This window comes from Pinus tabuliformis, chromosome Q (assembly GCF_031772625.1).
Source record: "Pinus tabuliformis cultivar Carrire ecotype Pingquan chromosome Q, CPIR1, whole genome shotgun sequence".
Taxonomy (NCBI): domain Eukaryota; kingdom Viridiplantae; phylum Streptophyta; class Pinopsida; order Pinales; family Pinaceae; genus Pinus; species Pinus tabuliformis.
Window position 1 is genome coordinate 1,195,506,016 of NC_142296.1, and position 72,089 is coordinate 1,195,578,104.

Here is a 72,089-nt window from a genome sequence, read left to right on the forward strand (position 1 = left end):
ACTGTCCACCTTGCACTTGTGATAGAGAAAAAGATTAACACTTTTTAGAGACATAATCTATCAATGGTATCATTCTGCAACACCAATATACCTACCCTGCCTACCTTGGCCTAGAATTTTTTCTTCTTTATTTGGGTGCACTTAGACTGGCAAACCTTTACTAACTTTTCTTTTCTTTCCATGGCAAGCCTACCTAAGTCTGCACTTATTACCTCCAAGGGCTCAGATTGAACTGTTGAGCTCCTTTTTATTTACTCTACCTATCTACTTATTTGCCAAGATTAAACAGTTTGGTCAGACTTTATTCTCTATCTCTAAAACAGGAATTTCAAATATGAACTAGCCAAGATTAAGCTGTTTGGCCATTCATCAATTGTGGCATAAATTAACAAGCTGCACACAATGCTTATTACAGAAAATGAAAAAGTAGTGGCATTTTGGACTTGCACACTTCCCTGGTCTATTTTTGTTTGGGGTTCATTTCTTTCACTTTTTTGACCATTTTATTCTTTTTTTACCCTTTGATTTTTCTTTTAGGGCATACCCTATTTACATTTTTTACATTTTTGAAATTTTTGATAATATGGAAACCTTTGCAACAAGGAAAGGAATGAACATATTACAGAGCTCATCAAGTCAATCATGAAATATGACACCTATTGGTATAGGAGCATAACAGGGTCCATTGAAAGTATGCAACATGGGTACCCATTGGATGCAAAATTAAATTTCACGTCCAATAAGTTCCCCAGCTTGAAATTTGAGTAAATTCATAGAGAGATAAGTCCCATTGGATGCACAATTAAATTTCACATCCAATAAGTTCCCCCGCTTGAAATTTGAGTAAATTCATAGAGAGATAAGTTGAAAACGCGAGTTGAAAAGGTAGTTTTTTCTTTTTTTCCCTCCAAAACTTGACGAGGTAATCTAATCTTATTTTATTATTTTCACTATTATTTTATAATATTCCTTAGGAGGTCCATTTTAGACCTCAAAATTTCTCTAATGCAATAAATTGACTTGAATAATAATTTATCCATAAATCCCCAAAGTTTCTATCCACTATTGAAAAACATCCTTGATGTTGTTTCCCCCTCCCCCCCCCCCACATTTTTATTTAGGGTACGTATAGTCCTTTTCTATAGGTGTCCAACTAAATCATTAAGTAATGAAACATCATCGTTGCAAACTACAAGTGCATCCTTACTAATGTGAACCATTGAACCAAATCTAACCCCACAAGAAAAATGATTTCAAGCCATCAAAAAAGCATTGGAGAGTGCTCTCCATTTATATGAGGAGTTATTTGTTGACTTGTTGGGAGATCAAATGCCATCCCAATTTGTCCCTGGAAAAATATATTTAGCTATGAGTAATTTTCTCCATAGATTACCATGGGTGAGAAAGATGCATAAGGATCTCCTACGCAAGGAATTATAGAAAACCAAAGTTTCTTTTAAACCCCAACTCCCAAATGCCTTGCGGAAGGAAATATGTGACTAACAAACAAGATGAGACCTTGAGTATTTAGTAAGGGCTTTCCATAAAGAATTGAATATAATCTTTTGAACATGATTCAAGATGGTTGTAGAGATGAGTTCGAAAAGGTATCAATATATTTGTCCCCAACACAAATTTTATTAGGATAAAACAATCCTCGTAGGATACTCAATGAAACATCATAAGTGAATTCAACTCTTCACTTTAAATGGTAGCCATTTCCAATGAGCTATACCATTGCTATTTGGATTGATGTTAAAACGTAAGGGTTTGAATCCTTGATTAAGGCTATGAGACTAATACTTGCAAAGGTCCATTATCTAAAGTTTATTTACTTCCATGCTATCAAGGAAGTATATGGTATATTTTCCCAAGTTTACCAACATCCTCACATCATAAAAAAAATAGTTCTCGATAATCAATTTGAAATTCTCACCTTTTTCCACATTACAATAGCAAAATAAAATCACATCATCCACAAATAATAAATAAATAAATTTAATATTTTGGCCCATCAAAATAACCTAAATGTAGTGGTAATTTTTGGATTTAATGAGCATTCCACTAAGCCCTTATGCAATAATCAAGAAAATGTAGTGGTATTTTTTGGATTTAATGAGCATTCCAGTGAGCCCTTATGCAATAATCAAGAAAAAAATAAGACGATTTTGGACAAACTTGATGAAGGCCTTAAAATTAAAAGACGAATATTCACCATTAATTAGAATCCAAAAAGAAGAATGCAAAATGTATCCCATGATCCAATTAACTAGACAAAGATCAAACCTAACGTGAAGAAGGGATTTGAATAATGTCCATTTAACTCTATCATAATCTTCTTATGTGTCCAATTTAAAAAAGTTGTACAAACTTACTAATATTTTTAATTGACTGCTCTTGGATTGACGATATATTTATGGTAGCTTTATGGATTAGCCTAACTCTAAGAAACCCAAACTATTTATCCAATAGAAACCATGAGAGTAGACGCATTATCCTTACAATGATGGTTTTTTCCACAATATTGTAGATATATTTGCATAAAGAAATGGGATGCAAGTCTTAAATTATTGGGATAGTCTACTTTATGAATAAGTGCCATAAATGTAGAATTGAAGTTGCCACATATTCTCCTTGCATGTCAAATATCTTCCACCACCATAAGAAGATCATCCCTTATCCATCCATCTGAGCATGGAATATTTTCCTTTTGAAACGATTTATAATTCAAAGTAATTTCTCCAATGTTACTTGCTGAAATAACTTAAATACTATATTAATATTCATATTTTTAATTCTACCTTATAAATATTATAGTGATATTCTTAATTCTATCCATATCAATATTTGAACATAATATTTGTAAATTATAAATTGAAAAAATAAACTAGATATTATATTAATATTAATGTTTTCAATTCTACCAACACCAAAATTTGAACATATAATTTATAATTAGCAACAATACTAACATAACATTTATGAATTGTATGACCAAAGCAGAGTACTCTATATCATGATAACAAAAAACATCATCTTATTTAACGTTAAAAAAAGATAAATAATCCCTGACAAAGTAAAACAATATATATGTTATTTGTGAAAGCAAGATTGGTCCTTTTCCTAACAATTTCCCAACAAATAATACACCATCTATTGGCTGTCAAATATATAAAATCAATGTGACACCAAATGCACTAATAGGTACAATTAATTAATCTAATATTAATTTGCTGTACTCGCACAGTTCATTGGCATGCAAAAGTCATGGATGTGCTTACATGGTTAAAGAAAGAGACTATTCATAATAGAATGTTGTCTCGTTTTACATATCACATAGATCCGTTTCCTGCTAATGCTAACCATGGTAATCAGACTATCGATTTTATTGAGTATTATAGAATATATAGTATTTTGAACTATTCTGGATCCTTTGATGGAGACCAAGAGGTCACAGCATATTAATATACTTTTAGCAGCTAAGGTTATTTCCTGGATCTACACCAAACTCATTGCAATAGTTGGTATAATAATTGACACGTTCATCAACTGCGTTGGAGTCTCCACCATTGCATTCATCCCCGCTGATTGCTTCTATCGTTGCCATGAATCCTTGTCCAGATGTAATAGCAGAGTGGCAATTGCTATGCTTCATCCAAAACCAGACAGCAGTCTTCCACGAGATTGAGCCATTCCCGGCTACAATTTCAGGGTGATTCAGACCATCAAAGCCCAGGTAATCACCGGCTGCATCATAATTATAATTCCTGAAAGAAAGAACTCTCAGTCAAACAGCATGAAAGAGTCTCTCAAGAGAAAACCAATTCAAATTTAATAGATAGAGCCAATTAAATTAAATTCAATATATGAATAAATTTATTTTTTATAAATTGTTTTTTTCTAATTATTTTGGAGTTTTTTTAGATAGTATACATTTAACTGTTATAACACAACCATTCACCACCCACTCCATACTATAACCTATAAACATATATACCATTATAAGCCTACCTACCATGTGAGTTGCAAGGGGCCACGCCCGTAGTACTGCTTTCCCGCCACACACTGGTATGTCTGGTTGGTGGAATCGCAGTAGTCAGATTTCTCTATTTGCTCGACGTAGCACAGTCCTGCCAATCAGTCAGTAGTTATAGGTGTCACATGGTTAAACAACCGATTTCTAATGTTTATAAATTCTAAAATGAAATCATCTATATATATATATATATATAACAAATTTATAGATATACTGGAAGTCTCGTGAGCAATATTGGCGAAGAAAGCAGCGATTTCTCTCTTGTGGTCAACGTCGGGGCCAGTTGTGCCAAAGCCAGAGAATGCAGTGGCTGCGTCCATGAAGTTATTGTATGTATAGAAGGTCTTTCCTGCGCAACTATCAGAAGCACCAGACAAAATTCCATTGAAGAAATCTTGGGTAGCAAAATCACCAACATCTCCTCGGCAGATGGAAACAACATCGAAGGCAAGAACGAGCCATAGAATAATAACGCTCGGTGTCATAACAAGGAAGCAGTTTGTCATATTGGCTAATGTCTATCACTACTGTCACTAGCACAGAGAGTGTACTACTTTGCTCTGTATAAAGAAGAGTGTGTTTGTTTATATAGCCAGAAACACCTGGGAGTATGTATTTGTATCTATTTGAATTTAACTCTGCCGTGACGTTTGAGAATTATATTTTTGTTGAGCGAACCTTGGCTAAGAGGAACACATCGCCTATTCTCGACACTATAACTTGTGAGATGGGCCACTTCACCTGTAAATCTCCACAACCTCAACTACCGATGGTTCTAGCTTTCTCAAGCTCCCAAACAATCCATACATCGAGCTGAAGATTCAAGTACATATTGAGAAGATGGTCATGGAAGAAGAGGTTCAATCGTTGGATAATTTAGTCTTTATTTTGTCTCTCTGGTTCATTGACAATTGCACCATCTCAGACTAGGTATCATGGAAGAAGACGTTCAATCGTTGGATAATTTAGTGTTTTTTTTCCTCTGGTTCACTGCCAATTGCACCATCTCAGACTAGGTATTGGTTGTTGGCAAGTCTAAGTATATAATCATATTATATATAAATATTTATGGTTATGGTTATGTATATATATTTTTTTATATTCAATTTCAATTATTGAGTTTAGAGATTTTTCCAAATAGAAAAATAATAAAAAATAGTAGAAATATAATGAACGTAAAATAATGTTAAGCAAAGTCTCCCACATCCACATACAAAAAGATAAACTAATTATAAAAATGATTATGTATAAATATTTGTGGTAGAAAATCATGCATGTTAGTAGAAGGAAGGCTTCCTGCAACTTGAATGGGAGAAAGTACGAGAAAGGAAGTGTAATTTGTGGAATATAGAAATGCATGAGAAAAATGATGAATGTGAGATGTACGTGCAAGATGCTTTTGGGAAAAAAAGAGCGTAGAACCCACATATACAACTAGCATTTGCACCTTATGTTGCAAAGGAAACGCCGTAAGGCATAGAGTGGGGAAGAATAGCGACATGTGAATGGGCATTGTTGAAAGCAAGGGTGGATGATAATGTGTATTCTGAAAATGGATATTTTGTTATGGTCAACCTAATGCATTCATTAATTAGATGACAACAAAAAAGTTTCGAGCCCAGGTTGAACCAACACAAATCTTTTCTACAAGACTGAAATTGCCGAAATGATTCCTCAATTAATGGAAATAACCATTTCTCTCCTCTAATACCTAAAATACATTGTAGGAGACCGATTTTTCAAGTAACTTAATATAACTAGCAATTGCCCCAAAAAGTGCAAAGAGAGGTCGATTACAAACAAGTTTTTTTATGTATAAAGTGTTGAGAATGGAGGATCTCGGATTAGACTTTAGTTGGACTCCATTGGTTTGGGAGATGTATCATGTGTTACCATTTGTGCATATTATGGGCATAAAGTTGGTTATGATGATGGAGATTATTTTCAACCAGTTGTGGGTTGGCAACAACTTTTGTGAATTCCTTGGGTAAGATTCGATCTTCTGGATAACGGAAATTCCAGTGTCCATTTAGTCTATACTAGAGTACAATGATTGTTGGCAAAGCTAAAGAAACTGCCATCAATGTATAGAGCCAATGTAACTCGTAGTCATCATTTTTATCCATACAGGGCTATGATTATAGGTACCAACCATTTGAGCAGGCAGGGGGTGTATTTGCTAAATAGGGATCATGTTATCCTCGTGGAGTTATTGGTTGCACTTAGAAAATATAAAGTAGGATTGAGCATCGACTATCTGGCTGGATGGAATTTTTGATAAGCGTTAGCCAATTTTATCTATTGTGTAATCATTTCCCTGATTTAAAGGCTGCTCTGAGTTACTAATAGAGACGGTTCTAAAAGATAAGGCTTCGAGAACCTTACTTTAGTTGGTGGAGGCTTAGTACATTTTCTTCTGAAGCTTTGGCCTCAAACTCGAAAGCTACTTGTAAAGCATTCTCCAAAGCATTTATACTAAGCAAGTCCATTTTTCTTTGGATATTTTGGTTGAGAGTCCTCTGAGAAGTGAGTCAAGGAACTTCCAATTCGTCACCATGGACTTGAAGCCATCAAAAATATTGTTTGATGCCTTTGACTAAGTACTTGCCTTACATGAATCCAGTGCTTCATGATTTCCTCTACTTTCCCCTTCAGGTATAACCTATCTTGCATTTCTTGCTTGAAGCATATCAAAGTTTGTGTAGGAGGTGAATTTGAGTTGACTAAGTCTCGTACAAGAGCCCACCGCCATGTTAAGGGTTGGTCGCTCCATACTGACTTCTTTTAGCATCAACTTCTGTGCATCATTCAGTTGTTATATTTGAAAGAAGGCTTCTCGTACAAGAGCCCACCACCATGTTATGGGTTGGTCACTCCATACGGACTTCTATTAGCATCAACTTCTGTGCATCATCCAATTGTTACATTTGAAAGAAGACTTCTAGGCTTTGTAATGAAGCATCCATCACTTATATTTTAGGATTAAAAGCTTGATATATAGTTCATATATCAGTGATGTTATTGTCCCATAATACCATAAGACTGAAAGATTCATATCTAGTTGGAATTTCGATGATAATGACGGCCTCACATTCTGCTAGACTCCACATTTTCTGAAAGGCCGGGAACATATTTTTCATTTTAGATGCAATTGTTGGTTGTCAAATATGTCTTATACATTATTTTTATTGGACTTCATGCCTGTAGAGATATTTACTCTTGGCTACTTCCCCAACCATGATAGAGAAAAGGAGCCCAAACACTTGTGAAGCTTCTTCCTCTGCATAGGTGGTGTGTCAAAATGGGTTCTCTTTTTGGCAGACATTTGAGTAACGGTCTTCCGCCAATATAAGATTCTGGTATGCAAGTATAATTTCAACATAGAATTGCCTACATGAACTTAGACCTGAACATTGCCTGAGAATAGAGACTTCAAAGCTAGTTCTTCAAGCGCATGTAATATAGATTCATTTAGAAAAAGGATGCGTGAAGACAATTGTAATGTTGAAGACAGACTTTGATCACCATATTGAGGAACTAACATTGTGCCGGAGCCCTACTGGCTTGAGAGTTTTGACAGGGTTTGTGTTCGACTAATATAGTCAACGAAGGTGAGTATTGAATAGGTTCTGATTGGACCACAAAACCATGATGAGTCTCAATGATTCCTTAGCAAGGCATCAACCAAAACAAAGCAGGAATTACACAAGCCTTTCGGGATGCTCTCTAAAGAAGCATGAAACTTCTCATTGTGCTCAACAACATTTCTATTAAAGGTCAAGTTGGCTCATGTAAAGCAAGGGAAGTTTTGCATCTTCCACAACTTCACATTGTCAAAGACAGCCGTATTCTCTTGTCCAATGTAAGAAGAGAGAACACTTACAATGCAATATATTCATAAAAACATACTAAGAAATGATAGTTATCAAGATAGAATCTGAATTCAAATGTGGATACCATACAATACAGAAAACAATTGGCCCACAAAACTACAGTTCAGAAAATTTAGGAGTATACATATTATTAAAGCAAAAACATGCACTTCTTCAAATTTATTGAAAAAAATAGGCATGTGGATAGTCCAGACTAATTTTATCAAAAATTTTAATGATTGGATAACATAAACCCCTACAAAAATGCTCAAAGGTCCGTTGAGCCTTCTGATGCAATCCCTTCAAGAAATGTATTTCCTTATGATACACTATAAACTGTACGAAACCCAACAAAAACTAGAGTAGCAGGTCTTCTCTAAAGAACATTAGATTTATTATTGAGATTATTACAAGTTTGATTTAAAAAAGTTGATAGCCATCACACTATTTTCTTGTGCTTGGTGGGCGTATGTAAAGTTGATAGCCATCACACTATTTTCTTGTGCTTGGTGGGCGTATGTATTTGTTTGCGTGTGTTGTGATTCTACTTTTGATAATGCAAATGATGTAACCTATTCTAGGTGTTCTGGAAGTAAGAAGGATATGCACAGACATTAGGTACACCCTTTCAAGTTGAAAAATAAAAAATAAATAAGCACATATCAAACAGAGAATATATAACTAAATACCTAGTGGAAGCTACTTATTTAGTATGTTGGCTCGGTTGGCATGCTTGATTTGAATGTAACTTTGTTTATGAAGGTCTAAGCAGGCCTTTAAGGTGCAGGCAACAGTGTCCCAACTACAAATGCAGTCTCCTCGAGACTTCACACATGAACAAAATAGAAAAACCTCTCTAGGCATCAGTAGCAGCATAGTCTTCTGAAATCTCCCATGGCTAGCTCCTAAAACGTCGTTAAACCATGCAATGAATCATTGTAAGCGCTCACTGTATCTTAAAAAATTATTATTACTTGTAAAATTTGTCATTGAAAACAGATTTTTTGTGTGACAGGATAAACAAATTAGTGCAGCACGGACAATCAAGTGAGGATCCGCAGGTTGTTAAAAGGCAAGCCCGGTCGAAAATGCACCTCCCCTTTGAACTTTCTCATTAAATAATTTTAGGTCGAGGGGACCCATGTGAAGGCTTCATAGCAGCACGGATTAAGAGCATATGGATGCTGGTTATATGGATCTTTCAATTTTTGTAACATGTCAAAGGCTGTACTTGAATGGAGTGGTGTTCATTTTTTATGAAATGAAATAAAGTGCGAGGTTGAACGGCAGGGAAAATGGACACCATTTTTTCCAATAGAATTAATTTAGATTTATTTTAAATATAAATCTAACATGAGTTTAGAGGGATTTAATTTATTTAACAAATATTATTTTAATGTTTTGTGTGGTTATTTTTTTTATTTTGTTTTCGTAAAGTTTTATTTTTTATTTTATTTTGGTGGATATGAGCAAAATTTCAACTTTGATGATGGAGGGACACCCTTACACATCATACTCGATCGGTTTAATGAGACAAGTAAGAAACTTGCAAACTAATGACACTAAGTAAGTTAAAAGACAGGAGAATGGAAAAAAGGGATGCATGGAAGGTGTTGAGTATGAAATGATATAGCCACTCTATTTTAATTTATTTAGGCTTATTATTCTTAATGAGGTTGGACAAGTCCCTATATGGTTACACTTCACTAGAAGGAGGATATAACCACAAAAATGAAATAATGCAACAAGTATAACTTCCAAGCATCATGATTCATTTCCAACTTCAACCCACAATCTTTACATCCCAATATACTAAATGAAAAATATTCTTATGAATAAATGACTAATGTACCTCATGCGTGTTGAGTCTCCATCATTGGATGAGTACACTTATTTCAAAAAATGACCTGAGCATATGAGAAAGATGCATCACAAGAGTTGTGTATGTGGATAATGTCAATTATTATTTCTATAATGTGAATCATGGAGGGATGATGATTATTATCTCATGATGCCCATGGCTTCTTTCAGCCTGCCCTTCACCAGGTACCACCGCGGGGACTCCCAAACGAATGGCAGAACGAAGATGCAATACACGGCCGAGGGAATCGAACCCGCGACGTACAGATATCTCCAGTTGCCGGAAAAGTAGGACAGAGCCGGCAGCACTGCTATGCCGAGAGAAAAGAAGTAGAAAGTCGACATGCCAACCGGTGCTCTCTTGGACGGTCCAACGGCTTCTGTCGCGAAGACGAACGACGACAACCCCAGGCCACCATTGCTAATTCCCGTCAATAGACGGAGAATTAAATAAACCCAGAAATTCGGCGACATTGCCGTCAAGAAACCAAAAATGGCATTGCAGATGCAGACCAACTTCAGGACACCCTCACGCCCCAGCGAAGAATCCGATAGATGCCCAGATATCCCTGCACCTGTATCAAAAAATAAATCAGAAACTGAAAGAAAATCTTAATGGCGATCAGCCGTCAGATATAAAAGCGCACAGGGGCTGAAAATATCAATTACCGAGCAAACACCCGACAAAGAACGCAGACTGCAGAAACCCAACTTTGTATTTCTGGCCGCAGACGAGATCCCATCCGCAGACCATCGAAACCCCGGGGCCTCCGTCCCAGTCCCATGAGGCCCGGTCCATGGAGCATATAGATCCCGTCGCGCTGCAGGATTCGAACCTTGGCTTCACGGAAAGGAAATCCTCTGGGGTTTTCCCTCCATTGCAATGCCAATGGGGTTCATAGTCGGCGAAAATCATGACCATCGTAGGAAAGGCCTCCAGTGTCCGTGCGAGGCTCGACAACAAGAAATGCTTAATCTGCCACCGCCCGAACAATAACTCAGAAGACACAGAGGCCATTGGGTTGGGAGACAAAAGGACAGTGTGAGGATCAACGACCAAACTTCCTTCAATCGTCTAACACCACAAATCTACGGTCAACAATAAGACACGACATCGGCTGGGGCAATTCATTTCAAAGGGAAACGCCTTACGGCATAATGAATTGAATTTTGTATCCCAAACTCGGTCAACAATAAGACACGACATCGGCTGGGGCAATTCATTTCAAAGGGAAACGCCTTACGGCGTAATGAATTGAATTTTGTATCCCAAACTGTTTTCGAAATTATATCCATATGGATTAACTGTTAATAGTTTTTGTGAAGATCTATGATAAACACTTCACTGTTTTTGTGGAGATCTATGATAAACACTTGCACTAGTGGATCACTTTGAAGAATACCTGCAACCAGGGCAAAGCCATGTCCAAATGACTTGGTCAGCTAGCAAAATAATGCTAGAACATAAATTATAAACTAATGAATATATTCTCTATTCTGAGGAATCCTCTGCTTTTTATATTCGGATCATATAGATAATGAGATCAACATATATGAATCAGAATAAGTGATTAATAAACCAACACAAATCCACAATACAACGAAAGTCACCTTCCTGATCTTAAAATGACCTTGCATTCTGCCACGAACCAACATTTTCTATTAATTAATTTAACAAGAGTTCTCTCTTGTTTATTTAAACTGCATGACTCCATTAGGCCTGCACAAAATTTAATTTGAATGTTATTAAATGCAGGCCTGCTAATGGTGATGGAGTAGTTGATGGCCACCATTTCCAAATCTTATATTAAGTCGTAGAGATGGAAATCGTGCTATATATATATATAGTTAGTCACATTAGCAATTATAATTCAATGCTGCTGGCTTGGGCATTGATTTTGAGAATATCATCATTCAAATTCAAAATTCAAGTAAGCAACCTGCCTACTCTTTCCGAATCAAAAAGGGAAGTTATTGGTTTTTTCTCATTTCAAGGATAATCTGTGTGTTATGAACTCACAAAGAGTTTATTATAGATAATAGAATTTTTCATCCAATTTCTGTGTTGCAGGGTTTTTCTCTTTTCTTTTCTTAGTGCTGTTCCCTGCAATTGGAAGTTATATTGAGTGGTAGAGTCATCGTAACTGCTATGTATTAATCATGGATAGGGATCATTATGAATAATATGTACATGTGCATGGGAAATGATAAGCTCTTGCTGCTTGCTCTATTAATGATGAAGGGAAAGCGTGAACTTTCACAGGAAGTCCTCAACTTTTGGAATATTTGATGGTGTCTAAGCTGGTGGTAGCGGATAACTTTGACTTTCTCCATCCATGGCACTGAAATTCTATTTTCGCACAGATTTTCCTAAAGCTAGAGTCTCATCAGAAAGCCTTTTCAACCTTAAATTTCCGATAAAACTTTAATGCTTTTAAACTGTTTAGGTGTGCGTATTATATGACTTGGAATTCTGAAACTGAGTCTAACTTGAGAGATTTTGAACCAGAACTCCTTGATGTGTCAGTCTTAATTATTCAAAATCATTGAAATTGGTACATCCAGGAATTTTACGAAGTAAAGATGGAATTGTACCACTAAGTAAGATAAAACAAGATGGATTTCTGCGACGAATTAAAAGATCAAAACATCATAATGAGAGTCCATGAACTCATGGGTATCTTAACGTAGATAAAACTGAGTGAATGAGGAAACTTGCAGGCATAAAGTAGAAACCCGAGCTTAGAGAAGCCAAAAAGCACAGTAGATTTTGGAATGGAAATAAACTTTCCTATTTTGGGTATTCTAAGATATCTGTTTTTGTATTTGAAAAATCAGGTGACGCGGCAAATTTATCTCGACACCAGACTTGTGACTGAATTCTGATAATGTTGTTCTGTGATGAACAATTGAAAGGCTACAGTCCTTAATGTGAATAACCTATGCAAAATTATCTTTAACTGCTTCAATATAAATGAGTTCCATGGCCTTACAAGAAGGAAAAGTGTCTGATACCAACTTGACAACTTCTGATAAAAACAGCATACATGATACAGTACAGAAAATCATACAAAATATTAAGAGTTCAAAAAGAGAATTTGTTGGTGGAAGTACTCTGGTAGAGGATCTCGATGCTGAAGGTGCACTCAAATATCATAGAAGGAAAACCAACCGAAAAAATCCCAAGTACTTCCAGAAAAGAAAACTTGTTGCTGGAAAGAGCAAATCTACATCTTCAAGATCATTCAAAATATACCAGGGATTTACCGATGAAAACCATCCTGCAGCTCTAAATTCCTTCCATGAGTTTACACTGCCTGTAGATGAAGATGATTTTTCATTGATTAGTTCTCCCGCTAATACTTGCAAAGAAGAAAGCTTCGAACTTGTTTTACTATCAAAACTCATCACAGGACCAGAAAGTCAGGGATTAGTGAATATGAGACAGAGGAGGAATCCTTACAGATGAGGACTAACGAAAACATGTTAGTGAATAGAAGCTTGAGTCAAAAGTACAGTCCCAAGTCTTTCGAGGAACTGGTTGGGCAGAGCATTATTGCTCAAGCTCTTTCCAGTGCAATTAACAAAGATAAGATTGCACCCTTTTATCTTTTTCATGGGCCCAGAGGTACAGGGAAGACATCTGCTGCAAGAATATTTGGTTTTTATTTGAATTGCATGGCTGATTGCAATGCAAATCCCTGTGGAAATTGCAACGGGGGAAAGAATAAGAATAAAGAGTAAGAAAGCTTTCGCCAACAGAGAACGAGAATGCCAAGGAGCCATGAAATGAGTGACCACAAAGTAGAGCGATCAAGTGAAGAACTGGTGTGAACTGGTGTGAATATTCGACTGACTGTGTACCATGGCTTTTCTGTCACCTTCTTCACCGCCGAATGGATGGACGACTCTCCTCACCACACCCTGCCATCTTCGTCAAGGGACATGATCCGCTTCATAGAGCTCCCCGATGTTCAGATCGAAGGGGATCGAGGCGCCTCAGATTGTTGTCCTCTCTCATCCATCCACAGACGCTTGGCCTCTCTTCACTGACGCTTGGTTTCTAAAAAGGCCGATGATCTAATGGTTGGAGTTTATTCCATCGTCTAACAATCGATCTAAGGGCCCATAACGAGACACCGCGGCACGGAGGGGAGTTCCTCTCAGAGGGAACGCCTTACGGCGTAAAAATATTATAAGGGTGTCGTGTCATACTTATGTTTTTGAAATATATATCTTCTAATGATAATCGTTAAAAATCAATGTACAAATGATTAAGTTTACAAATAATTCATGATTATAGTACTTATGATGTTATTGTTATATGTATAGTTGAAATATCTATTAAGTAAATTCAAATATGAAAGCTTAATTCATGATTATGGTTACTTATGATGTTATTATTATATGTATAGTTGAAATATCTGTTAATTAAATGCAAATATGAAAGCTTGTGATCTTTAGTGTATTTATATTTATTTGTGACATATTTTAAAAATATTATAATTGTCTAATATTTATTTATATTTTTGAAATATATGTTGGGTGATAATACTTGTTAGGAAACATAAATATTAATTCAAATAAAAATAATCAACAATACTTATATATTTGAAAAATAAATATATGATTGCAAAAGTTAATTTTGTTAAATTTAACATAAATATAAAAAGAAAAAATAAATATTTGTACTTGATAGTTATCTTTTGAAATGAATATGATTGATAATAATTGAAAAACACATATATTTTTGTAAATTGAATATAAAAAGGTGAATAATATGATATTGAATTATAATTTTTACATATGTTTTGAAATGAATATGTTTGATAATAATTGCAAAACAGATATTTTAGTAAATTGAATATAAAAAGGTGAAGAATATGACATTGAATTATAATTCTTACATTGATATTGGCCAAAATCATTATCAATCACTTAATAAAAAATAAAAATAGAAATATTTGATATTATATCATATAAAATGAACTTGACTAGTATATTTTAAAAACATATTTCTTTTTCAATTTATGCTAGTTTTGCGTTATATTTTTTAAATATAATAAAAAATTGTTATAGATAAAATTCATGATCATAGTCATTTGTGATATCACAATTATTTGTGTTGCTGAAATACATATTATTTTAGTGTAATTATGAAAATATGTGAGTATCAAATATAGAATTCATAAGTTTTAGTGGTACTATAATAATAAAAAATATTGATTAAAAAAACAATGTGATATTATTGTTCGTTAAACAAATGATAAACTCCAACAAAACTATGAAATATCAATTAAGAAATGCTTTAAAAATAGATTTAAAGGAAGTTATTAAAGAAATAATATTTGTCAAAAAAATCAAATTTTATTCAATTGAACATCAATTTATTTTTAACAAGTTATAATACAACATTCCAATAATTTAACAGGTGAATATTATCTACTTGTAAAATCATTGTACACTCACAAACAAGAATACAAAAAAATAAACACACACAACAAAGAAAAACATAACATAAAATAAAGATAAAAATATTTAATTATAGGTGTAACTAATTATAGATTAACTTCAAATTGCATATTATTTATAATATTCCATTTCTATAGATTTCTAATATATTTTTAAAATTTATATTCAAAGATTGTGCTCACAAAGAAATCCATCATAGTGATTTTTGATGTTATAATTATTTGTATTATTGATATATTATTTAAAAGAAATTATAAAGACTTTTAAATTTTTAAAATTTATATGGAATGACCATGCTTATGAAATAGAAAAATCATGGTTGTGTGATATCATCATAGTTTTTATAGTTTTAAAATTATTCAAGAAAAATTGAAATTACATAATTAAAAAAAGTAACAAATCATAAATTCGAACAACTTTATCACATAAAATTTCATTAGCATTAACTATAACCTTACAACCATTAAATTAAAAAAAATCAAAATTATTGCCACAAAATATTGAATTTATTGGAACAAATATCATTATTGTAAATTATTATTACATTCCACAACACAAAATATAAGTTTGTTGTAACAAACAAATAAAGGCATAATTGAAAACAAGAATCCTCAAGTAACATAATCACAAAAGGAATTCTTCATAGATAACCATGGGCATAGCTATCTTGAAGGCTTGATAGGGGGTAAGCTCCTCTTTAAAAAGAAAGGAAATACTAATTTCATTGATATGGTGTTTGAGTGTTTATAAATAATGATGTAATTTACAAAGAAAATAAAAATAATAAATTGAATCATCCTCATCCTCCGTAACCCTGTCAACACATTTCAAGAATCAATTCAAGAGTCAATAATTGTGTAGTATGATAATTAGAAAACATTTTATTATTTTAATTTTGAATAAAAAAAATAAAATTAAGAAAAACAACACCAACAATGCTAAGAAATGATTAAGAACCGTGAGGTGAAAAACAAAACAACCAAAAATCTACTTCTAGACATTTAAATAATAATAACAATAACCAGAATCTAAATGACAAGGGATGGTAAATGATTCTAAGAATCAAATAAACCCCACCCTTATATTATATTACTAAAAGGACTTCTTCTCTGATTGTTGGCTGGGTGAAGGAAGCAACCGATTCCAATTTCTTTCACTCCAAGGAGAGGCGAACCCACCCAAATATCGGTTATCAAGTAGCTAACAAGAGGAATTACAAATCCTGAACAATTGTCAGCAAGCATTGAACCCTATTATGGCTTTGCATATTTACAGGGGTGTATTTGAATGTGAAACAATCTGGGGAACGTTGAAAAAAACATTGGAATTAAATAATCTGATGATGGAAAAAGCATTTGAACCGGGTTTTATAAGATTTAACTTAAATCTGTTCCGTCTAGTCCATCGGCACAAAACTCAAGATGATGAAATAACCTTATATACCAAAAGAAATTCAAAATGATGAAATAACCTTATATACCAAAAGAAACTGGGCTCAGGCTTACTCCCTATAGGTATAGGTAGGCTTATTTCACATCAGGATTCTGTCTTCCCAGGCCTGGATCTAGATCTGTATATCTATACTTCAAATTAAAAAAATAGGCTCCGTATATTTTTGTGCTCTGACCATACAATAAATCGTTTTAAAAATACATATTTACCTCTGTAAAATTTAAATATTATCAACAACAAATACCTCAAGTAAATAAATCTAAAATGCACATTTATCAATAATTATATTGACATCTACAGATTGAAATATGAAAAGAAATTAACAGTCAATACCTCATCTCCTGGGATGCTGATGCCGATCGTTTAATGCCTGCCGCACTCCTCACATATTTTCTCGGAACCCATTCCTCACATAGTTTCTCCTCTGGTCACAGAACCAGAGTCTAATAAAACCAACCTTCTCGGAATCAGAGTCCAATAAAACAAAAATACCAAACAAGAAAACATAAAGGAAATAAAACGTTAATAAGAAAACACACGACGCTTGGCCTCTCTTCGCTGACGCTTGGTTTCTAAAAAAGGCCGATGATCTAATGGTTGGAGTTTATTCCATCGTCTAGCAATCGATCTAAGGGCTCATAACGAGACACCGCGGCACGGAGGGGAGTTCCTCTAAGAGGGAACGCCTTACGGCATAAAAATGATTGAAGTGTTAGAGTTTCACGTTGTGAACTATGTGAGAAGAAAAAAGGTAAAAATGTCTTCCACACATATGTGAAAATGTCTAAGTGTTGAAAAGGAACAATGTTAGTTACAGTATAAGGTTAAAAAATATAGGATATTAATGATCAATGAAAGTTGGTCAATGAGGCTTCCCAATCCCAAACATAATATGAACAATGTTAGTTACAGTATAAGGTTAAAAAATATAGGATATTAATGATCAATGAAAGTTGGTCAATGAGGCTTCCCAATCCCAAACATAATATGCTTCCTCGTTCCATATGGATCATGAAATATTGACCACTTGCCATCCATAAGTTTTAGTGGTTTTTTTGGAGGATAAATATTCTTGCATTGGATTTATAGAATCAATATAGATATTTCATTTCATGAAAATATTCAAATTGAAAGCATATTTTTCTTTAAAACATTAAAAAGGGTTTTTATGAAAATAATTTATATGAAATTATATGTATACATTTGCTAAGAATACAATCTCTAGGAAAAGGCCTTTAACTTCTTATTAAACAAAACTCAAGTCTATATAATATACATTTTGTTCATGAAAATTGAGATATATTTGAAATTGATTTGTTTGGAAACATTGTTGAAATGAATGGAATTTGTTGGGCTCTGTGGTCTCTGATCCCACGCGAACTGAATATGCAGATGGCCGCAATGAGGGAACCCCTGCATGGTGACTCTCTCGACAAATTCAGCAGGCCCCGGCTCGAAACACCTTGCAGGAATGTAGAGGGTTGCAACATGGGAAAGAAGAGGGTGCAGGCATCCAAGACCTGGCTGGAAAGGAGATTGCGGAATAATGCCAACAACTTTTTCGAGGCGATTGCTGATGTCGTCTACCTGCAAGCGGAGGAGGGAAATACCCAGGAGGAGATCGAAGTCTCTACGCTGCTGGGAGAACAGATCTCGGGTTTTGGGTAGCAGAAGAGTCCATATCTGGAATTAGATCTACTTTTTATGCAGTGGATTTTTCTTACCACTGGTCTGATACAGCTTGGATCCTCAAATGGCTGATCCACAGTTTTGCTCATATGATCAAGCTAGAGATCGAACACATCAGGCCTTCGATGACCAGGAACGTTTTCTCAACAGGATCCAAAGGGGCAGCTGGAAAGCATGAAAATTTCTCCATGCCTGCTCCCTGGTGGAGAGGAAACTGGTGTCGTGACCAAGTCTTGCCCCACAGACCTGATGCATATCTCATCGTGTCGGATCTGGCAAATGGGGCAGATTTGGAATTAAATGACCTTTTCCAAATATTCATTAAAACGCCCAAGGGGAACTCAACACTGATATGGGTTTTAGCTTCAGATATTGTAAGAGATCTTAAATACATCATTGCTAATCAAATCGGCTACCCGGATGGCAAGCAACACTTGTTAACAGGGGGCAGATCTCTTCAGGATTTCCGATCCATATAGGATTACAATATTAAGCCAGGATCTACAATCATCCTCAATCTGAGACTACAAGGAGGAGCAACATCTGGCAAATCAACAGAAGGAGGCAGCGGATCTAAATCAAACCATACCCCAGATCCACTCTAGCAGCATAGAAGTGAAGGAACATCTAACAAGCATATTTTACAAGGAGGAAAAGCTTCTTCATCAGCTCCAAAACAGGCTGGATCAGAACCAAGCCCATACATAGTGGAGCAATTGCAGCACACTCCAGGACTAACAATTGAAATAGCAGAAGCGGAGAAGGTATGTGACAGCTATGAAAAGCAAGCCATCATATGCCGTTTTAACGGATTTTGGCCCAAACCTTTTGATTTGTTTCATTGGATTCTCACGAAATGGTCTTTGGACTATGAGATCCATCTCTGCTCCAAAGTGTTTTTCATAGTCAAATTTCAATCACTAGAAGTCAGAGATCTCGTGATTCAGGAAGGACCTTGGTTCTGGGGATCTTCGGGTCTATTTATCACTCCATGGTTCCCAGATTTTGATGCAAACACTTTCTTTATGTCCAAGATGCCAGTATGGGTTCGTCTTCACAATCTCCCTATCCATTTCTGGGATCAAAGGGTACTGGCAAGCATAGGCAGTGCCATAGGCAGATATATCAAAATGGATACATAAACAATAGAAGAAATAATTTTTACTTTCGCACGCATATGCATAGAAGTAGACCCCAGTAAAGGATTACCGGGAAGCATAAAACTAAAACACAAAGATCGCAGTTGGATGCAGTCATCAGACTATGAAAATACAGCTTTCAGATGCAGAATATGTTGGCAAACTGGAAATCTTCAAATGCTTGTCTGGAACACAAAAAGAACAACCGCAGAAAGAAGAGAACCAACAATCAACAAAAAGGATGGAAATTAAACCATTCAGATTCAGAAGAGGAGGAAGAGGATGAAGAGGAAGAACCTGGTCCAAACGAAAGTATCCAAAGAGAAACACAAAAGATTCCTATACAAGAAACCATGGAATCATAATTTGGAAAGAATCCAAATATAATGGAAATCAATAGAACTAAAAGGCAACATTCATCAGATACCTCAGATTCAGACAAAGAAAATCCCTGACTCGGCGAAGAAAATCCACTTCAAATTGTTCCCATAACCCCAGCCTAAGGAGAATGGCGAAAGGTCGAGAAGAAAAAGGGGAGGAAGTCTTGAACCTCCAAACTTGGCTACTCTGTTCTCGCTGTGGGCATCTTCTCATGAAGTTTTGATTTTATTTTTTGGCCTCTCTTTTTGACGCTGCTCTCATCTCTGACAGGCACTGGCCAGAAATTTCCCTCATATGAGGAGTTCGTGCTTTTGCTCAGTGACTTTCTATTCATGTTTTTAGTTGGACTGAATATTCATCGAGTGAGCTCTATGATTTGTAAATTATAGAGCAAAATGAATGCTTCAGCATATGATGTGTAACTTTTTATCCTGGTAATAAAAAGTTTGATTTTTTCTTTTGGAAAAAAAAAACATTGTTGAAATGAATTGGAAATTGGCTTTTTCAAAAACTTATTGATAATGTAGAGGAGACTCTTATTTGTAAATATGAATTGGCATAGGGCATAGTCGTAATTGTGTTTCACTTTTATAATTTTTTTCATATGTGTGATCATTCATACATCATAATTCAAAGACACTACAAGGAAAATACCTTGTAGTGGATATTTCTTTAGCTATTGACCAATCAAGAAAGCACACATAAAGCATTTCTTTGTTGTGGTCTGCGACTCGAGAAACTAGACCAATGTTGGAAAAATAGAGTCCAAGTCCAAAAGAAAATAGATAGAGTACAAAATATGACACTATAAATATTGTGTCCATATAATAAGGTAGAGACAAATAATTAAACTAAACTAGCAAAGTCAAGATAATAGAAAGGATGCGAAGATATTACAAAGCCTACCATGAAGTAGAGATGCTGAAATCTAGGTGGAGGTTGAGCGATCAATAAGGGCCACTAGTGTTCCTCGGGAAGTGAAGCCTTTACCTTTAAGAAAACGAGCCTCGATCTTTGAGAGCTTTACTAACATTTCCCTGTGCGAATCTCCCATTAATATAAAGGTTTTATGTTCTTGCATTTACCATGTGTCTAGTTTATTTATATTTTTATTTATTTACCATACCTTTTGAGTAAGTATAAAAAGACGTTTTATTTATTTACCATACCTCCACTTTACTTATATTTTTATTTGTTTACACCCTTGCATGTATATAAGGTGACTTATGGAGTAAATATAAAAAATGTTTTATTTATTTACCATACCTCTCATTTATTTATATTTTTATTAATTTACCATAACTCTTGTATAAATATGGTATTTGGGATGATACAAAATATTCGCCCACTAAAAATTTAAAACCCCTTAATTTCGCCAAAGGGTGAACATTCGCCCCTAAAATTTTCTATGATTCCATAATTCCTTTCCTAGATGTTTAAACGTACACTGCCACAAAGCATAATCAATATAATTAATATAAAGGTTTGATGTTCTTGCATTAACCATAAAATAAGTGAATTTACACAATATAACTAATTACAAAATTGTTCAATTACTTTGTGATACTTCAACATATGCTCACAACCCATACTTAATTCAATGTTGATCAATTTTTTAAACGTACACTATGATAAAGCATAATCAATATCATTAATATAAAGGTTTGATGTTCTTGAATTAACCATAAAATAAGTGAATTTACACAATATAACTAATTACAAAATTGTTCAATTACTTTGTGATACTTCAACATATGCTCACAACCCATACTTAATTCAATGTTGATCAATTTTTTGGTATGCTCTTGTTTGTATGTTATCACCTATTAGAAGAGATCCATTTATGGTTATAAGTTAATTATTTAAATAAAATGACCACAATAAATATGAAATATTAAGTAAATCCCAAAATGTGCATACTCACAAATTTTATCATCAACCTATTTCTCCTTGTCTTATGTGGTGAATGGGTTACATTTTGTTTTTTTTTTTGTAACAAAACATTGAAAACTAGCATTTCATGGAATATTCAATTTGGTGTACATAAAAGAATAAATTAATAATTAAATACCTTTGAAGCATATTGTTGTTGGGAGGGTTCCTTCTGCGATCAAATTATGTTTATTACTTTTACTATTTCCTTGTAAACATTTTTGGACATTCCTAATTGCATGTATTGTCTTTCCTCTTTATTGGCCTTTAGAATTTTGATAACATTCATGAAAAATGAAAAAGAACAATTTTATTTTTATTTTTAAATTGATCCACAAAAAAAATATAGCAAAAGAAGTTAGTTTGTTAATTTTTTCAATATCCTATACAAGACATTTATTAATAATAAATTTTAAATGTTATTTATTTATTCTTTTGGTAAGTTTTTGCTATTGCGAATCTCATGGGTCTCATTAACCATTTTTATGGAATACTTCCTTGATTTTATAGATAACCTTATTCTTGAAGTTCATTGGACTCTGTGTGGAAAGTATGTCTATATGAGTTTTCAACTATATCTCTCATAGCTTTGTAAATATTTTCTGGAAAGTATGTCTATATAATTTTTCAACTATATCTCTCATATCTTTGTAAACCATGTTATCAAGTTTCTTCAAGTTTTTTATTTGTATTGACATGACCAATAAACATGAATAATTTAAATCTATAGATTATTTGAAAATATTAAGTTTTAATAAAAATTAAAGAGCTTACCTTGTTCTCTTATTGGAATGAGCTATCATTGCAATTTGCTGCAATAATTTATTTTCAATTAACTTCTATCAAACATTTTCTATCAAAACAAAACAAAAATCATTAGATATAGAAATTATAAACCAGTTTCACAAAATAAGATATTGATACACATAATAAAAAAAACTATGAATGAGTAATATATATATATATATATACTCTCTTATATCCACATGGTGCTTTATAAAGTGATAAAGTAACATACACATTGATGCCTCATTACTATTCAATATGCACTACCAAACTAGTGAACAAATTTGAAATATAACATTTTATATTAATAAAAACAATGCTAATTACATATTTAGCTAAGTGGCGCTATCAATATGAACATATACATTGGTGCACAATTATTGTATAAACCTTTTTATAAAAAAAAGACACTGACATGGTTTTGGATTTTGTACAATGAGTGGTCCAATTATAAGAGATACCACATGACCCATATACAATTAAAAACTTTATAATACTTTATTTCTCAAAAGAAACAAATGGTTTGAAATATAGAGAGGGAAACTAAAGAGAAATGAAGAAAAAGCTACATGCATGTCATTATTTAAAGAACCAAGGCATTTTTTTATATATAAATGCATTGGTGTGCCATAAGATAATAGAGAATATTTCTAACTTTTAAGAGTCTTTTAAAATTCTATTTGAAGTTGGATTGTTCTATGCTTCACAAATTTTATTTTAAGAATATATTCATGTATTGATAGGGGCACTAGCTCAAAATACAAGGAAAAGAAGTTTGTAATATCAAATGACTAATATACTCAACCAATGTTAAACATGGTCACCATTGTCACCAAGTTCAACCATAGTCAACCATATTAAACAATGGTTAAACTAGATTCACAATGGTTAATCATGCTCATCAATTGTCAAGCATGGTCACTATGATCATCCATAGACATCCATAACCAACATGGTCAACCATTGCTAACATGATCAACAATAGTCATCTGTAGCTAAATGTTGACAACCATGGTTAACCATGTTCTTCTATAGTCAACCATAGTTGACCATAGTCAACTGTGTTCTAATAAGATCAAACATGGTCACCATGGTTAAACATAGTCAAACATGGTCAACAAGTTCAACCATATTCAATCATGTTCAATCATTATCAAGACAACTTAATAATGGTCAACAATATTTAATAATAGTCATTAATGGTCAATAAATTCAACCATAGTTAACCATTTTCAACCAAGGCCATCCATAGTCAACCATGATCATCCATATAAATTCATGGTCAAAATGGTCAAACATATTCATGTGTAGTTAAACAATAACAACCATGGTCAACCATGTTCAAACAAGCTCAACCATGGGCAAACATGGTCATGGTTACAAATAGTCAAACATGATCAACAAGTTCAACCATAGTCAACCATGGTTAAGCCAAATCAATAATGGTTAACCATATATGACCATAGTTGGCTCTTTTCAACCATGGTCAATCATCATCAACCATTGTTAGCCATGGTCGACCCTATTCAACCATCATCAACCACAATTGATCATAATAAACCATAAGCAATCAAGGTCAACCTTCATCAACCATGATTAAACCTTGTCAACCATATGTTGACCATATTTAACCATACTCAACCAAAGTTAACTATAGTCAATGATAATATACTAATATTTATGCATGTTGGTCATTAACTATTAGAACCACATTAAAAGTGGTTGACTAATGTTGATCAATGCCATAAATATTTTCAAGGTAAAAATGAGATTGATTGACATTTAACAATCAAATCGTTACTCATAGGTGTGTCCCTTGTCCCACAAACAAGGGGGTTTCACACATCAAAATGGTGTCAAGCTTGGATATTACCTTCAAATTGGATTATTATTTTTATTATTATTTTCAACCACTTTTCATGTGGTTGTGCTAGTTTATAGAAAAGTGTGATGCGTTATTGGTTGATGGTTGATGCAAGTAGTCACTAATAATAAGATAATTGCCTAGGAAAACATATGCTAAAATAAAAAAGTACTTAAACATCGAACTAAGCTAGAAGATGGAAAGAAACAAATATCAATGCAAAGGTAGTCAAAATATAAAGACATGATCAAAATATGCACCTATTAGACAAAAGTATATTTTGAAAACATTCCTAAGAAAAGATACTATGAAATTATTTGAAATGGTAAAAGCAAACAATGACAAAAAAAAAATTAAAAATGGAATAGTAGCAGGTCATATTAATCATGTAAATTGTATGATGATGAAAAGCAAGGTATTCCCAAAGGGTTGTTTGTGGACGATTCCTTTGTATACAATGAATTGGTGGTGCAGGTTAACAATTACTGCATTCACATCTGTCTCAATATAGCCTAGAGTTTATTTGATTTGAATGAGATATCATCTCTTTATTGTGATTGTTTCTAGTTGAGTTGGAAGGTGTTTTATACCTACTTATATTGTTTCTAATTAAGTTGAAATATTTATTTATACATCTTTTTTTAGTTGAGTTAAAAAAAGGTCAAATTTATGTTGAGAGGGGGTTTCTTGTCATACAAACAAAGAAATTTCATATACCAATTTAGTGGTGACCTTAACATTAAATTATTATTATAATTTAGTAAAAAAGATATGTATAGTGCTCACGATACAATTTAAATTACAAAAGTAATATTAGAATAAATTAACAACAAAACAATATTTCAATATTCTCAATATGCAATATTGCTAAAAATATTTTTATATCAACCTTTACATAAAATATTTAAAAGTAAAAAAAATAATACCAAATTTAAAAACCAATAACATCTCGATAAAAATATTTCAATGTCCATGTAAATATTTGAATATTGACTTTATTGATATATTTATAAGGGAATTGATTTTTTTTTTTTTAATGAATAATATATTAAGGAATTGAACGTAGTTTTTTTGTAATGATAAAACATTTAAATGATATGTATTTTTCCTAGAAAAAATCATAGTTTCTATTTCAGATAAACTTGATAGTACATCCAAGGTCAAGTTGACTAAATCATAATCAACTAACATATTTCTTCAAAATTGCTTGTTTTTTTGAGAGGGCCTTATGTAAGATTTAACTAATAGGATCTAAGTACATAGTTGATAGAAACATAAATTCCAAATATGACCTAGATAATGACCAAAAGGCATGGCATATATCCAATTGATGCATACATTTTAGTTGGGAATAATAACATCGAAAGAGATAAGGGTATTATCCCTATATTCCTCAATGAAATGAGATTGATTCTAAATAAGAAGTCCCCTCTTTTAGAGAGAGTTGGCTTGTGCATTATGTTTATGATAGATATGATTGAATGAAATTACTTGAAATAGAGCAATGATTTCCTTCAACTATGGAGCAATTGTGAAGGACCAAATTATAGATCTGTGCCTTGTCTTGCATCGAGTAAATAACCATTTTAGCATACCTGAATTCCTAAAGACAATGGAAATTATTTGCAATGGTTAATTTCATAAGAGAACAGAAAGCACTAAGTTATCCCAAGTTGTTGGAAAATTCCCCAAAGTTTTCCTTTCCATAAAACTAATGACTGCCAAAGAAGGATAAAATAGAATCAAGGTCATAAATTTAAACCTCCTCCTAATTGGCCCTATCAAAAGAAACCTAAGGGCTATGATAATTGATGATAGGGGTGAGAAGGATGCATCAGGCCTTAGATATGGATGATCAATTGAGAGAAGAAAAATGTGACATGGCTCAAATTTCCACTAGGTATGGATGGGAGACATTTTTTCAAAGAGTATTATGTTTTGAATAATTGATGCAGGAGCATCCAGCTCGACCTTATCAATGTATCTACTAATTCTAGTAGATATAGGGGGTCTTGTGTTTCAAGGAAATTCGTTTCCTAAGCATTGAGTTAATGTAATTATTTAATGTTTTGAGTGATTTTAATGAGAATAGGGATTAATTGAATATTGTTAGGCTTTATTGTAAATGTTCTCGAATATAGGAGAACATGAGAAAATTAGGATAGTTGAGTGATGAGAGGATTGAGAATTGATTGTAAACCTCAGATTAGGAAGTAGTTCATGATTCTGTGGATTTGAGAGAATCCTTAGGGATGAGGAAGAAATTTTGGGAATGTGGTTGAGGAATCTATGGATCTAAAACCAGAAATTGGTTTTAGAATTCCTTGGTATAAATGTAAGCCTAAAAGGCATGAACAAGGGTTAGAGAGGTTGAATATGAAAATAGATAGCATATTGGAGTGTTTGTATGCCTACGGGTAGATTAGGAAATAGAGGCCACTGATATTGAAGATTAGGCCAGAGAGATAGAGATATCAGTCTGTAATTCATTGTTGTAATTATATAAATACATAGATTAATTAAAATCCTGTATAAGTGCGTGATTGAGTGTTGACGGATGAATTGAATGTATTTAGAAAGTGTATATATATATATACATATATATATATATATATATATATATATATATATATATATATATATATATATATATATATATATATATATATATATATATATATATATATATATATATATCTATCTATCTATATATATTTATGCAGGCAAGTGTAGTAAACGTAAGGAGGAAGATTTGAGGTGGAGTACATAGATAAAGACAAGAAGAGGAGAACCACAATGGACAGGTGAAACCATTAGAAAGATCAAATTCAAGCTCAGGAGGAAGTGCGCAGTTAAAAACACTGAAAGACCAGAACTTTGAAGAAAGCCGGAATCCACAGAGACGGACAATGGAAATTATTTGCAATGGTTAATTTCATAAGAGAACAGAAAGCACTAAGTTATCCCAAGTTGTTGGAAAATTTCCCAAAGTTTTCCTTTCCATAAAACTAATGACTGCCAAAGAAGGATAAAATAGAATCAAGGTCATAAATTTAAACCTCCTCCTAATTGGCCCTATCAAAAGAAACCTAAGGGCTATGATAATTGATGATAGGGGTGAGAAGGATGCATCAGGCCTTAGATATGGATGATCAATTGAGAGAAGAAAAATGTGACATGGCTCAAATTTCCACTAGGTATGGATGGGAGACATTTTTTCAAAGAGTATTATGTTTTGAATAATTGATGCAGGAGCATCCAGCTCGACCTTATCAATGTATCTACTAATTCTAGTAGATATAGGGGGTCTTGTGTTTCAAGGAAATTCATTTCCTAAGCATTGAGTTAATGTAATTATTTAATGTTTTGAGTGATTTTAATGAGAATAGGGATTAATTGAATATTGTTAGGCTTTATTGTAAATGTTCTCGAATATAGGAGAACATGAGAAAATTAGGATAGTTGAGTGATGAGAGGATTGAGAATTGATTGTAAACCTCAGATTAGGAAGTAGTTCACGATTCTGTGGATTTGAGAGAATCCTTAGGGATGAGGAAGAGATTTTGGGAATGTGGTTGAGGAATCTATGGATCTAAAACCAGAAATTGGTTTTAGAATTCCTTGGTATAAATGTAAGCCTAAAAGGCATGAACAGGGGTTAGAGAGGTTGAATATGAAAATAGATAGCATATTGGAGTGTTTGTATGCCTACGGGTAGATTAGGAAATAGAGGCCACTGATATTGAAGATTAGGCCAGAGAGATAGAGATATCAGTCTGTAATTCATTGTTGTAATTATATAAATACATAGATTAATTAAAATCCTGTATAAGTGCGTGATTGAGTGTTGACGGATGAATTGAATGTATTTAGAAAGTGTACATATATATATATATATATATATATATATATATATATATATATATATATATATATATATATATATATATATATATATTTATTTATTTATTTATTTATGCAGGCAAGTGTAGTAAACGTAAGGAGGAAGATTTGAGGTGGAGAACATAGATAAAGACAAGAAGAGGAGAACCACAATGGACAGGTGAAACCATTAGAAAGATCAAATTCAAGCTCAGGAGGAAGTGCGCAGTTAAAAACACTGAAAGACTAGAACTTTGAAGAAAGCCGGAATCCACAGAGACGCTGAATAAATAGCGCAAATACATTTAATTGGATTAGCGGAGAAGTGAAATATCCATGCTCAGTAGTTGTTGAATTGGGATGATCGACCACCAGGATTAAATTGGCAGAGTGGATTAATCGGGATCACATCGCATATCCCAAAGTGAGGAAGCGATTGCGACATGAAATCTATAGCTAGACTCGAAACCTTATCAGATGTAACCTATAAGCCTATCGGGTCCGTAATGTATGTCGGATCAGAGTTTAAGTGGAAAGGGTCAATTGTGATGGTGTGATAGCGATAATCGCTGATCGGAGGTTGGCCGTTGCGAAAATTGTAGTGGGAAGGCTCAAGGAACCAGACTCGATGAAGTTATAGTTACAGGTACATATTATTTGAGGTCTGCGGATATGTTTCAAGTGGAATTTAGTGTAATTCCATATATTTGTGTTAAAGTGGTTTAATGCTAAAATATACGTTAAAACGTTCCAATATTGCATATCGGAGCGGAAGGGGTGGTGAAGACATATATATACGTATGACCCGTGGAAGAAGCGATGGCCGATTGCGATGAGGTTAAACCTCGGGAAACATGACAAGGCTGTACGGAAGGGTGGAAATGTATGTTTATGTGGGCATTTTCCTTTGTAAATGGTTTATAAGGAAATATGCGTTGATAAGAGATTTATGTGTTAATAACATATGTAACCAAAGGTTTTGTAAGGGAAAGGTCATATATGTGTGATTTAAGGTTTTATAAAGGTTGTGAAGTGGTTTGAAGTCCCGATAGAGGAGAAATAATGGAAGGCTTTAAGAAAAGGGTGTATAATGATAAACGAAGGATTATGAGGGTTTAAAAGTCCCGATATGAAGGATTTGGCCTAAGGGCTAGGCTATGTGGGTATAAAGTTCCGATAGAGGGTTTAAAGCGGGGTGATTGAGCTCCGATTCAAAGGAACTGTGACTAAAAGGGCCTTAACCATTGATAGTTAAAGATTTGACTCCTTAGGTGAGTTAAATTACTTGGACAAGGTATTTACGCCTCTTTATGCATATTTTGGGTATGTGCAAGGGTAACCCTACATCATTTTGGTATCAGAGATGAATTATAAACGAAACATTTAGTATCAGGCATAAGAAAGCAATTATGGGTGAAAGTTTCTTGAAAGAATTCAGAATAGAGATATTTGGGAAGAGGTGTATGTAGGCAAGGGAGATCAGATTCTAATATGACAATGAAGTAACCAGAGTAAAGCTGGAGGAATGGAGAAGAACAATTAAGTTATTAGAGGTAGCTGAACAAGAATTAAGAAGAGATTACAGAGACAGGAAGGATCCACAGTGATGTTTGGAGAATGGAAATTCACTCGGATATGAAGAGAGGATGGAGAAATCATATAGGTATTGTTTTGTTTAATTATGATTTGAGTTTGCTGACAGAGAAATAGATTGAAGATTGATGGTTGCAGCTAATGAAGTATCTCAGAAAAAGGAGATCAAGCCTTAAGAAGCAGCAATGGAAGGAATTGTTAAGGATTTCTGAGTGGAAGAAAACTCAGCAAAGGAGAAATTGTTGTTGATAGTTGAGCTTTACCAAGATAAAGTCAGAGGATTGGAAGAAAGAATTAGATTCTAAATCTGATTGATAGTAGCTGAATATTGAGGATTTGTGCAATGGAAGCATAAAGATCTGCTGAAATAGGTTTTCAGAAATGGTGAGATTCTGAAGGTAGGTGGAGGTATGCAGTTTGTTCTGATGATTAGCAGATATTGAATGAGTGAAATTTTAGAGTGGGTTTATAGTAGTTAAACTATAAGAAGGATGTTTGTAAGTTTTTGAAGAAGCAGAGTTTGAAGAAACAATTGAAAGCTAGTGGAAAGGACAGTCCATTCAAAAGTGTAAGTGAATGGCAGGACAAGATCAGAAAGAGGTCTTGAAGGTAAAATGATATGGTTTTATTCTAATTAGATTGAAGATTAGAGGGTTGCAGTCTTTGCATTGAAGCAAGAGTATTGTTGCAACTCCCAAAAGGAAATTCCACAAAGGATGTGGTTAGAATTGCTAAGAGATAAACGAAGCTGGTAAGAGTTTCTAAGTGGAAGCAGAAATGTGGTAGAACCTTGAGGAATTCCAACAAAGATTGGATAAAGAGGATAGTGGTGTTCTTGGAAAGTACAGATGAGTTGAAGCCTAGAAGGAGCAAAGAGAATTGCTCAAAGGAGGTTCCAGAGACAGAGAACCAATTTCTCACCAAAAGACTGAGTGAGGAGAGCTTGGTGAGGTAAGTGATAGTAGCGAGGACTTTCTGTTGAAGAGGATTTAGTGCAACTCATAGTGAAGTGAGTGAGGAACTCATAGAGATGGAGAGGATGATGACTAGTGACAGTCATAGCAGAGGTTCTGAAGAGATCACAACAGAGGACAAAAGGAGAAGGATGCCAAGCAAATGGCATACAAAGACAGTTAAGCAAAGAGAAATATGAGAGGAAGAAGGCTGAGATAGTAGTTCAGCTTGAAGTGTTAATGGAGATGCTGCAAAGCAATGAAGCAAACCAGAAACATGGTTATATCATGAGAAAGAAAGTGAAATGGCAGAGGCTACAAGAGAAGAGGAATCAACAGGTGAATATGCAGATAATAAAGGAGATAAGGGAACTTGAAAAAATTACAGAGAAGCTCAAAAGAGTTGATCTACAACAAAAGGGAGATGTAGAAGAAGATGTTGAAGTTTTGATATGTGAACCAGAAAGTGGACCATTACTTGTTGAAAGTGATGAAGAGCTAGAGGAGTTGAATCATATGAACGATTCAAAGCAACCAGAAAATTTGTTGATTGAAGCATCAAGTGAGACCAGAACGTCTTGTATTTTTAAAACTAATGATTTTTGTATGATTGCAGGTTTGGAAGAAGATAGACAGTCTTTTAAAGTTGTCAAAGATGTGAAAGAATACCTTCCAGAAGATGAAAGTTTTGAAGCAGAATATGAAAAAGAGGCTGGGAAAGAATCAGTTCACTACAGTGGACAAGTGCAAAGAAGCATCATTGAAACATATGATGAGGAGGGGAGACTAGCTGACAGTCTCAAGAGTCCTTTGGGTTTGAATCAGCATATTGATGTGTCGACAGAAAAAGAGAGATCAGAGCAACATACTGAAGTGTTGCCAAAGGAGGAAGAGGTACAAAGGCCTTATATTTTTGATTATAATAATTGTCTCATAATTGAAGATGTTGTTGTAGAAGCTGGAACATATTTGGCACAAGTGGACAACCAAATGAAAGAAGAAGAGGAAGAACATCTATTGAAGGATGTTAAGAAAGATTTAGCACAAGAAGAAGGACTATGTGATGATGGGTCAATAAAAAGTGAGGAAATGGGAGATTATGTAAAATTTCCAAAATTAACTCCAAGTAAAATCATTGAGTTATATAGAGAATTAGACTTTCAAAGGAGAAAGTTAGAAGAGCAGAGGATAAATGTTCAGGATAAATTGCTAAAGAAGGATGACAAAACAATTTTCATAAATAATAATCAAGAAGAAGTTGACAGGTGCATAAAATAGAAGTAGGAAACTATTCTGAAAGACAATATAACAGCAGCAGAAAAGGTGCAAACCAGCAATAAAGAAGAGAGTAAGGATGGAAAGGAAGTAATTCGAATAAGTGAAGAACAAGCAAGAATGAGAGTTCAACAATGAAGGGATGAAAATAGTCAGCAGACAGAGGATATATTGGATAGGGAAATTGAGTTAATAAGGAGGTAAATGATGAAAGTGTCTCAGAAGAAGATAATAGCAAGGAAGGAGAGGAGTGACAACAAGAGGAAGACAGTAGCAGACTATGAAAGCAGAGCAAGTGGAGCATTATAGCATAAAGTATGGAGACTTGGAGAACAACAACAGACAATAGTAGCAATAGAACAATTGACAAGCAAGGACAGATTACAAAATAAAGTCTGGGATCCAAGAGGAAACAATTATCCAGACTTATGACCAGGTGACCATAAATTTTCTTACATAGGGATTTTGATGCAGGAGCATCTAGCTCAACATTATCAATGTATTCTAGTAGATATAGGGGGTCTTGTGTTTCAAGGAAGTTGGTTTCTTAAGCATTGAGTTAATGTAATTATTTAATATTTTGAGTGATTTTAATGAGAATAGGGATTAATTGAATATTGTGAGGCTTTATTGTAAATGTTCTCAAATATAGGGGAACATGAGAGAATTAGGATAGTTGAGTGATGAGAGGATTGAGAATTGATTGTAAACCTCAGATTAGGAAGTAGTTCATGATTCTATGGATTTGAGAGAATCCTTAGGGATGAGGAAGAGGTTTTAGGAATGTGGTTGAGGAATCTATGGATCTAAAACCAGAAATTGTTTTAGAATTCCTTGGTATAAATGTAAGCCTAAAAGGCATGAACAAGGGTTATAGAGGTTGAATAGGAAAATAGATAGCAGATTGGAGTGTTTGTAAGCCTACGAGCAGATTAGGAAATAGAGGCCACTGATATTGAAGATCAGGCCAGAGAGATAGAGATATCAGTCCATAATTCATTGTTGTAATTATATAGATACATATATTAATTAAAATCCTGTATAAGCGGGTGATTGAGTGTTGAAGGATGAATCAAATGTATTTAGAAAGTGTACATATATATTTATGCAGGCAAGTGCAGTAAACGCAAGGAGGTAGAGTCGAGGTGGAGTACAAAGAGAAAGACGCGAAGAGGAGAACCACAATGAATGGGTGAAACCATTAGAAAGATCAGATTCAAGCTCAGGAGGAAGTGCGCAGTTAAAAACACCGAGAGACTAGAAATTTGAAGAAAGCAGGAATCCACAGAGATGCTGAATAAGTAGAGCAAATACATTTAATTGGATTATCGAAGAAGTGAAATATCCATGCTTCGTAGCCATCGGATCGGGATGATCGATGGCCAGGATTAAATCGATAGAGTGGATTAATTAGGATCGCATCACATATCCCAATGGGAGGAAGCGATTGCGACATGCGATCTATAGCCGAACTCGAAACCTTATCAGATGTAACCTATAATCCTATCGGGTCCGTAATGTATGTCAGATCGGAGCTTAAGTGGAAAGGGTTAATTGCGATGGTGCGATAGCGATTGCCGATAGCGATAATTGCTGATTGGAGGTTGGCTGTTGCGGAAATTGTAGTGGGAAGGCTCAAGGAACCGGACCTGATGAAGTTATAGTTGCGGGTACATATTATTTGAGGTCCGCAGATATGTTTCAAGCGGAATTTAGTGTAATTCCATATATTTGCGTTAAAGTGGTTTAATGCTAAAATATACATTAAAACCTTCCGATATCGCATATCGGAGCGGAAGGGGCGATGAAGACATATATATACGTATGACCCCCTGGAAGGAGCGATGGCCGATTGCGATGAGGTTAAACCTCGAGAAACATGAAAAGGCTGTACAGAAGGGCGGAAAGGTATGTTAATGTGGGCATTTTCCTTTGTAAGTGCTTTTAAGGAAATATGTGCTGATAAGAGATTTATGTGTTAAGAACATGTGTAACCAAAGGTTTTGTAAGGGAAAGGTCATATATGTGTTATTTAAGGTTTTATAAAGGTTGTGAAGTGGTTTGAAGTCCCGATAGAGGAGAAATAATGGAAGGCTTTAAGAAAAGGGTGTATAAAAGTAAACAAAGGATTATGAGGGTTTAAAAGTCCCAATATGAAGGATTTGGCCTAAGGGTTAGGCTATGTGGGTATAAAGTTCCAATAGAGGGTTTAAAGTGGGGCGATTGAGTTCCGATTCAAAGGAACTGCGATTCAAAGGAACTGTGACTAAAAGGGCCTTAACCATTGATAGTTAAAGATTTGACTCCTTAGGTGAGTTAAATTACCTGGGACAAGGTATTTACGCCTCTTTATGCATACTGTGGGTATGTGCAGGGGTAACCCTGCGTCAATAATCCAAATATTCCAAGCCACCACTAATTATTGTACCTTATACCATTTCAATGTCGAATTATCAAAATATGAATAGGAACAATCTTCAACATTTTATTGATCCCAAAGATCCAAGCACTTTATATGTATCTCTACTTGTTTCCACACCTATATAGAGAAACTACATTGAACAAATAAATGTAAAAGGTCTTTACTAGCACCATGACACAAATAAAATATAATAGGATGCAAGAAACCCATTTTTTCATTATGTCCCAAGCTAAAATATAATTTTTTAGAATCAACCAAAATAAAATGACACTGTTAAGAGGAGTCACGATCTTTAATAACTTCTTATCCCACCAGGTGACATCATTCTGGTCAACGTTTAGAAAAGAAATATAGCCTAGTCTAGTAGTGTATTGTCTTCCATCAAAATTGAAAATACAAACCAACTCATCTTCTCCATCATTGCTCTATATGTGTATAGAATTTAACTAAGCATTAGAGAAATTTTGAGGTCAAAGATGGGCCTGAAAACAAAAATGTAGAAAAAAAATCAACTTTATAAGAACCAATAGGATTCAATATGATGATGTCAACCATGGGGGATGATTCACATTTTTGGAGTAAAAAAGTAAAAATATAAATACAAAATAAAAAAAATTTCAACTTATATCCCTACAATTTTACTCAATTTTGGAGCAAGGGAACTTGTTGGATGCAAAATTTTTCATCCAACGCGTACCGATGTTACATTCTTTTGATGGATCCTACAACACAAAAAATGTGAAATACATGAAAACTATTATTGCAATCACATTTTTTTTCATGCATTTCACATTTTTCATGTAGTAGGGTCCATCGAAAGTATGCAACATGGGTGCCCATTGGATGCAAAATTAAATTTCACATCCAATGAACACCCCCATTCAAAATTAAGTAAAATCATAGATAGATAAGTTGAAAACGCGAGTTGAAAAGTAGTTTTTCTTTTTTTCCCTCCAAAGCTTGATGAGGTAATCTAATGTTATTTTATTATTTCCACTACTATTTTATAATATTCCTTAGGAGGCCCATTTTAGACCTCAAAATTTCTCTATTTCAATAAACCAACTTGAAAAATTGATCCATAAATCCTCAGGGTTTCTATCCACTATTTAAAAACATCCTGTATGTTGTGTCCCCCCACACAATTTTAATTAGGGTACATATAATCATTTTCTATAGGTGTCCAACTAAATCATTAAGTAATGAAACATCATAATTTCAACTTACAAGTGCATCCTTACTACTATCCATTGATTTGAGGAGTTATTTGTTGACTTGTTAGGATATCAAATCCAATCCCACTTGGTCCCTGGAAAAATATATTTAGCTATGAGTATTTTTCTCCGTAGATTATCATGGGTGAGAAAGATGCATAATGATTTCCTACCCAAGACATTCTTGAAAGACACAATTTCTTTTAAACCCCAACTCCCAAATGCCTCAAGGAATGAAATCTGTGACTAACTAAGTATTTAGCAAGGGCCTTCCATAAAGAATTGAATATAATCCTTTGAACATGATTCAATATGGCTGTAGAGATGAGTTTGGAAAGGTGTCGATATATTTAAATTGACTCCAACACAAATTTTATTAGGATAAAACAATCCTCGTAGGATAACCAATGAAACATCATAAGTGAATTCAACTCTTCACTTTAAATAGTAGCCATTTCTAGTTAGTTATACCATTGCTATTTGGATTGATGTTAAAACCTAAGTATGTGAATCCTTAATTAAGGCTATGAGACTAATACTTGCAAAGATCCATCAATTGGAGTTTATTTCCTTCGATGCCATCAAGGAAGTATATGGTATATTTTACCAAGTTTACCAACATCCCCATATCATAAAAATATTTCTTGATAATCAATTTGAAATTCTCACCTTTTGCCACATTACAATAGAAAAATTAAATCACATCATCCACAAATAAGAAATGAATAAATTTAATATTTTGGCCTATCAAAATCCCCTAAACATAGTGGCATTTTATGGATTTAATGGGCATTCCACTGAGCCCTTATGCAATAATCAAGAAAAAATAAGATGAGTTTGGACAACCTTGATGAAGTCCTTTGTAGAGCTTAAAATTAAAAGATGAATCCGCACCATTAATTAGAATCCAAAAAGAAGAATGCAAAATGTATCCCATGATCCAATTAACTAGAAAAAGATTAAACCCAACATGAAGAAGGAATTTGAATAATGTCCATTGAACTTTATGATAATATTCTTATAGGCCCAATTTCAAAAGAGTCGTACAAACTTACTAGTAGTTTTAATTGATTGCACCCCTTCTTGGGTTGACTTGATAGATTTATGGAAACTTTATGGATTGCCCTAACTCTAAGAAACCTAAACTATTTATCCAATAGAAACCATGAGAGTAGAGGCATTATCCTTGCAATGATGGTTTTTGCCACAATCTGGGAGATATATTTGCATAATGAAATAGGATGCAAGTTAGTTAAATTCTTGGGATAGTCGACTTTATAGATAAGTGCCATGAATGCAGAATTGAAGTTGCCACACATTCACTTTGCATGTAAAATATGTTCCACCATCATGAGAAGATCATTCCCTGCAATATTTAAAAATTTCATGAAAAGCTCTTCTATCCATCCATCTGGGCATGGAATTTTTTCTTTTTAAATGATTTATAATTCAAATTAACTTCTCTAATGTTACTTGCTGAAATAAATCTTCATTCTCTTCATCCTCTACAAACCTAGGAAAGTTTCCCAACACCTTGAGCATTGAACCTATGTCTTCATGAAGGAGGGCCTAAAAAAGTTTTGAAATGTTTGATTCCCAACAACAAAAAAATTCCTAAAATCCCAAAATTATTTCCAAGATCCTTAGTCAAAGCCTAAATGGTGTTATAGTTTCCTATAGTTGGTATAGTCATGGAAGAAATTTATATTCTAATTCACCATTTCTAACAATAATGTCTAACTCTTGAATCTACAAAACCTTTCTTCACCCAAAAGAAACTTCATTTGTTTGCTCTCTTGAAGACACAATTGAACCATTCTTCCATCAAATAAACAATTCTCAAAGTCAAAAAAAACAACTTTCTTTCAATTTCTCTGATTTGAAAAGTCTTTTGTTTCTTTTTTTTTTTAACCCAACCCACTTTTTCCGCGTTTCCTTAACCCAACTCACTTAATTTTTTAGAAAACTATAAGCATGCTTAAACATATAAATCTAAATAATATGGAACCGAATTCAAAATCATCCTCTTCTCTCTAATAGGAATTATATTTAAAAATCCTCATCTCCTCACTTAAAAATATATTAAAAAAAATTTGATTTTTAAATCCACCATTACCTAGCTCAAAAAAAACTAAAGTAATAAATATTAAAACCTTGTCTATCATCTAAATTGATCCATATAAATAAATAATTCTTATTGTGCTGAAAATAAGTCCAAGAAAGCGTTGCTTCATCATAAAATTGAGGCCACCCCCGCCCTAACATTTTCCACATAAAAATAGCCAAGAGAAAGGTATCAAGTGAACATGTTCTATTCCAAAAGTTCTCCTTGCCCGTAAATGTTTAGAATGTGAAACTCCATGTTCAGTTCTTAGATTATGAATAGCCAAAACAACCTCGATAAGAGAAATATATGTAATTTTCCCTTCCATATTTCAATACCAATCTTTTATATATATATATATAATAATGGATTTGAAAATAGTTTTTTTTGTTTTCTAGAGAAATTATATATATAAAGGCGAACCAAACATAGTTTTTATGTTTTTTTGGAATATGTAAGGAAATTGTTCGTTTTTTTCAAATGGAAGATTCAAACAATATATTACATTGGGAAAATGTATACTATCTTTCCTTCTCAATATGAAATTGATAATTAATATATAAAAAACTAATATAAAGTTAAAATTTAATATATATGAATTAAAATGTTTTTTTATTATTTTTTTAATTTAAAATTAATTATTAATTTTGAAATTTTTTATAGGTTTTGTATTAAGATGGGTTTTCAGTAAGACTAGTTTTTATGGATTTGGAGTATGTGCTAAAATTGTCTTTGTTTGTTAAGAGTTAGTTTTTTTTGGACATAAGGAAATAGGTTAACGGCTTAAGGCCCAAAAGGATTTCGGGAGTGAAAGGCTACCCCTTACAGACCACCATAAGGTTGAAAGGGTTATTTCAAGTGGCGTGGTTTTCCTTAAATAATAGTCATGAATTTGGCGAATAACAATTAAAGATGACTATCCTCACTGCTAGTTTGACAAATAAATTATGATAAATTTTCCCACTCATAAAAAAGAAAAAAGAACAAATAAAAAAATATAACTCCATTAAACCCTTTAAAACCCCCTTTAACAATTATTGTAGACGAAATCGCCAACTACTTTGGCCTACGAACTAATACATTTGAACATATGTGTGCTGTCGAAGGCAATTTACGGCATGCTGATTATTTTAATTGATGATACTCAAGTTGGAAACGAAGAATTATGCCTCCACCCTTACTCGCTGACACCAGGCAGACCAGAGATTATCACAGTTCTTTGTTTTTAAGCATGGTGATAAGAGATGAGCAGAATTCTGAGGATTCCACAGGAAATTTTATAAAGTAAAATAAGTATCATGTCACATCTGCAATCAATGAAAAAATATTTTTTTGCACACTCAATACATTAAAAATTAACTTAAATATTATATTAATAATACATTAAAAATTAACTTAAATATTATATTAATATTAATGTTTTTAATTCTGCCTTAATATTAATGTTTTTAATTCTACTTATATCAATATATGAACTTAAACTTAATATTTATAGATTATAAACTGAAAGAACAAACTAGATATTACGTTAATATTAATGTTTTTAATTCTACCAACACAAAAATTTGAACATATAATTTATAAATTAACACCAATACTAACCTTACATTTATGAATTGTATGAACAAAAGCAGAGTACTCTATATCATGATAACAAAAAAACATCTTATTTAACGCTAAAGAAAGATAAATCATCCCCAACAAGTAAAACAATATATATGTTATTTGTGAAAACCAAGACTGGTCCTTTTCCTTGACAATTTCCTAACCAGTAATACACCATCTATTGGCTGCCAAATATATAAAATCAATGTGGCATTAAATGCACTAATAAGTACAATTAATTAATCTAATGTTACACAGTTCACTGGCATGCAAAACCCATGGATGTGCTGACAAGTTGAAAGAAAGGGACTGATCATAAGAGAATGTTGTCTCGTTTTGTACATGTCACATAGATCCGTTTCCTGCTAATGCTAACCATGGTAATCAGACTCTATCGATTTTATTGAGTACTATAGAATATATAGTATTTTGAACTATTCTGGATCCTTTGATGGAGACCAAGAGGTCACAGCATATTAATATACTTTTAACAGCTAAGGTTATTTCCTGGATCTACACCAAACTCATTGCAATAGTTGGTATAATAATTGACACGTTCATCAACTGCGTCGGAGTCTCCACCATTGCATTCATCGCCGCTGATTGCTTTGATGGTTGCCCTGAATCCTTGTCCAGATGTGATAGCAGAGTGGCAATTACTATGCTTCATCCAAAACCAGACAGCAGTCTTCCACGAGATTGAGCCATTCCCGGCTACAATTTCAGGGTGATTCAGACCATCAAAGCCCAGGTAATCACCAGCTGCATCATAATTATAATTCCTGCAAAAAGAACTCAGAGTCAAACAACATGAAACAACCTCTCAAGAGAAATCTAATTCAGATTTAATAGATAGAGTGATTTTTTTATATAATTCAATTTAATAGATGAATAAATTCATTTTTTGGGATACTTTCTTTATCCATAGACAAAGCGTATAGGATTTTTTTAAGTTTATAAGATTTTTATTTTTATTTTTTCCTAAAGCTTTAGGATTTTTATTTTTATTTTTTTTCAACGATACTTTTGTTACTAAATCTCTACAGATAATTCTGGGACTAAACTATAACTATTGGATGTTAAGACTAAATCTCTACACATAACTATGAGACCTTAATCTCCAGAAATAAAATTGAAGCCAAACCTCCACGCATAACTATTAAACCACAAACTCAAACTAAAACTTATACTAAACCCACAAACTCAAAACTAAAACTTATACTAAACCTTATAAACATACCTATCATTATAAACATTATAAACGTGTTTTATAAGATTTTTTCTTCAATGGTTTTGGGGGACTTTTTTTTTCAATGGTATAGCAAGATGTGAAATCAAACCTCCACACTTACCGTTAAGACCAAACCTCTACAGGCACACTAAAGACTAAACCTCTACAGGCACACTAAAGACTAAAACTTATAGACATTTATACCATTATAAGCCTACCAACCATGTGAGTTGCAAGGGACCACGCCCGTAGTACTGCTTTCCCGCCACACACTGGTATGTCTTGTTGGTGGAATCGCAGTAGTCAGATTTCTCTATTTGCTCGACGTAGCACAGTCCTGCCAATCAGTCAGTAGTTATAGGTGTCACATGGTTAAACAACCGATTTCTAATGTTCATAAATTCTAAAATGAAATCATCTATATATATATATAACAAATTTATAGATATACTGGAAGTCTCGTGAGCAATATTGGCGAAGAAAGCAGCGATTTCTCTCTTGTGGTCAACGTCGGGGCCAGTTGTGCCAAAGCCAGTGAATGCAGTGGCTGCGTCCATGAAGTCACTGTATGTATAGAAGTTCTTTCCTGGGCAAGTATCAGAAGCACCAGACAAAATTCCATTGAAGAAATCTTGGGTAGCAAAATCCCCAACATCTCCTCGGCAGATGGAAACAACATCGAAGGCAAGAACGAGCCATAGAATAATAACGGTGGGTGTCATAACACGGAGATTGTTTGTCATATTGGCTAATGTCTATCACTACTGTCTGTCACTAGCACAGAGAGTGTATTTCTTTGCTCAGTAGAAAGAAGACTGTGTTTGTTTATATGGCCATAAAGTCGTGGGAGTTTGAATTTGACTCTGCCGTGACGTTTGAGAATTATATTTTTGTTGACCTAACCTTGGCTAAGAGGAACACATGGCCACATCAATGTTAATATGTTACGCCTATTCTCGACACTATAACTTGTGAGATGGGCCACTTCACCTGTAAATCACCGATGGTTCTAGCTTTGTCAAGCTCCCAAACAATCCATACATCGAGCTGAAGATTCAAGTACATATTGAGAAGATGGTCATGGAAGAAGAGGTTCAATCGTGGGATAATTTAGTGTTTTTTCTCTCTCTGGTTCACTGCCAATTGCAGCATTTCAGACTAGGTATCATGGAAGAAGACGTTCAATCGTTGATTAATTTAGTGTGTTTTTGCTCTGGTTCACTGCCAATTGCACTATCTCAGACTAGGTATTGGTTGTTGGCAAGTCTAAGTATATAATTATAACTATATGTAAATATTTATGGTTATGGTTATGTATATATATTTAGCATCTAACATTGTGTATATATATTTTTTTATATTCAATTTCAATTATTGAGTTTAGAGATTTTTTCTGAATCGAAAAATAATAAAAAATAGTAGAGATTTATTCTAAATAGAAAAATAATAAAAAATAATAAAAAATAGTAGAGATTTATTTTAAATAGAAAAATAATAAAAAATAGTAGAAATATAATGAATGTAAAATAATGTTAAGCAAAGTTTCCCATATCCACATACAAAAAGATAAACTAATTATAAAAATGATTATGTATAAATATTTGTGGTAGAAAATCATGCACGTTAGTAAAAAGAAGGCTTCCTGCAACTTGAATGGGAGAAAGTACGAGAAAGGAAGTGTAATTTGTGGAATATAGAAATGCATGAGAAAAATGGTGAATGTGAGATTTACGTGTAGGATGATTTTGGAAAAAAAAAGCGTAAAACCCACATATACAAAAATGATTAAGTGTTAGAGTTTCACGTTGTGAACTATGTGAGAAGAAACAAGGTAAAAATGTCTTCCACATATGTGAAAATGTCTAAGTGTTGAAAAGGAACAATGTTAGTTACAGTATAAGGTTAAAAAAATATAGGATATTAATGATCAATGAAAGTTGGTCAATGAGGCTTCCCAATCCCAAACATAATATGCTGCCTCGTTCCATATGGATCATGAAATATCGACCACTTGCCATCCATTAGTTTTAGTGGTTTTTTGGAAGATAAATATTCTTGCATTGTATTTATAGAATCAATATAGATATTTCATGAAAATATTCAAATTGAAAGTATATTTTTCTTTAAAACATTAAAAAGGGTTTTCATGAAAATAATTTATATGAAATTATATGTATACATTTGCTTAGAATACAATCCCTAGGAAAAGGACTTTAACTTCTTATTAATCAAAACTCAAGTCTATATAATATACACTTTGTTCATGAAAATTGAGATATATTTGAAATTGAATTGTTTGGAAACATTGTTGAAATGAATGGAATTTGTTGGGCTCTGCGGCTCTTGACGGTCTTTGATCCCGTGCGAACTGAATATGCAGATGGCCGCAATGAGGGAACCCCTGCTTGGTGACTCTCTCGACAAATTTAGCAGGCCCTGGCTTGAAACGCCTTGCAAGAATGTAGAGGGTTGCAACATGGGAAATAAGAGGGTGCAGGCATCTAAGACCTGGCTGGAAAGGAGATCGTGGAATAGCGGCGACAACTTTTTCGAGGCGATTGCTGATGTCGTCTACCTGCAAGCGGAGGAGGGGAAATACCCAGGACGAGATCGAAGTCTCTACGCTGCTGGGAGAACAGATCTCGGGTTTTGGGCAACAGAAGAGTCCATATCTGGAATTAGATATACTTTTTATGCAGTGGATTTTTCTTACCACTGGTCTGATACGGCTTGGATCCTCAAATGGCTACTCCACAGATTTTCTCATATGATCGAGCCAGAGATCGAACACATCAGGCCTTGGATGACCAGGAACGTTTTCTCAACGAGATCCAAAGGGGCGGCCGGAAAGCACGAAAATTTCTCCATGCCTGCTCCCTAGTGGAGAGGAAACTGGCGTCGTGACTAGGTCTTTCCCCACAGACTTGATGCATATTTGATCGTGTCGAATCTGGAAAACGAGGCAGATTTGGAATTAAATGACCTTTTCCAAATATTCATTAAAACGCCCAAGGGGAACTCAACACTGATATGGGTTTTAGCTTCAGATAGTGTAAGAGATCTGAAATACATCATTAATAATCAGATCGGCTACCTGGCTGGCAAGCAACACTTGTTAACAGGGGGCAGATCTCTTTAGGATTTCTGATCCATAAAGGATTACAATATTAAGCCAGGATCTACAATCATCCTCAATCTGAGACTACAAGGAGGAGCATCATCTAGCAAATCAACATAAGGAGGCAGCGGATCTAAATCAAACCATACCCCAGATCCACTCCAGTAGCACAGAAGTGAAGGAACATCTTACAAGCATATTTTACAAGGAGGAAAAGCTTCTTCATCAGCTCCAAAACAGGCTGGATCAGAACCAAGCCCATACATAGTGGAGCAACTGCAGCACACTCCAGAACTAACAATTGAAATAGCAGAAGCAGAGAAGGTATGTGACAACTATGAAAAGCAAGCCATCATATGCCGTTTTAACGGATTTTGGCCCAAACTTTTTGATTTGTTTCATTGGATTCTCACGAAATGGTCTCTGGACTGTGAGATCCATCTCTGCTCCAAAGGGTTTTTCATAGTCAAATTTCAATCACCAGAATTCAGAGATCTCATGATTTAGGAAGGACCTTGGTTCTGGGGATCTTCGGGTCTATTTATCACTCCATGGTTCCCAGATTTTGATGCAAACACTTTCGTTGTGTCCAAGATGCCAGTATGGATTCGCCTTCACAATCTCCCTATCCATTTCTGGGATCAAAGAGTACTGGCAAGCATAGGCAATGCCATAGGCAGATATATCAAAATGGATACACAAAGAATAAAAGAAAGAATTTTTACTTTTGCACGCATATGCGTAGAACTAGACCTCAGTAAAGGATTACCAGGAAGCATAAAACTAAAACACAAAGATCGCAGTTGGATGCAGTCATTAGACTATGAAAATACAACTTTCAGATGCAGAATATGTCGGCAAACTGGACATCTTCAAAATGCTTGTCTAGAATACAAAAGGAATAGCCACAAAAATAAGAGAACCGACAGTCAACAAAAAGGATGGAAATTCAACCATTCAGATTCGGAAGAGGAGGAAGAGGATGAAGAGGAAGAACCTGGTCGAAACGAAAGTATCCAAAGAGAAACACAAAAGATTCCTGTACAAGAAACCATGGGATCACAATCTGGAAAGAATCCAAATACAATGGAAATCAGTAGAACCAAAAGGTAGCATTCATTAGATACCTTAGATTCAGACAAAGAAAACCCCCGACCCGGCGAAGAAAATCCACTTCAAATTGTTCCCATAACCCCAACCTAAGGAGAATGGCGAAAGGTCGAGAAGAAAAAGGGGAGGAAGTCTTGAACCTCCAAACTTGGCTACTCTGTTCTCACTGTGGGCATCTTCTCATGAAGTTTTGCTTTTATTTTTTGGCCTCTCTTTTTGACGCTGCTCTCATCTATGATAGGCACTGGCCAGAAATTTCCCTCATATGAGGAGGTCGTGCTTTCACTCAGTGAATTTCTATTCATGTTTTTAGCTGGACTAAATATTCATCCAGTGAACTCTATGATTCTTAAATTATAGAGCAAAATGAATGCTTCGGCATATGATGTGTAACTTTTTATCCTGGTAATAAAAAGTTTGATTTTTTCTTTTGGAAAAAAAAAAACATTGTTGAAATGAATTGGAAATTGGCTTTTTCAAAAACTTATTGATAATGTAGAGGAGACTCTTATTTGGAAATATGAATTGGCATAGGCCATAGTCGTAATTGTGTTTCACTTTTATAATTTTTTTCATATGTGTGATCATTCATACATCATAATTCAAAGACACTACAAGGAAAATACCTTGTAGTGGATATTTTTTTGGCTATTGACCAATCAAGAAAGCACACATAAATCATTGCTTTGTTGTGGTCTGCGACTCGAGAAACTAGACCAATGTTGGATTAATAGAGTCCAAGTCCAAAAGAAAATAGATAGAGTACAAAATTTGACACTATAAACATTGTGTCCATATAATAAGGTAGAGACAAATAATTAAACTAAACTAGCAAAGTCAAGATAATAGAAAGGATGCGAAGATATTACAAAGCCTACCATGGAGTAGAGATGCTGAAATCTAGGTGGAGGTTGAGCGATCGATAAGGGCCACTAGTGTTCATCGGGAAGTGGAGCCTTTACCTTTAAGCAAACGAGCCTCGATCTTCGAGAGCTTTACTAACATTTACCTGTGCTCCATAAAAAAAGTCCCATTTTTCACCTGAATGAAACTGGTTTGAAGAGATAATTTGTCTTTATTGTCATCTCGATCAATGACAAGGAGTAGGGTTAAAGTAATTAAGGATATGTGAATTCCAATGGGGGAGTGCTCACTAGTGTAGCCGTCATGATGCTAACCACAGGAAGCATCCAACTACCTACATTTCCATGCTTCCAATTGTAGAAGCCTCCACCAATCTCAGAAGAAACAACATCATGTGGTGAAGGAAACATAAAGGTAATAAGGTAAAACCTAGTGAATTTCTAGATAGTCCATGTTAGGAGGGCTTGGAATGTCCCTAATTTTTCAAGCCAATATAGAAACAACTTTGCGTAACATAAGTATCACTATAGAGATAAGCTAATATTTTCTTGATTGTCTTGTTTTTGATGTTTCACCTCTTCAAGTTCCATCCACAAACATAAATATAAAGTGTAATAGGTATATGTACATTCGAATAATAAAATATATATGAATGCATAAATAAAAAAGCATACTGTAATAGCTAGTGTTTCATAAAAAATAACATTCTTTTGAAGTGATTATGCATACCATCTCTCATAATATCATCTATTGAATCCATTCCATAATTGCTTTCCTAGATGTTTAAACATACACTGCGACAAAGCATAATCAATATAATTAATATAAAGGTTTGATGTTCTTGCATTAACCATAAAATAAGTGAATTTACACAATATAACTAATTACAAAATTGTTCAATTACTTTGTGATACTTCAACATATGCTCACAACCCATACTTAATTCAATGTTGATCAAGTTTTTGGTATGCTCTTGTTTGTATGTTATCACCTTTTAGAAGAGATCCATATATGGTTACAAGTTAATTATTTAAATAAAATGACCACAATAAATATGAAATATTAAGTAAATCCCAAAATGTGCATACTCACAAATTTTATCATCAACCTATTTCTCCTTGTCTTATGTGGTGAATGGGTTACATTTTGTTTTTTTTTGTAACAAAACATTGAAAACTAGCATTTCATGGAATATTCAATTTGGTGTACATAAAAGAATAAATTAATAATTAAATACCTTTGAAGCATATTGTTGTTGGGAGGGATCAAATTATGTTTATTACTTTTACTATTTCCTTGTAAGCTTTTTTGGACATCCCTAATTGCATGTATTGTCTTTCCTCTTTATTGGCCTTTAGAATTTTGATAATATTCATGAAAAATGAAAATGAACAATTTTATTTTTATTTTTAAATTGATCCACAAAAAAATATAGCAAAAGAAGTTAATTTGTTAAGTTTTTCAATGTCTTATACAAGACATTTATTAATAATAAATTTTAAATGTTATTTATTTATTTATTTTTTCTTTTGGTAAGTTTTTGCTATTGGGAATCTCATGGGTCTCATTAACCATTTTATGGAATACTTCCTTTATTTTATAGATAACCTTATTCTTGAAGTTCATTGGACTCTGTGTGGAAAGTATGTATATGATTTTTCAACTATATCTCTCATAGCTTTGTAAATATTTTCTGGAAAGTATGTCTATATGATTTTTCAACTATATCTCTCATATCTTTGTAAATATTTTCGCCCCTCTCGTTAATTTTCAGCCCCACTCCAAATGAACTAAGAACTAAGTCATCATTTACATGACTTATGATTTTCATTCTATTAGGATGAAATTCCATTATCTCACTATTGATCTTTGTACAACACACAAAAAATGTGAAATTGAGTGTTTAAAACATGTTATCAATTAATAGCAAGAAGTTCTCTTTTAGTAAAAAGTTGCAAACTTCATGTTGATTACCTTTTGATCAACCTAATTTCACCATTTGTAAAATTTCCATAAAACTTTTATGCTATTTTGTACTCAAAGCGCAAACCATGTTATCAAGTTTCTTCAAGTTTTTTATTTGTATTGACATGACCAATAAACATGAATAATTTAAATCTATAGATTATTTAGAAATATTAAGTTTTAATAAAAATTAAAGAGCTTACCTTGTTCTCTTATTGGAATGAGCTATCATTGCACTTTGTTGCAATAATCTATTTTTAATTAACTTATATCAAACATTTTCTATCAAAACAAAACCAAAAATCATTAGATATAGAAATTATAAACCAATTTCACAAAATAAGATATTGATACACATAATAAAAAAACTATGAATGAGTAATATATATATATATATATATATATATATATATATATATATATATATATATATATATATATATATATATATATACTCTCTTATATCCACATGGTGCTTTATAAAGTAACATACACATCGATGCCTCTTTACTATTCACTCTGCACTACCAAACTAGTGAACAAATTTGAAATATAACATTTTCTATTAATAAAAACAATGCTAATTACATATTTAGCTAAGTGGCGCTATCAATATGAACATATACATTGGTGCACAATTATTGTATAAGCCTTTTTATAAAAAAATGACACTGACATGGTTTTGGATTTCGTACAATGAGTGGTCCAATTCTAAGAGATACCACATGACCCATATACAATTAAAAACTTTATAATACTTTATTTCTCAAAAGAAACAAATAGTTTGAAATATAGAGAGGGAAACTAAAGAGAAATGAAGAAAAAGCTACATGCATGTCATTATTTAAAGAACCAAGGCATTTTTTTTATATATAAATGCATTGGTGTGCCATAAAATGATAGAGAATATTTCTAAATTTTAAGAGTCTTTTAAAATTCTATTTGAAGTTAGATTGTTCTATGCTTCACAAATTTTATTTTAAGAATATATTCATGTATTGATAGGGGCACTGGCTCAAAATACAAGGAAAAGAAGTTTGTAATATCAAATGACTAATATACTCAACCAATGTTAAACATGGTCACTATGGTCACCAAGTTCAACCATAGTCAACCATATTCAACCATGGTTAAATTAGATTCACAATGGTTAATCATGCTCATCAATTGTGAAGCATGGTCACTATGATCATCCATAGACATCCATAGCCAACATGGTCAACCATTGCTAACATGATCAACAATAGTCATCTATAGCTAAATGTTGACAACCATGGTTAACCATGTTCTTCTATAGTCAACCATAGTTGACCATAGTCAACTGTGTTCTAATAAGATCAAACATGGTCACCATGGTTAAACATAGTCAAACATGGTCAACAAGTTCAACCATATTCAATCATGTTCAACCATTATCAAGACAACTTAATAATGGTCAACAATATTTAATAATAGTCATTAATGGTCAATAAATTCAACCATAGTTAACCATTTTCAACCAAGGCCATCCATAGTCAACCATGATCATCCATATAAATTCATGGTCAAAATGGTCAAACATATTCATGTGTAGTTAAACAATAACAACCATGGTCAACCATGTTCAAACAAGCTCAACCATGGGCAAACATGGTCATGGTTACAAATAGTCAAACATGGTCAACAGGTTCAACCATAGTCAACCATGGTTAAGCTAAATCAGTAATGGTTAACCATATATGACCATAGTTGGCCCTTTTCAACCATGGTCAATCATCATCAACCATTATTAGCCATGGTCGACCCTATTCAACCATCATCAACCACAATCAATCATAATAAACCATAAGCAATCAAGGTCAACCTTCATCAACCATGGTTAAACCTTGTCAACCATATGTTGACCATATTTAACCATATTCAACCAAAGTTAACTATGGTCAACGATAATATACTAATATTTATGCATGTTGGTCATTAACTATCAGAACCACATTAAAAGTGGTTGATTAATGTTTATCAATGCCATAAATATTTTCAAGGTAAAAATGAGATTAATTGACATTTAACAATCAAATCGTTACTCATAGGTGTGTCCCTTGTCCCACAAACAAGGGGGTTTCACACATCAAAATGGTGTCAAGCTTGGATATTACCTTCAAACTGGGCTATTATTATTATTATTATTTTCAACCACTTTTCATGTGGTTGTGCTAGTTTATAGAAAAGTATGATGCATTATTGGTTGATGGTTGATGCAAGTAGTCACTAATAATAAGATAATTGCCTAGGAAAACATATGCTAAAATAAAAAAGTACTTAAACATCGAACTAAGCTAGAAGATGGAAAGAAACAAATATCAGTGCAAAGGTAGTCAAAATCTAAAGACATGATCAAAATATGCACCTATTAGACAAAAGTATATTTTGAAAACATTCCTAAAAAAAGCTACTATGAAATTCTTTGAAATGGTAAAAGCAAACAATGACAAAAAAAAATAAAAATGGAATAGTAGCAGGTCATATTAATCATGTAAATTGTATGATGATGAAAAAGCAAGGTATTCCCAAAGGGTTGTTTGTGGATGATTCGTTTGTATACAATGAATTGGTGGTGCAAGTTAACAATTACTGCATTCACATCTGTCTCAATATAGCCTAGAGTTTATTTGATTTGAATGAGATATCATCTCTCTATTGTGATTGTTTCTAGTTGAGTTGGAAGGTGTTTTATACCTACTTATATTGTTTCTAATTAAGTTTAAATATTTATTTATACATCTTTTTTATAGTTGGGTTAAAAAAAGGTCAAATTTTTGTTGAGAGTGGGTTTCTTGTCATAGAAACAAAGAAATCTCATATACCAATTTATTGGTGACCTTAGCATTAAATTATTATTATAATTTAGTAAAAAAGATATGTATAATGCTCACGATAAAATTTAAATTACAAAAGTAATATTAGAATAAATTAACAACAAAACAATATTTCAATATTCTCAATATGCAATATTGCTAAAAATATTTTTATATCAACCTTTACATAAAATAATTAGAAGTAAAAAATAATACCAAATTTAAAAACAAATAACATCTCGATAAAAATATTTCAATGTCCATGTAAATATTTGAATATTGACTTTATTGATATATTTATAAGGGAATTGATTTTTTTTTTTTAATGCATAATATATTAAGGAATTGAACGTAGTTTTTTTGTAATGATAAAACATTTAAATGATATGTATTTTTACTAGAAAAAATCATAGTTTTTATTTAAGATAAACTTGATATTACATCCAAGGTCAAGTTGACTACATCATAATCAACTAACATATTTCTTCAAAATTGCTTGTTTTTCTGAGAGGGCCTTATGTAAGATTTAACTAATAGGATCTAAGTACATAGTTGATAGAAACAGAAATTACAAATATGACCTAGATAATGACCAAAAGGCATGGCATATATCCAATTGATGCATACATTTTAGTTGGGAATAATAACATCGGAAGAGATAAGGGTATTATCCCTATATTCCTCAATGAAATGAGATTGATTCTAAATAAGAAGTCCCCTCTTTTAGAGAGAGTTGGCTTGTGCATTATGTTTATGATAGATATGATTGAATGGAATTCCTTGAAATAGAGCAATGATTTCCTTCAACTATGGAGCAATTGTGAAAGAGCCAAATTATAGATCTGTGCCTTGTCTTGCATCGAGTAAATAACCATTTTAGCATACCTGAATTCCTAAAGACAATGAAAATTCTTTGCAATTGTTAACTTCATAAGAGAATAGAAAGCACTAAGTTATCCCAAGTTATTGGAAAATTCCCCAAAGTTTTCCTTTCCATAAAACTAATGACTGCCAAAGAAGGATAAAATAGAATCAAGGTCATAAATTTAAACCTCCTCCTAATTGGCCCTATCAAAAGAAACCTAAGGGCTATGATAATTGATGATAGGTGTGAGAAGGATGCATCAAGCCTTAGATATGGATGATCAATTGAGAGAAGAAAAATGTGACATGGCTCAAATTTCCACTAGGTATGGATGGGAGAAATTTTTTCAAAGAGTATTATGTTTTGAGTAATTGATGTAGGAGCATCCATCTCAACATTATCAATGTATCTACTAATTCTAGTAGATATAGGGGGTCTTGTGTTTCAAGGAAATTTGTTTCCTAAGCATTGAGTTAATGTAATTATTTAATGTTTTGAGTGATTTTAATGAGAATAGGGATTAATTGAATATTGTGAGGCTTTATTGTAAATGTTCTCGAATATAGGAGAACATGAGAGAATTAGGATAGTTGAGTGATGAGAGGATTGAGAATTGATTGTAAACCTCGGATTAGGAAGTAGTTCATGATTCTGTGGATTTGAGAGAATCCTTAGGGATGAGGAAGAGATTTTGGGAATGTGGTTGAGGAATCTATGGATCTAAAACCAGAAATTGGTTTTAGAATTCCTTGATATAAATGTAAGCCTAAAAGGCATGAACAAGGGTTAGAGAGGTTGAATATGAAAATCGATAGCATATTGGAGTGTTTGTATGCCTACGGGCAGATTAGGAAATAGAGGCCACTGATATTGCAGATTAGGAAATAGAGGCCACTGATATTGAAGATTAGGCCAGAGAGATAGAGATCTCAGTCTGTAATTCATTGTTGTAATTATATAGATACATAGATTAATTAAAATCCTATATAAGCGCGTGATTGAGTGTTGACGGATGAATTGAATGTATTTAGAAAGTGTACACATATATATATATTTATGCAGTCAAGTGTAGTAAACGTAAGGAGGAAGATTCGAGGTGGAGTACACAAAGAAAGACAAGAAGAGGAGAACCACAATGGATAGGTGAAACCATTAGAAAGATCAAATTCAAGCTCAGGAGGAAGTGCGCAGTTAAAAACACTGAGAGACCAGAACTTTGAAGAAAGCCAGAATCCACAGAGACGCTGAATAAATAGCACAAATACATTTTAATTGGATTAGCGGAGAAGTGAAATATCCATGCACAGTAGCTGTTGGATCGGGATGATCGACGGCCAGGATTAAATCGGCAGAGTGGATTAATCGGGATCGCATCGCATATCCCAAAGGGAGGAAGCGATTGCGACATGCAATCTATAATTGGACTCGAAACCTTATCAGATGTAACCTATAAGCCTATCGGGTCCGTAATGTATGTCGGATCAGAGTTTAAGTGGAAAGGGTCAATTGCGATGGTGCGATAGCGATAATCGCTGATCAGAGGTCGGCCGTTGCGGAAATTGTAGTGGGAAGGCTCAAGGAACCGGACCTGACGAAGTTATAGTTGCAGGTACATATTATTTGAGGTCCGCAGATATGTTTCAAGCGGAATTTAGTGTAATTCCATATATTTGTGTTAAAGTGGTTTAATGCTGAAATATACGTTAAAACGTTCCAATATCGCATATCGGAGTGGAAGGGGCGGTGAAGACATATATATACGTATGAATCGTGGAAGGAGCGATGGCCGATTGCAATGAGGTTAAACCTCGGGAAACATGACAAGGCTATACAGAAGGGCGGAAATGTATGTTTATGTGGGCATTTTCCTTTGTAAATGGTTTATAAGGAAATATGCGCTGATAAGAGATTTATGTGTTAAGAACATATGTAACCAAAGGTTTTGTAAGGGAAAGGTCATATATGTGTGATTTAAGGTTTTATAAAGGTTGTGAAGTGGTTTTAAGTCCCGATAGAGGAGAAATAATGGAAGGCTTTAAGAAAAGGGTGTATAATGATAAATGAAGGATTATGAGGGTTTAAAAGTCCCGATATGAAGGATTTGGCCTAAGGGCTAGGCTATGTGGGTATAAAGTTCCGATAGAAGGTTTAAAGCGGGGTGATTTAGTTCCGATTCAAAGGAATTGTGACTAAAAGGGCATTAACCATTGATAGTTAAAGATTTGACTCCTTAGGTGAGTTAAATTACTTGAACAAGGTATTTACGCCTCTTTATGCATACTGTGGGTATGTGCAGGGGTAACCCTGCGTCAATTTGGTATCAGAGATGAATTATAAATGAAACATTTAGTATCAGGCATAAGAAAGCAATTATGGGTGAAAGTTTCTTGAAAGAATTCAGAATAGAGATATTTGGGAAGATGTGTATGCAAGCAAGGGAGATCAAATTCTAATATGACAGTGAAGCAACCAGAGTAAAGCTAGAGGAATGGAGAAGAACAGTTAAGTTCTTAGAGGCAGGTGAACAAGAATTAAGAAGAGATTGCAGAGATAGGAAGGATCCACAACGATGTTTGGAGAATGGAGATTCACTCGGATGTGAAGAGAGGATGGAGAAATCATACAGGTATTGTTTTGTTTAATTATGATTTGAGTTTGCTGACAGAGAAATAGATTGAAGATTGATGGCTGCAGCTAATGAAGTATCTCAGAAAAAGGATATCAAGCCTTAAGAAGTAGCAATGGAAGGAATTGTTAAGGATTTCTGAGTGGAAGAAAACTCAGCAAAGGAGAAATTGTTGCTGATAGTTGAGCTTTACCAAGATAAAGCCAGAGGATTGGAAGCTAGAATCAGATTCTAAATCTGATTGATAGTAGCTGAATATTGAGGATTTGTGCAATGGAAGCATAAAGATCTGCTGAAACAGGTTTTCAGAAATGGTGAGATCCTGAAGGTAGGTGGAGGTATGCAGTTTGTTCTGATGATTAGCAGATATTGAATGAGTGAAATTTTAGAGTGGGTTTATAGTAGTTAAACTATAAGAAGGATGTTTGTAAGTTTTTGAAGAAGCAGAGTTTGAAGAAACAACTGAAAGCTAGTGGAAAGGACAGTCCATTCAAAAGTGTAGGTGAATGGGAGGACAAGATCAGACAGAGGTCTTGAAGGTAAGATGATATGGTTTTATTCTAATTATATTGAAGATTAGAAGGTTGCAGTCTTTGCATTGAAGCAAGAGTATTGTTGCAACTCCCAAAAGGCAATTCCACAAAGGATGTGGTTAGAATTGCTAAGAGATAAAGGAAGCTGGTAAGAGTTTTGTAAGTGAAAGCAGAAATGTGGTAGAACCTTGAGGAATTCCAATGGAGATTGGATAAAGAAGATAGTGGTGTTCTTGGAAAGTACAGATGAGTTGAAGCCTAGAAGGATCAAAGAGAATTGCTCAAAGGAGGTTCCAGAGATAGAGAACCAATTTCTTACCAAAAGACTGAGTGAGGAGAGCTTGGTGAGGTAAGTGGTAGCAACGAGGACTTTCTGTTGAAGAGGATTTAGTGCAACTCATAGTGAAGTGAGTGAGGAACTCATAGAGTTGGAGAGGATGATGACTAGTGACAGTCATAGCAGAGGTTCTAAAGAGATCACAACAGAGGACAAAAGGAGAAGGATTCCAAGGCAAATGGCATAAAAAGACAGTTAAGCAAAGAGGAATATGAGAGGAAGAAGGCCGAGATAGCAGTTCAGCTCTAAGTGTTAATGGAGATGTTGCAAAGCAATGAAGCAAACCAGAAACATGGTTATATCATGAGAAAGAAAGTGAAATGGAAGAGGCTATAAGAGAAGAGGAATCAATAGGTGAATATGCAGATAATAAAGGAGATAAGGGAACTTGAACAAATTACAGAGAAGCTCGAAAGAGTTGAGCTACAACAAAAGGGAGATGTTGAAGAAGATGTTGAAGTTTTGATATGTGAACCAGAAAGTGGACCATTACTTTTTGAAAGTGATGAAGAGCTAGAGGAGTTGAATCATATGAATGATTCAAAGCAACCAGAAGACTTGATGACTGAAGCATCAAGTGAGACCAAAAGGTCTTGTATTTTTAAAACTAATGATTTGTGTATGATTGCAGGTTTGGAAGAAGATAGACAGTCTTTTAAAGCTGTCAAAGATGTGAAAGAATACCTTCCAGAAGATGAAAGTTTTGAAGCAGAATATGACAAAGAGGTTGGGAAAGAATCAGTTCACTATAGTGGGCAAGTGAAAAGAAGCATCATTGAAACATATGAAGAGGAGGAGAGACTAGCTTGGTCTAGGTTGGTATGTGTCGATGTGGTTGAATCCCTAGCTTGGCCTAGGTTGGTATGTGTCTAATATGTTGCCTGACATATGATATGATTAATTCTTAGATATGTGTGTTGACCTAATTATTGTTGGTCATAAGTCTTAGGATTTAATATAAGCCCTTGTATGAGTTTGATGTTCTAGGATGATGCTATTTGGTAAATCTAGGGCTTGCAGCTAAACCCTAGTAGTAGCTAAATTCTCTAATATATGTGATATGACAATCTGGAATCTATAAATTTATATAGTAATTGTTGAGTTTGTGTAAGTGTGAAATCTAGGGTGTACATCAAACCCTAGTAAAATCTATTCATGTTGTTACGCTGTAATTGATTTTGATTGTTAGAGATCATGTATGAATTCCAGGGTTTGCATAAAATCCTATTGAGAAATCCAACATATAAATTCTGAAAGTTTCTTTGAAGATCTATTTTGAATTGTTTCTAGGGTTTGCTATATGTTGTAGTATGGTATACCATTGGTAGAAACACTGAAACCCTAGATATAATGAAAGTCGTTAGTCTAGAATTTATGACAAAGTCCCTAGCAAAATGTTGAAGAGAATGTATCTCTTGTTTGGGTATCCAATATATATAAAGTTGAAATGCTTCCATATGACTAACTTCATGCTTCTATAGATTTGGTTATCTAGGTTGTGCAGGTACACAATCTTCAAGATTGTGAAGATGATCGCAAGTAAAGTTGATATGAATGATGATAATGATGATAACTATGATAAAATGGAAGCCATGAAAGAATCTCCGATGTTGAAAAGAAGAAGTTGATTTCCATTGGCTAAGAGGGAGCCTGGAAAAAAGAGAACTCCCTAAGGTAAGAGGGAGTCTGGATGGAATCTCCTTAAGTTAAGAGGGAACTTGAATGAAAGGAATCTCCCTAGGATAAGACGATGGTTGAGAATATTAGATCCTCTCTAATTAAGAGGGAGTGACAGATATGGTTCTCTACTTCATGTGTCATGCACTAGACTGGGACTAACAGTCGTAAGTTTTAGTGAAGGTCATGAGTGAGAGAAGGAAATTGGAGAACACATTTTGAATGATATGTTGCTGCATGTGAAGTAGGAAAGGAAAGTGTATAATTGAGGAATCTTCTGTCAAAGATTTGATTGATAATCCCACTATGTTGAGAAGCAACATCTAGAATGACCCCAAAGGTTTGTATTGAAGTATGTACTTTTGAAAGTGTATTATTGATTGGGGTTGTGATTGTACAGGTAAATCTCTTGAAGGTTTTGATAACATGCTGGTTATCGATCAGTTTGATCAGGAAAGATTTGTTATCCTTGCTCTGCTGGATCAAGGAGTGTTGAGGCTTTGTATGTGAAGCATTGTCTAGGAGGAAATCTGGCCGTCACTTTGTGTTGATGTTTAGTTCCCGAAGTAGGAAAGGTGGCATTGGTCATTGAACTTTGACACATACTTGGATCTTTGGGTTGATGGTTAGGAAGTAAGCTTGATGGTACCTAGAGAGGTTGAAAGCTTGAGTCCATATTAGTCCCACCTAGATAGATTGCCTTGGTTAGGAATCTAGTCTGTGGCATTGCGGTGCCTAACTTGTTGAGAGACCAATGGATAGATTGCCCTGGTTAGGAATCTAGTCCGTGGCATTGTGGTGCCTAAACTTCTTCGTAGATGGATGTGTTTTGAGATCTTCCATGTACCTCTATGGTTATATGTAAATATGAATACCTCCCTAGTTAAGAGGGAGCGTTGAAGATTGTAACTAGGTTCGGTCTTCATAAATTGTACTTGAGTCAAAATGTAATATATTTATTTAAGAAAAATAAAATAATTTATTATTATTATTAAATTGACTTATTAAAGCATGGGTTTCATGCTCGGGTCAATTGTTATAGGTCAAGCCTCCATTGTAGGCTTTAGGATTATTTATTTGGGTCAAAGTCAATTTGTTGTTTGGTCAAGTATTCCTCCATCAAGTCAACCTCTTCATCCAAGTCTCCATCAAGTCGGCTTCCCTCAAAGAACACATGTTGGCCTACACAAAGACACATATCTTCATGATGATCATGTCTGCTCATTTATGGTGGACGAAATACTATATATACAAGCACAGGGAGTTCACATTTTTCACAAGGAGATGAGTTCGGATTTTAGTGTGAAACTTTTGGTACTACTACAGTGAGACAGTTTGGTCTTTTCAGAGAATGGGTTCTAAGAATTTCGGTGATGGCATAGTTTTATTATTTCGGTGGTGGCACAGTCTCAACATTTCGGTGAAGACAGAGTCTTGGCATTTCGTGAAGGGACAATATTTACTATTAGTATTTCAGTGATGGCACAATTTGATGAAGATACAACTTCACTATATATTGCAAGAAGATGGTTTCAGTGCTGCCATTGTGATAGGGTCCCATTATAGTGACAAGATTTCGGTGTAATGATAAAGATCTCAGTGCTATCTTAGTGAAATAGGTTCAATGCTACCACAAGGTCTCGATGCTATTGCAATGATATTTTAGTGCCGCGACAGAGACAAGAATTCGGTACCATCTTAGTGACAAGTATTTGATGCTAACACAATGAAAGGAAGAAGGATGACTTGATGGAGGTAATCTCGAGTCTAAATTGTAAGGGTCTTGGTTGTCTCATCTTGAATCTACTAAAGGAAGAATTTTGACTGGGTTTTCCCCTAGAGTGGGGTTTTGCCCTGGCAGTGTGCCTACATCTTGTTTTCTCTTTTATTTGTTGCTTGGCATTAGTCTTGATGATAAGAAAAGATAATTCAAAAGAACAAATAATAATAATGAAAAACATCAAAAGATAATGTCATAATAAGAGAAATCATTTAACTACCACTCTTTGGATTTCTTAACAATAATGAGAAGAAGAAAGAGACGAAAATGGTTGCTTCATCTGCAGTCGAGTAGCATGATTTTGTGAGAAGGTTCGATGAGGAGCTTTCTCTAGTCTCTCATTTCTTAGAGCACCACATTGGTGGGGGTGCTTGGTTCATTGATAGCGGGGCATTGAAGCATATGACAAGATCACGAGAAGTATTTGAGACGTTGATTGAGTGGGACTCTAGTTTGCATGTGAATATTGGTGTTAAGAATAAAAAAGTTGTCAGAGGGAGATGGGTTGTACCATTTAGGATGTGGAGTTAGGAGGGCTACTATGAGTTCAAGATGTACTATGGGAACTAAAGCTTAAGTGCAGCATGTTGTCTATCTCAACGATTGAGGCTAAAGGGGTTTGAAATATTATTCCGAGATGGGAAGGTGATACTCAGGTCGAGTGGCTCTAGCTCCACAAGAGCAATCTTTGGAGTCAGGGAGAAGGGTCTATACAGGGTAAACAACAAGCCTATAGATCGAAGGAAGAACAAGGTTTCTGAGACTCAACCTGGAGTCGAGTACGAGAGGGAGTTTGTAGGTTCAGAGAGAGAATCCACAACCCAAAAAGTGCGCATTGTCAAAGGGAAGAAAGGAGACTTCCACACCTGACAAGGGGGAACCTTGGAATGGCCTATGAGGACAAGAAGAAGCGTGAAGCTTCCAGTGACAAGGACAATTAAAAGAAGAGTGTTGTTCATACTACAGGTTATATTTGCATGATGGATGACGAAGCATATGATGAATGCAGAGCAGTGGTGCAAGGGGATCATTGGCCGGTATGGAAAGATGAGATACTTCTAAGGTATGGTAGTACCTCCCTCGCTAACAAGGTGTTGAAATTGTAGCTTGGGAGGTACTCCCACAAACCTTGGTTACTAGGTTTGTGTGGAGTTGACCCACGAAAATGAGCTTTTGTGGGAAAAGTACCCAAGCGGTGGGCTTTAGACCCAATGTTGTGGGCTAAATACCCAAACATAATATTTGCTTATACTATTTGTTGAATGAGGGAACTTTTGATCCACAAGAGCAATCTTTGGAGTCAGGGAGAAGGGTCTATACAGGCTAAACAACAAGCCTATAGATCAAAGGAAGAACAAGGTTTCTAGGACTCGGAGGGAGTTGAGTACGAGAGGGAGTTTGTAGGTTCAGAGAGAGAATCCACAACCCAAAAAGTGCGCATCGTCAAAGGGAAGAAAGGAGACTTCGACACCTGACAAGGAGCAACCTTGGAATGGCCTATGAGGACAAGAAGAAGCGTGAAGCTTCCAGTGACAAGGACAATTACAAGAAGAGTGTTGTTCATACTACAAGTTATATTTGCGTGATGGATGATGAAGCATATGATGAATGCAGAGCAGTGGTGCAAGGGGATCATTGGCCGGTATGGCAAGATGAGATACTTCTTAGGTATGGTAGTACCTCCCTCTCTAACAGGGTGTTGGAAAAGTAGCTTGGGAGGTACTCCCACAAACCTTGGGTTACTAGGTTTGTGTGGAGTTGACCCGCAAAAATGAGCTTTTGTGGGCAAAGTACCCAAGCGGTGGGCTTTAGACCCAATGTTGTGGGCTAAATACCCAAACATAATATTTGCTTATTCTATTTGTTGAATGAGGGAACCTTTGATGGACTAAAAGGGCCCCTAAAGGCAATGATGGAGAGATATAAATAAAGGAGACCTAGGAGAGGTCTCACCAGATTATAACAACCATCTCAAGAAGTATATCGAGCCAAGAAGAAGAAACAGAACTCAGGAAGAACCACAACTTGGAGAGGAGCAAATTTGTGGTCTGTCAATGTTTGAATTTTGAAAGAGGATGGATTTTGCCCTAGCAGCCAGGACGAGTATTCTGTGCTAGATTTGTGCCCTAGATAGGGTTCTGTCCAGGCTGAGTTGAGGAGCAACAATTCTGTTTGTGATCTGATCTTTGTTCTGTGTACAGGGAGGAGGGCCAAGCCCCGAAGGAGGCCTAATAAGCCTTAGTCGAAGTCTGCTGTGGAGGGCCGAAGTTCCCCAGGAAATTGTGCAGGGTTTCTGTGGTTTGGTGAAGCCTTAGAAGAGGCCGAATTAGCCTCAGATTTGGAACAGAGGCAGCCAGTTGTCTCAGGCAGATAGTAAGTTGGACATTGTTGTGCGATGTATTGCTGAAGATTGGTGGCTGAGGTGGACTGTTGAAGTCTGTCCAGGAAAGGAGTGTTGGACAGCTAGTTAAGGGCTAATTCACTGTGAGAAGCAGCCCTATTTGGAGCTAATTATACTTTGTTTCTTGAAGGACAAAGTGCATTGTGAGCAGCTGGTATGCAGAGACTTTAAAGGAGCAAATTTCTCTGAGTAAAGGAGGCAAAGGACTGCTAGGTGTCAGTGACAAAAGAGGGCTGAAAGGACTGTTGTTGAAGGATCTACATCAGCAAGTAAGTTTGTTATTTTTGTCATTTTTCTTTGGGCAGATTGAGGATCAAAGGACAAACCTGAAGCCCTAGTGTATACTAGTGTCTTGTATCAGGGCTTTGTAAGGGCCATGATCCCTGGTACGGGAGCCCTATGTTTGTTTTATTGAAGGACTAATAAAAACAAGTTTTGGGCCTACAAAATTTTGTGTACTTTGTTGATTCGCTGCTGTTAGATTTCCGCTTTGCAAAGTGCTTGAAGCTGTGTATTTCTGTGTGTTTATGATCGTGATTAGACATAGACCTGATCTGGGGTACAAGTGAAATTTCAACATGGATAACTTATTTCATTCCATATGTTAATGGATTATATGGCTTAAAAATTTGTATGTTTGTTTGTTACTATTTGTCTTGAATCTAAATTCAAGATGGTTGATGGCTAAATGATTAATCACTCATGTATAATAGATGCCATTTGTACCTTCATTAATGTACAATTATGCATGTTTTCATATATTCCACAACTGATTTGGCATTTTGCATTTTTTTCCTTAACATAAATGCAATATAATATATAACTTATAAATGCAATATAATGCTCTGTTCCCAATGTTTTTTGTTTTTTTGTTTTTGTTTTTTTTTTTTTTTTTTTATGGGAAATGACACTCCAAATGCTTATGCTCTTTAAAATGCTCCTGCTCCGATCCATGCAATGGCATAATTGCACACAACACTGTATTTGTGGGTGGTTATACACAAAATTTGGAGAGGAAGGCATTGAGCCATTGGGTGAGGGCCCCTAGTATGTGGACTGCTTGGATTGGTTGGTTTTGGTCTGACTGTTTCCAATAATTCTGATATTCATAGAATTAACTATGCAGGAAAAGAATATTCAATAAGTTCTTGCTAAAACTCCTTGGTTTTCCCATCTTCTTATTAGGGCTATATGATAATGTGTGCATTGTTTATTGTCATAGAAATAAGAATACCATAAAAGAGAATTGTCGTCTCCCTAACATTGCTGATTTGCTAGATAGTATGCAAGGAGCAATACTCCTCGCCAGGATATATGTTTGTAGTGGGTATCTAAAAGTATGAATTCATGTAAAGGATTTGATAATATCTAGATGAATTTCAGGAAGCAAACTGTAATTACAGAATTCGTAACGAATAAAGTAGCTGGATAATACCAACTATTTTATTTTCCGTGCATCTCTTTAATTTATGAGGACACAATGTTGAAAATATAATTTCAACTGCGCAACAGTTGAGCCATGCAGTAGCATGAAGACAATGGACGTGTGCATGTATTCCTACCAAAAACAACGCCGAAAGTTACCAAGGATCGGGAGGCATAAACACTCTAATATTAAGATAAAACCAAATCGCAGGCTTATGGATCCGCTTTAGTTTTCTGCCGTCAGATCTAACCAATTAACGGTCCAGATTGCGTCGGCGTATCGGCAAGTCGGCATATCGGCGGGTTGGAGCATTGGAGGCAGGCAGCGACAGCGATATGAAATATCGCCGATGAGCGATCGCCGATATCGCATCGGCACATCGCTATCGGCATTTTCAATATGGCAGGCTTAACATGGGTTATGTTGCGACCCGATAACCCGGACCCGGCGGGTATTCAAAATTTTGTTTAATATTATTTCAGTTCCGTAAGCGGCTCTTTTTTCCGTGTTTTAATGTATTTCAGGTATATATATATATATATATATATATATATATATATATGATCGGAGGTATCGGCCCATAGCGCGATCGGCATATCGCAATCGGGGAAATCATGGGTACACAACCGTTTTTATATAAGCGCCATGCGATGAAGCCCGGACCCGATGGGTTCCCGAAGCATATTGGTTTAACATTTGAAGTCCGTCAAACAGAAATTTTATGAGTTTAGCAGTACTGCTTATATATTTTAAAATATAAGGAGAAACAGAGAATTGGCGCGGAGGCAGTTAAAGTAAGCATGGAACAGTACAGCGCGGTAGGCAACTGCTTTCAATTTTCAGCATGGCCGAGAAGGAAGCAGGTTGCGTTCAAGCTCCTGCACATTGAATTTTCAGCTACCACAGTTAATGTTCAGCTCAGTCAAGGACGTGAAGGACAGCCTCAAGCAGTTCACAGCATGGGTCTCCATCCTCGTTCATTAGCTTATTCAAATTTTGTATGTAATCAGTTTTTGTGTGTGTGTGTAGTAGTCTGCAGAGAGTGAGTGTGTGCAAAAGCACAACAGCGCAAGTGAATGTTCGCAATACGCAGCAGCGTAGAATGTAATCAGAACTGAATGAATAGAGTAGCACTGTGTTTTCTTTCTGGTGAATCCCTTTGAGTGAAAGAGGATGAATTTTGTACCAAGTTCTTTTTAATACAAATCCCTTTTATGCATGTTATACTCTGTTCTCAGAAACAATCTTTTAAACTTCCGCTGTGTTAAAGATCCTGCGGCAGCATCAGAGTATTGTCTTTGTGTGCAGTTTATATTGTTTTTGGGATTTTGATAGAAAAATCCCCAATAGTGGTATCAGAGCTATTTTAGGCTCTTTGAAGGGTTCAAAGAAGCTGAAGGAGGGATTCTTACTGCAGCAACTTCTCTAGCAGTGTGAAGACTCAAGCAAAAGAATCCAAGGTATTTTTTTTCAGTGATTTTTAATACATAGTCAAGTATTGTAAGAATGGCTGGCACTAGCACCAGCAATAGCATGGGTATGCAGCTCCCACTGTTTGATGGCAAAAATTATGACTATTGGGAAATAACAATGAAAGCCTTGTTTGCTTCCCAAGACTTATGGGAAATAGTTGAAGATGGTTTTGAACAACCAGCAGATGAAAATGAGTTTAATGCATTAACTCAGGGAGAGAAGGATCTGTTAAAGAGCCACAAGAAGAAGGACTCAAAAGCCCTCTTCTTCTTGTATCAGACAGTGCATGGAAGCGTGTTTCCAAGATTAGCAGCAGCTAAGACATCCAAAGATGCATGGAAAACTCTCAAGACAGCCTATCAAGGCATGGAGAAAGTGAAGACAGCGAAACTGCAGTTGCTGAGGAAAGATTTTGAGAACCTGTGTATGAAGGAGTTAGACAATATTGACTCATTCTTCATTCAAGTAATTGGCCTGGTCACACAAATAAGATCTCATGGAGAGTTACTTGAAGAAAGGAGGATTGTGGAGAAACTAAGGTGCCTACCTTCAAGGTTCCATGTGATTGTCACCACCATAGAAGAGACAAAGGATCTCTCAAACTTTTCAGTTGATGAGCTTCATGCATCACTGATCACACATGAGCAGAGGTTGAGTAGAAATGAAAACTCATCTCTAGAGCAAGCCTTCAAGACCCAGATGTCCTTTGGAAGAGGAAGAGGTCAAGGTAGAGGAAATAAGAGAGGAAGAGGCAGAAGCCAAAACAGAGGTGGAAGGAACAGTCCAGCGAATGCTCAAGGAAGATGCAGCAATCCAAATCAGAACCAAGGCCAAGGCAGCAGCCAACAAAGAGGACAAAGGTATGAAAAACCCAATGTCCAATGTTATTATTGTAAAAAATATGGGCATTATGCCAGTGAATGTAGGAAGAAGCAGCATGATGTGAATAATAGATCTAATGCAAATATTACTAGAGAAAATGTCAGCCAAGATAATGTACTGTTAGCTTGTAATATGGCTGAAACAAATAGTGAAGATATATGGTTTCTAGACTCCGGTTGCAGCAACCATATGACAGGAAACATAGCTTTGTTTTCTGCTTTAGATCAAAGTGTAAAGTCACAAGTCACACTTGGGACTGATAGAAAAATTTCTGTTATGGGTAAAGGTGAAGTTAAAATATTTACAAAGCAAGGTGAAAAGAAAACCATAGCAGATGTCTATTATGTTCCTGGAATGAGATGTAATCTTTTGAGTATTGGACAACTTGTCCAAAAAGGTTACAATGTTTTCTTTGAAAATGATGTATGCACCATCATGGATATAGCACCTAGCAAGCGATGCATTGCTGAAGTGAAGATGACGAGGAACAGGATGTTCCCTCTCAGAATAAGAGCAGAATTGAAAAACAAAGAAGTAATTGCAGCAGTTTCCCAAGAGGCTCTCCAAAGTGTGCCAAAGGATGAAAATTGGTTGTGGCACTTGAGATTTGGACATCTCAACTTTGGAGGTCTTAACTTGTTGAGCAGAAAAGGAATGGTAAGAGGATTACCATTGATAGAGAAACCGGACAACCTTTGTGAAGGCTGCATATTGGGAAAACAACACAGAGAAAGTTTTCCATCAGGGAAAAGCATAAGGGCGAAGGCACCCTTAGAAATTGTCCACTCAGATTTATGTGGACCGATGCAAAATCAATCTTTAGTAGGCAGCCAATATTTTCTAACATTTATTGATGATTTTACAAGAAAAACTTGGGTTTATTTCTTGAAGAACAAATTGGAAGTGTTTGAAAAATTCCGAAATTTCAAAGCACTTGTGGAAAATCAAAGTGGGCTGCGTATCAAAGTTTTGAGAACAGACAAAGGAGGTGAGTATATCTCCAAGGAATTCCTACGGTTTTGCAGAGAAAATGGAATTCATAAACAGTTTATAGCTAGGTACACCCCACAACAAAATGGAGTTGCTGAAAGGAAGAACATGACCATTATGGATATGGTGAGGAGCATGTTGAAGGCAAAGCATTTGCCAAATGATTATTGGGCTGAAGCCGTAAACTGTGCAGTATATATTTTGAACAGGTGTCCTACAAAAGCTGTGATGAACAAAGTGCCGGAAGAAGCATGGAGTGGGAGAAAGCAAGGAGTCACCCACATGAAATTTTTTGGATGTGTGGCCTATGCACACATTCCAGATCAGCTAAGGAGGAAGTTGGACAGCAAAGGGGAGAAATGTATCTTCATCGGATACAGTGAGGAATCCAAAGCTTACAGGTTGTATATCCCATCCACCAAGAAGTTTTTTGTAAGCAGAGATGTTCAATTTATTGAGGAGGAAGCTTGGGATGGAAGCATAGAGAAAACAGTTAATGTTAAAAACTGTTTGTCTCATGATGAAGATGATGAAGAGGTGGCTGAAATGAGTCCCCAAACAGCAGCGCCAACACAAGGACAGCAAGAGACACCCTTGAGAAGAAATGAGAGTGCTTCTCCAAGCACACCACAAGGAGGAAATTCAAGTGCGTCTTCAAGCACTTGCACACCAAGTGAAAGAGGTAAGAAATTCAGAAATTTGAGTGACATTTATAATGAAGGAATGAATTACTTATTTGCCTTATATTGTCATGTTGATGATCCTATTCATTTCGAAGATGCTATTAAAGATAAGAAATGGGTAGAAGCTATGGATGAGGAGCTAAATGCCATAGAAAGAAACAAGACATGGGATTTAGTTGAGCTACCAAAAGGTAAAGAAGTCATTGGAGTCAAATGGGTCTATAAGACCAAGTGCAATGTTGAAGGCAAAATTGAAAGACATAAGGCAAGGCTGGTTGTCAAGGGATACAAGCAGCAGTATGGGAGAGATTATGAGGAGACTTTCGCACCGGTTGCAAGAATGGAAACCGTGAGAGCAGTGCTGTCCATAGCAGCACAAAACAAATGGAAAGTCTACCAAATGGATGTGAAGTCGGCATTCCTAAATGGAGTGTTAAAGGAGGAGGTATATATTGAGCAGCCTCTAGGCTATGAGAAGAAAGGCCAAGAACACAAAGTTTGCAAATTGAAGAAAGCTCTTTATGGGCTGAAGCAAGCTCCAAGAGCGTGGTACAGTAGAATAGATTCCTATCTACTGGAAAATGAATTTGACAAATGTGAGGGAGAACCCACTGTCTACATCAAAGAAAAGGATGGTAAGATTTTAATAGTTGTCTTGTATGTTGATGATGTGATTTTTACAGGTAATGATGACTACCTCATTGAAAATTTTAAATCAGTCATGAAAGAAGAGTTTGAGATGACTGACATGGGCTTGCTGAGATACTTCTTAGGGATAGAAGTAAATCAAAATGAAAATGGAATTTTTATCTCTCAAGCAAGATATGTAAATGAAGTGTTGAGCAGGTTTAATATGCAAGAATGCAAAGCAGCAAACACTCCCACGGTAATGGGATTAAAACTCAGCAAAGAGGATAGCAACAAGGATTTTGATCTTAGCTTATATAAGAGCATAGTTGGCAATCTTATGTATTTAACTGCAACTAGGCCTGACATAATGCATGCTGTTAGTTTAATTTCCAGATTCATGGAGAGGCCAAAAGAGGCACATTGGCAGGCAGCAAAAAGAATTCTGAGGTATATCAAAGGTACAAAAGGATTTGGCATCTTATATACTTTTTCAGAAAGTTCAGATTTAGTTGGATATACTGATAGCGATTGGGCTGGAAGTGTGGATGATCGGAAAAGCACATCCGGTTATGTTTTTCACATGGGTTCAGGAGCCATTTCATGGGCTTCCAAGAAACAGCCAATTGTGGCATTGTCTACAGCAGAAGCAGAGTACGTGGCAGCTACAGCAGTAGCATGTCAAGCAGTGTGGATGAGAAGAATGTTGAGGAGCTTAGGCCAAGAGCAGGCAAAAGCAACAATGATTTATTGTGACAATAGCTCAGCTATTGCGTTGTCCAAGAATTCTGTGTTTCACAAGCGAACGAAACACATTGATACAAGGTTTCATTATATCAGAGAATTGGTAAGCAATGGAGAAATCAGTTTACAACATTGCAGGACTCAGGAACAGGTAGCAGACATTTTGACAAAGCCATTGGATCAGAAAAGCTTTGAATTTTTGAGGAAGTGTTTGGGTATGATTGAATGCCCAACAATTGAAATTAAAGGGGAGTGTTGAAAATATAATTTCAACTGCGCAACAGTTGAGTCATGTAGCAGCATGAAGACAATGGATGTGCGCATGTATTCCTACAAAAAACAACGCCGAAAGTTACCAAGGATCGGGAGGCATAAACACTCCAATATTAAGAGAAAAATCAAATCGCAGGCTTATGGATCTGCTTTAGTTTTCTGCCGTCAGATCTAACCAATTAACGGTCCAGATCGCGTCGGCGTATCGGCAAGTCGGCATATCGGCGGGTTGGAGCATTGGAGGCAAGCAGCGGTATCGCCGATGAGTGATCACCGATATCGCATCGGCACATCGCTATCGGCATTTTCAATATGGCAGGCTTTAACATGGGTTATGTTGCGACCCGATAACCCGGACCCGACGGGTATTCAAAATTTTGTTTAATATTATTTCAGTTTCGTAAGCGGCTCTTTTTTCCGTGTTTTAATGTATTTCAGGCATATATATATATATATATATATATATATATATATATATATATGATCGGAGGTATCGGCCCATAGCGTGATCGGCATATCGCAATCGGGGAAATCATGGGTACACAACCGTTTTTATATAAGCGCCATGCGATGAAGCCCGGACCCGATGGGTTCCCGAAGCATATTGGTTTAACATTTGAAGTCCGTCAAACGGAAATTTTATGAGTTTAGCAGTGCTGCTCATATATTTTAAAATATAAGGAGAAACAGAGAATTGGCGCGGAGGTAGTTAAAATAAGCATGGAACAGTACAGCGCGGTAGGCAACTGCTTTCAATTTTCAGCATGGCCGAGAAGGAAGCAGGTTGCGTTCAATCTCCTGCACATTGAATTTTCAGCTACCACAGTTAATGTTCAGCTCAGTCAAGGACGTGAAGGACAGCCTCGAGCAGTTCACAGCATGGGTCTCCATCTTCGTTCATTAGCTTATTCAAATTTTGCATGTAATCAGTTTTTGTGTGTGTGTGTAGTAGTCTGCAGAGAGTGAGTGTGTGCAAAAAGCATAGCAGCGCAAGTGAATGTTCACAATACGCAGCAGCGTAGAATGTAATCGGAACTGAATGAATAGAGTAGCACTGTGTTTTCTTTCTGGTGAATCCCTCTGAGTGAAAGAGGATGAATTTTGTACCAAGTTCTTTTTAATACAAATTCCTTTTATGCATGTTATACTCTGTTCTCAGAAACAATCTTTTAAACTTCCGCTGTGTTAAAGATTCTGTGGCAGCATCAGAGTATTGTCTCTGTGTGCAGTTTATATTGTTTATGGGATTTTGACAGAAAAATCCCCAACACACAAGAAGTTATCTGTGGAGATATTGATATAAAGTGGCACTAAGATTGGCAATAAATAAACGTGTTACTTGAGATATAGCTTTCAAAAGAGAATTTCCGTGCAAGTAAATGTTCAAATCTTAAATACCTATTTGATGTTTGCAGGTTCCGACCATATCCGAGAGAAGGATGGAGTCTGGGCAGTTTTAGCATGGCTTTCAATTCTAGCTTACAAAAATAAGGATAACCTTGATGGCGGGAAGCTTGTCACTGTAGAGGACATAGTCCGTAACCATTAGGCTTCTTATGGTCGCCACTATTATACACGCTATGACTATGAAGTAAGAGATCGTAAATACGCCAAAGACCTTAGTGAGACGACGATATTTCATAATATTTTATGATGCCAATCCGTTCATTCCTTTTACGAGTATTGCTTTTATGATTGCCAATCATGTATTCATAAGATGCCACTTTGTCTTTCCTAGAATGTTGATGCAGGTGCTGCCAAGGAGCTCATGTCACATTTAATTAAGCTGCAGTCTTCTCTCCCCGATGTTAACAAGTGTGTATTAAGATCCTTGACCAGTGAAGAAATTCCAGTTTTCTTTAGATGTATATGGAAGATAGGAAGATAGGTTGGGTATAATAATCCCATTATATTATCTATATGCAGAAAGGAAAAGTAAATTTTACAAAAAGAGACAAACATTCTAGTCTGATTTGACAGACATTCTGATACGGATCAAATATGCGAAGCGGTGATCATTAAAGTTCACCAACATGTCACCTTCATTTTTCATTTTTGACATATTTCCAATTTAATTTCAGCAAGTTCGGCCAGAGATGATGAATGATATTTTAAACTAAGCTACGAGCTGAGATCCTTAATAGGCTAACCTCCAGAAATCAAGAAATCTTGGAAAATAGTATTATTAGATTGTCGACCTTCAACTGATCATGAAGGGCTGTTAATTTTTGGTGCCGATGACACTGCTGCATTCAGAGGCACGTTTGGTGGTCTTTGATTGCAAATTTAGAGAACCAAGTAAAGATCCTTTTAGGCTTATCATGTTTCAGAGTGTGTACAGATACGTTCCCTTGAAAAGAAATTTTGACTAGGCTTGGCAATACAAATTTATGCCAGCCAATCTATAATATTTATATGTTAACATTTAGGAACAGATGAATGCCTATCCTATTTCAAAGGGTATGGCACTTGTACCTTCTTGGTTATTGCCATCAGAATCATCAACCCTACTGACATTCCTGTCTGCCATATGGCAGACGCTATGTCCATACTAATTTATCAACATGAACACATGCAGGCTTTCTCATATTTTGGCATAATAAGTTATAAATTTACAATCCTTCATCTCTATAGGGTGTTTGTGAAACCTTACAATAGGTTAATTTGGGATCCTTCAGCGTTTGAAAACCTAACTTTATTCCCTGATTTACCTACATTTAATGGGAGTCAAGATACATCCTTGGGCTCTTGATAAGACAAGATGCTTACACTTTAGAGTGATTGTTGTTGAGGAATTCCTTGCCATTAATAAGTACTCACTCACTAAATGCCACTTTAAATTCTAACAGGGCTGGGGAAACCTTCGACAAAGCTGTATCCATTTTCGTCAAGCATTCTCATGAAAGACAATGGGATGTTAAAGGAACATAATAAGATAAGAAAATTTTATTAATGTGTGACATAGAAACTATTTCTATGAAGTAATTCATTGTCTCCATATGGGTGCACAGACCTGCCATTGGGAGTCTCCTTTTTATGTAATACATGCCTTTTTTTTGTTTTATTAAATTATGTTTTCCGTCCCGTGGTTATCTCACAAATAAAAAATATATTTTAGTATTTTTTGAACTATTTTTAACCCTCTGAAGAACAAGTTAATTTAAGCTCTGTCCTATTTGATAAAGATATCGCCATATATGGATTTAGTCTGATTTTGACCTTATCCTCTGCCAGTAGATTTTCCTGCTAGAATTTTGCTTCAGTATACAGGCATTAATATCTCTATCTATACATATACACATAGATACATACATTTATTTGTCTTACATTTGTTAGATACGCGTGTCAAACATGTACATTCCTGTGTTTATAGTCAATACTGTACTGAGTGCAGATTAATTAAGGAAGTGAGGCCAGATGTTTCTGGTGTCGTGGATGCCGATGAATTTGAATACAAAGATCCGGTTGATGGTTCCGTTTCCAAACACCAGGGTGTACGCTATCTTTTTGAAGATGGATCTCGACTGGTAAGTATGTTACTGTAATATGTATGTAAAATGCTACCTTTCTCGAGGTCAGTGCTGACGTCATATTCCTTGCTTTTGCTGGTTGAAGGTGTTCCGGCTTTCTGGTACTGGATCTGTAGGTGCAACCATTCGGTTGTATATTGAGCAATATGAAGCGGATTCCACCAAGATCGGACGTGATTCACAAGTGGCTCTTGCTCCCTTGGTATGCATCAATTGGTTGCACAAATTGTCTTATTCTTGATAGGAACTTAGTTTTAGTTATTCACAGGTGGAAGCAGTGATATGTATTTCTATTTCAATTTCAATTTTATATTCTTATAATTAATTTTCTTTTCGTTTATATTCACAGGTGGAAGTAGCTTTACGGCTTTCAAAGATGGAAGAATTTACTGGTCGCTCGAGCCCCACCGTAATCACATGAGTTATAGGAAATATTATGAATGCAATCGAGGAGTTCAGGCTTCTCTTTGGGAGGAATAGATCATGACCAAGCTGTGTGTTAAAAGTTTTCTTACATCTGATTAATAAACAGATTATACTGTGTATTATTGTGGAACGTTTTTGCAATAGAGAAAATCTTGCGAAAATT

General features: G+C 35.0%; 3 protein-coding genes and 1 pseudogene across 3 annotated transcripts in view; 1 reads left to right on the forward strand and 3 right to left on the reverse strand.

Moving 5' to 3' along the window:
• Window positions 1–3,220: 3,220 nt before the first annotated feature.
• On the reverse strand, window positions 3,221–4,579 carry LOC149224008 (endochitinase 4-like). The gene is made up of 3 exons (XM_089383453.1): window positions 4,251–4,579; window positions 4,016–4,130; window positions 3,221–3,767 (listed from the first exon to the last, which is right to left on the reverse strand). Exons 1-3 carry the CDS (start codon window positions 4,540–4,542, stop codon window positions 3,473–3,475), a joined length of 702 nt encoding a protein of 233 aa, XP_089239579.1. The 5' UTR covers window positions 4,543–4,579; the 3' UTR covers window positions 3,221–3,472.
• Window positions 4,580–9,909: 5,330 nt separating this feature from the next.
• Window positions 9,910–10,786, reverse strand: LOC149224009 (organic cation/carnitine transporter 4 pseudogene; annotated as a pseudogene).
• A 29,037-nt stretch (window positions 10,787–39,823) lies between these two features.
• On the reverse strand, window positions 39,824–41,529 carry LOC149224010 (endochitinase 4-like). The gene is made up of 3 exons (XM_089383454.1): window positions 41,214–41,529; window positions 40,985–41,099; window positions 39,824–40,313 (listed from the first exon to the last, which is right to left on the reverse strand). Exons 1-3 carry the CDS (start codon window positions 41,503–41,505, stop codon window positions 40,019–40,021), a joined length of 702 nt encoding a protein of 233 aa, XP_089239580.1. The 5' UTR covers window positions 41,506–41,529; the 3' UTR covers window positions 39,824–40,018.
• A 27,894-nt stretch (window positions 41,530–69,423) lies between these two features.
• LOC149224011 (phosphoglucomutase, cytoplasmic-like) overlaps window positions 69,424–72,089 on the forward strand; it is a 2,772-nt gene continuing 106 nt past the window's right edge. Inside the window, exons 1-5 of the mRNA XM_089385991.1 lie at window positions 69,424–69,561; window positions 69,709–69,785; window positions 71,365–71,497; window positions 71,586–71,702; window positions 71,850–72,089. The exon at window positions 71,850–72,089 is cut by the window's right edge and continues 106 nt beyond it. Coding sequence (XP_089242117.1) covers window positions 69,739–69,785; window positions 71,365–71,497; window positions 71,586–71,702; window positions 71,850–71,921 — 369 coding nt within the window. The 5' untranslated portion in view covers window positions 69,424–69,561; window positions 69,709–69,738 and the 3' untranslated portion in view covers window positions 71,922–72,089. The remainder of the gene's footprint in view (window positions 69,562–69,708; window positions 69,786–71,364; window positions 71,498–71,585; window positions 71,703–71,849) is intronic.

Excerpts from the sequence above, each read along its gene's own strand:
- LOC149224008 (XM_089383453.1), bottom strand. The coding sequence starts at position 4,542 with ATGACAAACTGCTTCCTTGTTATGACACCGAGCGTTATTATTCTATGG. Across the intron at positions 4,131-4,250 it reads TATTGCTCACGAGACTTCCA|GACTGTGCTACGTCGAGCAA; the intron begins GTATATCTATAA and ends ACTGATTGGCAG. Across the intron at positions 3,768-4,015 it reads GGCCCCTTGCAACTCACATG|GAATTATAATTATGATGCAG; the intron begins GTAGGTAGGCTT and ends TCTTTCTTTCAG.
- LOC149224010 (XM_089383454.1), bottom strand. The coding sequence starts at position 41,505 with ATGACAAACAATCTCCGTGTTATGACACCCACCGTTATTATTCTATGG. Across the intron at positions 41,100-41,213 it reads TATTGCTCACGAGACTTCCA|GACTGTGCTACGTCGAGCAA; the intron begins GTATATCTATAA and ends ACTGATTGGCAG. Across the intron at positions 40,314-40,984 it reads GGTCCCTTGCAACTCACATG|GAATTATAATTATGATGCAG; the intron begins GTTGGTAGGCTT and ends TTCTTTTTGCAG.